General features: G+C 41.8%; 2 protein-coding genes across 2 annotated transcripts; both read right to left on the bottom strand.

Annotated features, from left to right (window-relative positions):
* Nucleotides 1–22,451: 22,451 nt before the first annotated feature.
* slitrk5b (SLIT and NTRK-like family, member 5b) lies at nucleotides 22,452–25,087 on the bottom strand (the record flags this gene model as incomplete). The annotated part of the gene is made up of 1 exon (XM_084544099.1): nucleotides 22,452–25,087. The coding sequence occupies one exon, from the start codon at nucleotides 25,085–25,087 to the stop codon at nucleotides 22,484–22,486; it is 2,604 nt and encodes an 867-aa protein (XP_084400225.1). The 3' UTR covers nucleotides 22,452–22,483.
* Nucleotides 25,088–49,230: 24,143 nt separating this feature from the next.
* LOC311488546 (protocadherin-17-like) lies at nucleotides 49,231–61,046 on the bottom strand (the record flags this gene model as incomplete). Its single annotated transcript, XM_084545315.1, has 4 exons — nucleotides 49,231–49,885; nucleotides 57,053–57,222; nucleotides 57,373–57,431; nucleotides 58,578–61,046. The coding sequence occupies 4 exons, from the start codon at nucleotides 61,044–61,046 to the stop codon at nucleotides 49,308–49,310; spliced, it is 3,276 nt and encodes a 1,091-aa protein (XP_084401441.1). The 3' UTR covers nucleotides 49,231–49,307.
* Between the last annotated feature and the right edge of the window lie 11,043 nt (nucleotides 61,047–72,089).

The raw sequence follows: 72,089 nt of genomic DNA, 5'->3' as shown, positions 1-72,089 counted from the left end.
CAAAACATGGTTTTTGTAGCAGATCAAGCAACACTACTGAAACCGTTGGAGCGTATAAAGAGACAGACTGGACACATCCCCAACAATCCTGTGAAACTAATCCTTTCGCACTGGAACCGAATGGTGTTCCCAGACTGAGCCATGTTGGACTCTTCCGAGCCGTTGTGAGATGACTTTGATCTGGAGGTCATGTCATTCCCGTCTCTGACTACCCCACTGAAACAAGATTAGTGTTGTTCGTAGTGTCACTGTTTGCATTTGTGTCTGTATTTTTGGAGATAGAATATGTAAAGACTGTGTTCCTCAGACACTTTACTGTTAGGACGTTGCTCTATTACCTTATATAGTCACAAAGTGGGTAACAGTAGATGGTTGCTGAACAAATACAGCTTGACTGTAAAGAGCTCACACATTTACTCTGTAATTGTGTGTACGTGTATTCCTGACAACATTGCTTGTGCATACAATAGCCCATGTTCTCTGCCTCCCATCAAAACACTACACGTTGTTTTATAAAGGACTCTGCAAAAATGAATGTTGCGCAACCTGCAACAACTACATATACTTGTATCCGCTGTGTTGGGTTGTTGAATTGAAGCTATGGCGTGTTTTAAGAGTTGTTTTTCAGAAGAAAAGGCTGTCTCCAATGAAGACAAGCGTTTATGTTTTGCTATCACATCCAGGTCTTTGGAGGATATCCAAGGCTGGATGAGACCTTAGGTTGAGGACACGCTTGAGCAACAACAGCTGTGATGTGTTCCCTTCAAAATGTTTCTTCTTTTCCTCCCTACTTTCTCCTTTTCTTTATGTCCCTCAAAATGATGTCAGCGCTTTAATCTTGCCAGCAGTCTCAATGATGTAGGAAACAGACACATCTTCAAGGTCTCCTTGTTGGGAGACAATGTCCAAAAGAAAAGCCTTCTGGGAGAAATATTTTAACAGCTACAATGCTTAGACACAACGAGATTTCTTAAAAGCATATCTGGCTATCTAGATTGTCCCACTCAGAAAAATCAGAGGGTGAAGCCTGAAGGTTTTCTATTGGGTATTCTATGTATTCGCTTTAAATCTCAGAAAAAAAGACAGAACTTCAAATTCTTGGTTCCATGACTGGTTCGTGGACAGAAACTTTAAGTTAGGGCCACAAACAAGATTATTCTCCTCACTTTTCTCTCCCTTTGTCATTCCCTTCAAGTCACGTCCTGGTGAGAGACAAGTGGTGTAAAGGAGGTTATGGAAATGAACAACAGAGAAGTTCAATCAACTCCACTCGTGTTCCGCATTTGCGGGAGCGCTTGATGATCCCCCGGGAGGACTCGGAGGATGCTGCAGGCCATCACAGGGGAACGAGAAGAGCATGGATGAGGGAGGTATGTTGTGCTATACTCAGAATATGCCAGCAGATGGCATTCTCTACTTAGGGAACTACACACCACTGTATGTCTGAATGACAAACTTAAAATACTCCCCTGACTCCAGGTTATTATATTTAATGATTATTTTCACATAACTCATTAATAGAAATGAAAAGTGTACAGAATCAATGAAAACAGCTCATTTTAAGCAGAAAATAATATACCAAATGATTTAATTTGAAAATTTTTCCAGTATTCCATAATATAATTAATTTGCAGACCCATAAAATACAAAGTAGGAACACATTCAAAAGCAATGATTGCATTTACATAAGTTGCAAGAGTCACTAAACACATTTGGCATTCTTCAGATCAGGAAAACTATAAATGCGAATTCACATTTGGACACTTTCAAGTCAGTGCCATGCCTGCAGCTGCAATTTTCACAGTTCTGGGTGTGCAGGAAGCTTTTGAAGTTCAGATGATACAGTTTCTCATTTGCTGCCATTCTCTTTGGATTCAAACGTATACCTTGCCGTATAGTCAAATAAATCTCATTATCAACATTATGTTTTGCGGTTGACGCTAACAAGGGCAAACATGTTTAGGGAATAGGGACTCGCCGCCACCGAGCACCAGTTTATCAGAGTGCGCGGAATAATGAGAATGATTATCGGCTTAGATTGGATCATTATGCATATTGTATTCTCCGTAATCTACTAGGCAAGGTGCTAAACGTTCCCTTATTTGTTCATGTCTCACTGATGACAAGAAATTTATTGAGCTATTAACTTGCTATGAACAAAAGTAAGTAAACGGAGAATAATCATTAGGCTCAGACACTTTTTCTGCAAATGTGCCCAGTGTCTCAGCAGTTAATGGAGGAGGCTCTGGTAGAGTGAATGCTCTCTCAGTAATCCCCGTCTTATTTGCATTTCAATTCTTCTGCTTTTCTCAGTTTGGAAGCTAATCCAGCACAGTCTGAATGTGGCCTAAGCTTGCATCAACATTTCTTAAGTTATCTCGACACAGAGATACTACTGTCTGTCTGCTATAAGTCTTTAATTTGGCTTATTGTATAAACAGACAAATCCTATTGTCATGTATTCTTTTATGCAACACCCGTACCACTACTTGACGCTGAAAAATTCCACATGAGCTGACTGCTTGATGTTCACGAGTGAGGGGAATAGGTGTTGATTAACCAGATATATGCAAATGATTTTTTTCTCGTGGAGTCATGTCAAGTGATCCTCACCACAGTTTTGCAGCGTTTCAAGCATTAAGCATTTAGCATCACTGCTTGTGCGCACTGAGTGATTCTGTATCACTCAGTGCTGCTTCCTTTTTGACCTCTTCACTGGCATTCAATAGTGAGCCTGGATCCCTGCCTTTAAGATTCCAAACACACAGACTGTGCTTAACCAACTGCTCCAGGGGCGCGACTGATAGGGAGCGTTGGCATTCAGCTCTTGTCTTAGCTGCTACTGATAGACCTTAAAAAACTATGGCAAGTTTAAGGGTTGGCTCCTCATTTATTAGGGGATAAACCTTATCACTTCAAGAGTGCATTTGGCTGGATTTGGATTATTAGCATATTTATTGTCCCCATAAGAAGAAAGACAATAGTTATTGTACACTGGTAGTCAAGCTTTAATCCCCTGTGGATAATAAAAAAAAATAACACTATGACCATCAAACCAGGGTTGCTTTTCTATTCTGTTTCAGAGGTTTTGACCAAATGTATTCCGTTTGGTCTGTTATCTGGTTTCTTCTGTATAATGCCTGCACTTAGTTCATTCTTTACATTAGCAACTGGCCCGTGAAAAGATCCAGCATGACCAGAAGGCACATTAAAGAGAGAAGGTTGAACACAAACAGCAGTAATAATACTAATATGTAGCTTTGCTATTCAGTTCAGAAGTTCAACAGAAACAAACATTTGCAAAGGAAAAATTCAAGTAATTAAAGCATATGCTGCTGTAATTAAAAATCGCCTCGACCATACAACGGGGACTATTTTTAGCAAGCTTGCAGAATATGAAGGTACTGGGGAAAACAGCGCTGTGCTTTCATGCTAATGAACATTATGTGTCTTCCTCCATGTGTGAGACAAGTCCAAGATGACACTTGTGCATCAGCAGCATTGCGTAACTGCGCTGCTGCCCCTCAACAGTCTTGGTCTGGTCACACAGATCGTTACGGCTCAAAGCAGGATTGATGTGATCTCACAGTTGAACTATACAGCAGACACACTGTGGTACAGTTCCACCGCGGCATTTGCAAAGGGGTCACACCGTTTTAAAACTCCATAATCATGCAAATTGTGGCAGGCAGGCGTATCGGAAGGCGTTTCAAAGTCCGTTCCGGTTTATTGTGTTGGTGGTGTTACGACATCCCTTCAAGTTATATTATCCACATTTTATCAAAGTATAAAAAAAAATCCTGTTTTGTGATGTGATTCATGCTACGTATTAAAAGTGCTGATGGTGTCTGCTCTGCTATGGGATTCAAACTGGCTACCCAAAACAGTGTACACTTTGGACACAGTCTGACTGTCCACAGTTGTTTAAAACAGTACAGTACAGTATACACTGATCAGACATAACATTATGACCACCTTCCTAATATTGTGTAGGTCTCTCTTGTGCCTCCAAAACAGTTGTGACTCATCAGAGAATGGACATGGGCCTTCTGAGGGTGTCCTATGGTGTCTGGCAACAGAATCTTGTTAGTGGGGACCTTTGCGTCCTATGGGTTGAGGGGAGGGACCTCTGTGGATCATCCCACAGATGCTTGATCAGTTTGGGATCTAGTGAATTTGGAGGCCAGGTCAACACCTTGTGATGTTCTTCATGTTTTTTTTAGCAGAACACTGTATGGTCCCAAGATGGTCAATGTTATTTACTTCACCTGTCAGTGGTTTTAATGTTGTGGCTGATCGGTGTATTAACAGCATTATGTCTGGCTCATGGTATGTTTGAGTGCCCTCGTCATTAAAACCAACTTGCTATTACAACCACAAGGCACAGGTGTCAATCACGGCTGGACTCTTAAGTACTACAGCAAAAAAAAAAGAAAAGAAAATCAGCCTTCATTTGTTTTCTTTAATTGATTTGTTTGAGCACTACATAAATGCTCCACCATTTTCTGCCATCTTGGCACAAGGCAAGTAGTGAACAGCTGCCTGCTGCTGCTTCTTGGAAGAAGGTTAACAGGAGTGTGGAGACATGACGGGGACTATGGACTCATCTGATAATTATCTGTGACATTTGTGTGACACTTTCACGTGTTATGCAGCCAATTATTTTCATTGTCAGTATAAATATGGATTACTGCATATGTGAACATTAAACAATTAAGACAGGTGACTTAAAACAACTGTCTTGTGACTAATCTCACTGCCAAAATGCGAAAAAGACACCATCCTTATTCGTTCCATTCGGCACTGAAAGAATAAGCCTCTCCCAAGTAATACACATGAATACCTACAAGTTCTTGCAAGCTTATTTTGAAAACTTAAGATGGGTAGATAGATGGCTTTCGTCTTTACATTGATATTTTATGCATTAAAGTATTCTCTTTCAATTATTGGGGCTTAAAAAACTTTTAACAGCAGCTGAGTCATTACATTGAAACTTCGGCCTTACACATCAGGATTCGGGCGTCTTATTCTGCAGCATAGATAAAGATGAGAAGAAGTTGCAACAATCAGAACATGAGTTGCAAAATTTGGCGTGGATCAATGGCATCTTTGTTTTGAGCGCATCCAGCAGAATCCCAAGGATGCGGAGTGTTTGCAGGTTTCATAATTCGTTTGTAAGCCCCTTCGAGAGCGTTGGGTCGTCATCTAAAGAATACAGCGACACGATGGTCCTTGAAACGTGGTCAGAACGGGTAGTGGCAATTAACTGTTTCCCTGCTTGTTAAAATTACATAAAGAACAAAAAATATGAATAGTGTCTGAGCAATAGAAATATTAATAGTATTTTTCACATTTGAAGGTATGAAATCACATTTGAAAACATTTGGTGTTACAGATATACAGATGTAAAACAGAGAGACGGTGTGCCAAACAATTATTCCCATTTAATCAGTCTCGGTGGCTGCAATGATTTCTAAATAGTTTCTGAAATACGAAAGACACTTCTCATCACGATTATATTCATTCAGGAAATAGACACGATTATATTAAAATCCCCATGAAATCAAATTAGGTTTGTGGGTGTTTTTAAATTTCCTGCTCTTTGTATCACTTACACGGCAGTATGTCGCACAACATTGACAAAGAAAGTCATTCTTTACTTATTCTTGGTGGTATTTTACAATTTGTCATCTCCTGGGGGAAAAAAATGACCAATGTTGATGACTCAATCTGCACTTGGGGGCGTATACTAATTTAGCGTCCAATGAAAAGCTGTGTCTTCTTTCCACTGCGTATCTGCTTCACCAGCTGTGCTGTTGGATTCAGCTCTTAGCTGATCAGTCAGAGCAGACTGGACTTTTCGAAATGGGTGACATGCAGAAACAAATAGCCCTCTGATAGCCGTTTTTTAGCCATTTCATGGGGACTTCAAGTCTGACTGTTGAAATTGGGCTTTAGGGCGTACAGTACAGTTCCTCTGTGTGACAGTCTTAAAATAATCTCCCTCTCTCATAAATAGACGAGGAAGTGCCACAGAGGTGATGCAATATTGCAACATCAGGAACTGGAACAAACATCCAAACCATGAAAGTTGTTGTAAGATGTGAAAGCAGTTGCTCCGTTCTCAGCTTCGGGGGATCAGCTTTTTGGTCTTCAAATCGTATTTACTGTGAGAAAGAATAACAATGCTGCAACGGCATAATCAAAAGCTGCCTCATTAAATGAAGAGGCGTATTTTCCTTTCGTAGTGCCCCACAGATTAATGCACAGCCAGCCCTTGAGTCTGCATTAAATCTACCCACATGCTTTTAGGCGCACGGAAACCATCTGCTTAATGGCAATACATATTTTAGTATGTAATTATACTCCAGTAACCTTAGTAGACGAATTGAAAGTGATGCGTTAACAATTGTGCAGTGATTAATTATGTTATCTCACACTGAGGGATCAGGTTTTGAGATGTGTAAGACGGGTAATTACAGACACTCTAACAAACACTCACACACACAGATCTGATTTGAATAAAAATTTGTTAAAAATAACAAACTCAAACTAGTAAGCTAGTATAAGAAAATCTCAAACTTGTGGATTAATGGTAGCTAGCTGGATGTATGTGACTAAACATGTGAATAAAAAAAACAGCTAAAATAGAAAGTAAAGCATAGAGTTGCATGTTGGAGGAAAATCCAGGGGCTGTCCCTACATTGACCCTGGCTCCTGACACACTTTTCCCTCATCTAGCCTTAATTGAAAAGGCTAGAAGACATAGGTCTTTCTGAGTGGTCTCTGTGTGGAGGGCTTGACTAACCTCTTCCCTAGAGTTTCCTGAGCTCTGTTCTTGTAGGGTCAAGTCCTCCGAATGTTCGCAGGAGGACGTCTCCCTCTGAGAAGCTCCTAGAAGGAGGTCAATCTTCTGCTCCATGTCTTCGTGGGGGACGTTCTGCTCAGTGTTCAGCCCCTGGTGCTCTGTTGCACTTTCAAAATGAGACTGAATTTGCTGCTGAAGGATGACGTTATCTTGCTCCACTTCCCAGAGTACAGTTTCATACCTTTGGTGGATCTCTTGGTATGAATCTCTCAAGCTCAACTTTTTCCCACTTTTCTCATGAGCCAACTCCTGTATTGTTTATTAAAGGCTGTTGTTGCAGTTTGATCCTCAGTGTTTCCTCCTCTAAACACTTGGGTCTCTCTTTGCGTAACAAACTGGCCTGCTCCGTGGCGCTGGTCTCCGCTCTCTGGTGCTCAATGGTTAAATATTCCACCTGCTTCCAGAGAGTCTTGTATTCCTTCACCTCTGACTCCAGGTTTGCAGAGAGCTGTGAAACCTTTCCCTTCTGGAAGAAACTGTCCTCCTCTGCCCGTTGGAGCTGAACCCTAAGCTCCCCCAATTGTTGGACCAGGGCCTCCTGTTGTCTGGGTTCTTTCAGTTGTTGTTCGAGCACTTTTTGCACCTTGATCCTCGGTGTTTGCTCCTCTAAACACTTGGCTCTCTCCGTGGTAAACAAACTGCCCTGTTCCTCTGAGCAGGTATTTTCTCTGTGGAGCTCGATGGTCAAATATTCAACCTGGTTCCAGAGAGTCTTGCCATCTTTTTTCTCTGACTCCACATTGGTAGAGAGCTGTGGGGCCCGTTGCTCCTGCATTAAACTGTTGGAAATCAGGTTCTAGACTTTGACGATGTCATCATAGAATTAGCCATAATTCATAATCAACTAAGTGCCTAACCCTAACTCATAACCTGTCCTCACTTTGCAGAAATGTCTTCACTCCAATGGTATAAAACTAAAACTGGTACTCAAAGAGATAGCTGTTCGACAGCGAGCACACGAGTAAGGAAATTCTGGTAAATTAATTCTGCCCTCACTGCATTATATCATCAAAACGCATGCTGGGGAAGACGGATGATGAAAAGAGCTTGAGAAATTTAAAATCTTTCCAGTGTTCCAACTTCTTCTTCTTTTTTTTTTTATTATAAATAAATGATGAATGTTACCATGCATTCACATTGCTTTGACATTGCAAAACATTGTTCTCTGTTGCACATCATCGAGGAACATTTCCATTCCATGACCTTGACAACATGAAAGAAAAAAGAAAAAGAGGTTGTTAAGGGGGACAGCGTATTCTAACACCCGTGGCATTAATTTACAGAGTAGACTGTTAAGTCAAAGAGGAATTGTTAATTTCTGAATAACACCCACCTTATGACGAGTTGTGACTAATGGCTGTTTTGTACGAAGGACATTCTCTGTGCAAAAGGTGCCAAAGTGTGGCTGTCACGCTGAAAAGAACATTTAAAGTGGGTACTCGGTTGTCAGAAGGCCAAAGTGGGCAGTAAATAAGAGGATTTACCAAAAGGGAAAGGGCAAATGTCAGTGTGCAATAATAAGTTCATAGTAAGGAAGCTTAACATTTAAAAGAGAGATTGACAGATAGGATGTGAAGTTGTGAAGTTACCCAGAAATGTCAAGTCTTTAGGAAACTGCTATATCCAAACTGTCTTGTTTTGCACATATCCTCTGCGAGAATGAAGAAAATTTTTTTGTTTTGCTCTCTCATTGTACTGTGTACACAGCCCAAAGCATGTTTCTACAGTTGCTGTTAAAGCCACATATTTAATGGTTTTTACTGTAAAGAAACTTAAAGTGTTTGACCTCATTCTTGAGGACTGATGATTGATGCATCGTGGGACCTTCTGGTCAGACCTTTTTTTTTTTCAAGTATAATTTCTGCCTTTGTGGCTTAACGCTTATCAATGTATCCTGCTGCTGATTATGCTCCATTCCTGCCTTAATCCGGACAACTTAATTATACAGGAGATGTCAGACTTCCAAGGACGCTCTTATTCAGAGTATGGCAAGTGTGAATATTTAAATGTTTAATGTCGCCATCATCCTGCACCATAGACATCCAGTCTCCCGAGAGGAACATAAGGACATGTATTTGATATAGATTCATCAAATATATATATACATATATATATGTATATAGGATTGCGTATTGATGAGCAGAACCACTGAGAACCACTTAAATGAAAAAAAATACTGCTAGAATACTGCACAGCTGTGTTTAACACAGGTAAATAGTACTTAATTCTTTGTATGAATGCAACTAAAATGGTTTCTAAAGATGCTTAAATGGAGATAATATGGAAGAAAACAATACTTGTCCGCGACAGGATCAACTGGTAATTTTAGAGCTAAGTGTTTATGTGAATTATGGATATTTACAGAGTGTAGTGCTAGAAAATAAAGCTGAGTTTGGTTAAAAAAAAAAAAAAAAAAAGCGTAAAAGCTGCTTCAGAAGAACAGTCAACACATCATACTGCAGCCTGCATTGCTCTTATAAATTAATAACGATTTAATTCCTGGTTAAACATCAATGTTTAATACACCTACATTTTTATTATGTCACTGTTACAATACTTTATCATCGCGTAGTTCCTCCTCTTCAAATGACAATCGAAGCCCTCCATGGCAGCGAGCATTTAACAAAAGTTGTTTTCTACTCCTGCATGCCTCTCATGAGATGCCGCACCGCCGGAGAAACATGCTTGCCGTAGCACATTTTCAAAAGTATAGACCCATTTCCAGACTTGTCCTTATTCCAAATCATACTGTGAAGTAGGATAAATATTAATAAACCCCTGCAGTGTGGGCGTAGCTTGCCTGCTGACTCTGTACATTACCTTTACAAACTGAGTTTTTAATACTGTACTGTGTCTTAATAAGAGAAACTTCAATGTGTATTTTGCATTGCACATTAAAATCAGGGTTATGGGCTTTAATACAGTCTCAGTTTTATCCCCTTTTACTCTTTTAACAGTAAGAGCTGGGTGGTTCTTAGTGAAGTTTTCTCCAAATTTCAATGCTCTTCCCCGATCTGTACCCTGTTTACAAAACTACTTACGAGATAAGTTCCTTCCAATTTTACAAGAAGCTGCTGCCCCATTGTTTTGCATAGTATCGCGATGTTCTAAAGTACCAGAGTTGAAGTTGAAGTAGTACGAACCAGTATTTTGTTGCTACCTGATCTATAATTATCCCGCCAACTGTGGGCTTCATGAGATCTGCTGCTGCTGCCATCCGCCATCATCACAGCAGGCAATTACCTTGATTAATACAGTTAACATACCCCTGTCCTAATGATATGATTGTAACGTGCGACTACAAAAGAAGTGGTATGAGTTGCTATAGCAACCAACCTTTTCCCTGACTGTTTTCCTGTGAGTGAATGCCGCTTTGATCTGGTAGCCAGTGGCTAGGTGAGGAGTTTAACTGTGTTATAACCAGTGGGAGAATTCTCCCTGTGGGAAAAAGAACCCATCAAGATCGCACCCAAGATTAAAGAGGAGGCCGTTTCTCGGATTCATTTCATATGAGGTCTAGATTATCCCACTGCAACTGCTAAAGGACACAGTGATTAAAAAAAAAGGGGGACATCTGTATTTTTTATAGGATTGCCGTGTTACATTTTGAATTGAAATTTGAATGTACGGCTCTCCGCAAACTCAGGTATTCTCAAATATGCAGGATATGTGGTGAATTATTAAAAGACATTGTGAAATCTAAAATAGCATCTTTGAATAATTCATCTCGCAGTCTTATGACTTTCTTGTTGTAAACCAGTGTGGAGAATGATTTGTTATCACACACTGTTAAGATTTTTAAAAATAATCTATTTCTCATCTGCTTAAATCTGTTATGTTTTGGTGTTATGCAGAGACGCTGCTCCGTGGGGGCACACACACAGCGAGTGCAGCTGCAGCAGGTGGATCAGGTGTTCCAAAGCAGATGCAAATACCTTTTTTTTCGTGCTTTTCAGAGGAGCGATCACTTACTTTACACCTGAGTGTTTCACCACAAGGATGCACCATATATTCAAGGGTCCTTCTAGAGTAGCACGTCTCTGCTTGTGGTGGAAAGCTCTCATTCTTCTGTGTCAGTAAACATATCCACAAAATTGCAACCAAAAAAAATCTATTTTTCAGTGTGTTATACTCACACAGTTAAGCCACTGGCTTGCTTTGTGTTACGTGAGCAAATAAAATTAATATCATCTTTCAGTTAAGATTACCACGGTGCTTTAAGCCCACATATCATCTGTTCTCTCCTAACTTGCCATGACTGAACATAGCATTCTCTCATTTGATCTGTTGTGTCAGGCTTGCAGTCACCTCACTTGTTTTAGCTGATGCTGCAGTGGCAGATACAGCTGCGTTCAAGATTCATCTGGGATTGGCAATGTTTCGCTTCTGATGTGTTTTGCACCATTTTAGTGCTAGTCTCAGTTGGATGACACTTGGCTTTGTTTGTCTGAGCTTACATCTGTGCGTACAGTATATCCTTTTATTGTTTCTTTTAAAACACATTTTTGAAAAAGGTTTGAAAGCCTTGCATCATAAAAGAAGCTGGGTGCTGTCATCACGCTACCAGAGAAAAAGCAATGGGCTACAAGTCATTTTCAATGGAACCCAGTGAAATGTACCTACAAACTGAGGCCTGACACTTATGCTGCGTGGGACGCTACAAGTCAAAGCTGAGCTGGCTTCAGCTTTTTTTTTTTCGTGATTCAGTGATGACGTAAGAACGTCAGCAAGTGCTTGACCTTTTTCATCAGCGGTGTGAACACGGCATCATCCAGGCTACAAGTCTTTTTGAGAGGGAGACATGGATATGAAGCTCCAAAATGACATCTGACATCGTCAGAGTTGAGCTGGCTTGGACTTTTTTCAGCGCTCCATTGATGCAGTGACGCATCAACCAGTCATATGTGTTTGTTTCCCCAGTTCCTTTTGAAGCATAATAATGCCACTGAAGGCTTGTGCAACACTTGTGCAGCTCACCTACAATGGAGTTGGCTTCACTATTCGTAGTGTTGCCACTTGTAGTGTGAACAAAGCATCAGAATCTAAACTATGCTAAAAGCTCTGTAATGCACGGTTTATGCTTCTGTGTCAATTTGACATTGTAGCTACAGCGACAGCCCAGACCCTATGCAGACACTAAGCAGACCGCAAGAGCTATGATTGGTCCGCTTGGTCGTAGCGTTTTTCTGCTTTAGCATTTCTGTCTGCTTCTCAATCGCTGTTTGTTTTGGGTCAATAAAGATGGAACACATCAAGGAAAGGTTGACTGAGGAAGTTTGGAGATACAAGCCACTGTATGACTCGTCTTTTTGCGAAATTTCGGCGAAAGTTTCAGTCGCCATTGTTGAAAGTGAAGCGGGAAGTAGAAAGTGAAGCAAAAAAGGCACAGCACCGACTAGCTTTTGGGTGACGTTTTTACAGAGCGAGCCAGACTGGCGAGGCACAAGTATAAATGGCTCGCATAGGCCTTGGCTTTGTGCGTAGGTTACGGCGTTTAGTCCCGCAGAGGCAAAAACCGCACTTAAGGCTGCTTTTGGCCTGGCAACATGTACACAGTGACAATGCTAACATGTTAGCATTTAGCAAGTACTCCATCTTATGTTTGTGTATTAGCATCCCAACTAAATGGAACTAAAATCAAAATACAGCTGAGGCTTCAGCTGATTGAAATAATCAGCTAATAATGGAGCTAGAGGAAAGGTTCACTGAAGTTATAATCAGTGAATATTGGCATCAAATTGAATGACAGTCCAGCTAGTAGTTGTTGAGATACACTATATTACCAAAAGTATTCGCTCACCCATTCAAATGATCAGAATCAGGTGTTCTAATCACTTGGCCTGGCCCCAGGTGTATAAATTCAAGCACTCAGGCATGCAGACTGTGAAACAAGACATTTGTGAAAGAATGGGCCGCTCTCAGGAGCTCAGTGAATTCCAGCGTGGAACTGTCATAGGATGCCACTTGTGCAACAAATCCAGTCGTGAAATTTCCTCGCTCCTAAATATTCCACAGTCAACTGTCAGCTCTATTATAACAAAATGGAAGCGTTTGGGAAAAACAGCAACTCAGCCACGAAGTGGTAGGCCACGTAAAGTGACGGAGAGGGGTCAGCGGATGCTGAAGCGCATAGTGCAAAGAGGTCGCCGACTTTCTGCACAGTCAATTGCTACAGAGCTACAAACTTCATGTGACCTTCAGATTAGCCCAAGTACAGTACGCAGAGAGCTTCATGGAATGGGTTTCCATGGCCGAGCAGCTGCAGCCAAGCCACACATCACCAAGTGCAATGCAAGGCGTCGGATGCAATGGTGTAAAGCACGCCGCCACTGGCCTCTAGAGCAGTGGAGACGCGTTCTCTGGAGTGATGAATCACGCTTTTCCATCTGGCAATCTGATGGACGAGTCTGGGTTTGGAGGTTGCCAGGAGAACGGTACATTTCAGATTGCATTGTGCCAACTGTGAAATTTGGTGGAGGAGGAATTATGGTATGGGGTTGTTTTTCAGGAGCTGGGCTTGGCCCCTTAGTTCCAGTGAAAGGAACATTGAATGCTTCAGGATACCAAAACATTTTGGACAATTCCATGCTCCCAACCTTGTGGGAACAGTTTGGAGCGGGCCCTTTCCTCTTCCAACATGACTGTGCACCAGTGCACAAAGCAAGGTCCATAAAGACGTGGATGACAGAGTCTGGTGTGGATGAACTTGACTGGCCTGCACAGAGTCCTGACCTGAACCCGATAGAACACCTTTGGGATGAATTAGAGCGGAGACTGAGAGCCAGGCCTTCTCGACCAACATCAGTGTGTGACCTCACCAATGCGCTTTTGGAAGAATGGTCAAAAATTCCTATAAACACTCTCCTCAACCTTGTGGACAGTCTTCCCAGAAGAGTTGAAGCTGTAATAGCTGCAAAAGGTGGACCGACATCATATTGAATTCTATGAGTTAGGAATGGGATGGCACTTCAGTTCATAGAATGAGTAAAGGCAGGTGAGCGAATACTTTTGGTAATATAGTGTATTTTGGTCTGGAGGGACAGATGGTATGACAGACTTTACAGAGCCATGCCTCTAGCATTGCTAAAATTCAGTCCACACAAGTCCTAAATCATTTAAATATATGCATTCTCAGTGATATGACAGTGCTGATAACGTCTGAAGCACTCTTACAGTTTATAGTTAAATCATTTTAAACTTTTATTTTCTTACAGTGCATCAGCATTTGACGTCACTGCTTGCCTGTTATAGACCTATCTTAAAATCACCTGACAGATATGTTCAGTTGTCTGACATCAGATGTTCAATAAATTACGTTCAAGTCCTGTAAAATTTAGCTGACGCTGAGCTGAGTAAAGAGATTTCGGCGTGCTAAAGTTTTTAAAATGACCTGGCACATTTTAAAGCTGCCATTTGTTGACTTTGAAAGTATTCTCAAGGCATACTTTACTGTTGTCGGGAAATTAAACAATCCCTGTCAAATTTGGGGATGTCTTTTTAGTGCTTTGCTGGACAAATTTGACACGTCTCTCGGGAAATCTGGGATGTCTTGGCAGTCAACCAACAATAGCCTGTCAATTATCCAGTCGACGGTGGACAACTGAAGTGGTGTCTTACATGAATTATTATGGGCTTCATCAGTATCTACGGAGCTGACACGTTCTGGCAGAAGGTCGTCTCAGTCTTTGTGCTTGTTAGAAGCTGTGTAGCTGCACGATACTTAACACGGGGAGAAACTTGAAAGAGCTGTTTTGATGCTCTTGCCGCAAGCCCTCGGTACACAGCCTTCAGCAAATACAGCTTCTCTGAGTGGTTAATGAGGAAAGATATGAATGGTCAAATGTAGTTAATGCGGAGGCATTGGGTTACCACACTTTGAAGTGTTGCTTTTTGAATAGTAATGCTATTCATGACCTATTTGTTACTTTACTTTATGGAAATAAGCTGATGGCCTTGTTGGCCTGATGCATTCATAGATGATATGAAGAGGCTGCTGGCACAACAACATTATAATTAATAAGGGAGTATGTCCGTAAAGTTCTTAACAAGATCTAACAATGTGGCAATAATGCAGTTCTTTTGGATGTCAGAACAATTGTAGGAAATGAAAGTCAGGGTCTCATTAGATTACAACAAACAGGACTCTGGGTGAAGACATTTGTTTGACAGCTTGTATACAGCAGCACTCCCTTGGGTTAGGAAGATGGTTACCCAACACCCCCACCTTGCCATCTGTCTGGATCCATTGTAGCTTGATGTAAGTCCCACAAGGATACTCACAGGGAAGAGACAGAAACACAGGAAAGTGCTTTCAGGAACCACAGAACACCCTCAGCCTGTCACGAGAGCTGAGGATGACGTGAGAATTTCGCTATGCCTTGAAGTACGCACTTCTTAAAAAGTTATCCTCGAGTTTAAAGAGTTGCCACCAAATTTCTTCCAATGCTTGTTGTATTTACATAATTAGGATGACCAATAGAACTGCAGCAACGGCTTCACAGTGGTGCTTGAATGACCGTATGTTGTACCAAGTCGAGTTTAAGTAAAGATGGCAAAGAAAAGGGATAAAACACAGAATGTCTAGAGGGTGTATGAAACGGCTTAAAAGAGAACAATAATTTAAGTGGACAATAGCCTGTGTCTGACATTGCAGGGTTGATGTTAAAGTTTTTTTTTTAAAGCATGCCTTGCACCATGAAATTACCGAACCAGATGCAAAAAGAACATGTGGGGATGAGGCCCACAGCAGGTTCTCCTGTCACCCGTGTTGCCTAATCCACTGCAGCATCCTTGGGCAAGATACTGCCTCCTTAGCAGCTCGATAGGTGATGCATCATTTATCTGACACTGCGCCAGGGCAAAAAATATTGCAATTCTTAAATGCATTAGCATGTTTATTTCCCCTGCTCGTGTTGCCTCTATGTAGATTGCGACTTGGCTATCATCAAACATGACAAGTCTCTGGTAAGAAATTAGGTTAAGCTGGTTCCCCTTCCCCTCCTTACACCGCATGAAGACAGCAAAGAGACTGAAGTCTCAACAGCAAAGGTGCACTGCACCGAACGCACGTCTGCAGCTACGTGTATTGCAAGTGCATGGATGAGCACCGAGCACAAAAGTCAGATAAGAGGCCTTTCCTGCGGAGCTCAACTCCATTTAGAGGGCTATGATTAAGCTTTGCGATAGCATTTTCACGCCCTGCCGTTCAAGTCTCTTCCAGTCTGTCCAGAGAAAATTGACAATATATCGGAACAATCCAAGAAATCCAAAGATAGTTTGACAGCTGAAGAAATATGTAGATATAATTTGCCTTGGGAAACAGATGCGTCTAAATGACAACTTCTGTAAATGTAAGGCTCAACTAACTGACTGACTGGATAGTGTACCCTTACACTCAGTTTGTATATTTCATTAATCTAATATAAAATGTTCCACTTTGAGGTTTAAGTGTTAAATTATCGGTTGGAAGCTAGTCCATTAGAGGTAATGCAGGACTGAAGTAATGCTGCAGAAACTCTTGCTGTACGATGTGTAATGACACTTTAATGTAAGTTCTGCCCTTGAAGAAATATTAACTATGAAATATGTGGGGATTATAATTATGACAATTAGTCTCCTCCGCTGTAGAAACGTTTGATCAGATACACTCCTACTTGTCAGAACAAACTAAACACTGGAACACTTTAGAGTTGAGTGGTTAGCCACCTTCCTCCAGCAGCCGGGTTTGATTTTATAATGACGGCCAGGGAGGAGAAGAAGGAAGTATGCAAGCGGTCGCTGCATTTAAATTCAAGCTGCCACAGTACATAGCCAGTGTGTAATGGTCCACTCACGCATCATAGCACTTCATTCAGCTGCTTCACAGCCAAGTCGGATTTATCTTGGTGTGTGAAATTATGGAATTATGACGCTTCTGGAGAAAAAAGATTGTGTAAAAAAATTCAAAATAGAAATTGTTTTAGCGCTGAAAAATATGTTTTCCATGTAAAGCACATTAGATCTTAAACAAATAAGCCCTGTTCTACAGTTGTGTTTATATAGTCAGTTCCCATTGCTTTTGACTATACCACTGCCGTTCAGCCACGGCTGCTTTTTCACTATGAGATTTGTGTCTCTCTCTGTCCTCTCTCTTTCTCTCGCTTTCTCTCTCAACTGAATGAGGAAACACAAGCAGGGCCCTTTCAGGTCACATCTTTCTCAAATCAGTGGGAGACACCGCTGTAGTGGCTCATGCTGGTGTGCCGCATTTATAAATAAAACGACCATGAAGCAAGTAAAAACAAATACTGTTTTCATAGCGCCACGCTTTTTATCGCATATTCACAAATGTCGCGCGTGTCGTCCATCTAGGTCTGCTTGTTATGACTATAAATTACAAGTCAACCAAGCATTCCAGTCTCTTTTTGCAGTTATAGTGACACTTCAGGCCATGATACGGAGAGGGACATGCCCTTGATGTGATTGAAGAGCCACAAGGAGAAGGGGCTGATAAAAAGAGGGTGAATATCGGGCATGGGCAGAGGTTAATGCGAGATGAGCGACTCTGCGGGGCAGCATCAGAGCTGCACAGTATGCTAGTGATTGAAGGAGGAAAAACATGAGATTGAGAGTAGATCATTTTGAACTGGGGAATATTATTAATTTGTCTCAATGCTGGCAGGAAATCTCAGAGAATGATATAATGCACACAGCCAACAGTCTGACTTTGTAATACAGAGCACTCAAGAGCTATGAAAGCCTCTTATAAACATCAAATCACTGCATTCAAACATAGCATTTTACTTTACGCCTATTGCCAAAGCCTTTCTCTTTTCTGGATGTGAAATATCATTCTCCTGTTTAGTGTGTTTAGAGAACTGTAAACGGGAGGATGAGGAAGGATTTTGTCACTTTTCTCAGGTTGGCAATCATAAGCCAGGATAAGCCCTTATAAATATTAGTGTGTTTCACACATACTGATTCCGGCTGCTGCAGATATACTGGCAACATTTAGCATGCAGTAAAAAAAATCCAAGTTCCTGTCTCCAGCAGCATGGCATTTCTTCCTAGATCAGTCTAAAACAATGGACATTACCCTGACATACATTATTTACAAGCGTGCTGGACATAGATAAATGGCAGTTTATGTTCGAGATGTAACGCATCAATTATTACTGAAGTCTTTTAGTTTGGTTGCGAGTTGTGTGGCTTTTGAAGCAAAAATGTTGGAAGACGAAAAGAAAGGATAAAGGTATTGCCGTGTTGGTTGGCTGAAGTCCTTGAGGCAAGCATGAATACACTCTGAGTCAATAATTTATGTGCCCAGACACACGCATTCAAATACACAAAGTGAGAGGGAGAGAAACAGACCAATGCTGCGCAGGGGAGACAGAAGACAGGAAAATCTTCTGGGATAGAAACCTAGTCTGAGACTAACAACTGGAAACTATGGTTTCCAGATGAGAGATTCTGTTCTGATCTCTGATCTCCGGAATGAATGAAATATCAAGGAGGCTTGCATTGTCTTTCTACTGTGTTTGCTGGCCCGATAGAAAGGTTTTCCCTTTGGTGAATGCTTACAGTCATATGCTGTCTTCACACTGCCTGACACATCTCTTCAAGCTTACATAATGTAGATCTGCCCTAATTTCCCTCTCCCTTGCAAAACTGGGGTCTTCACAACAGCTCGGCAGCACAACACCATCGATCTGACAAACAAAAGAAGTCAGAGGTGACCCGTGCTTACTTGTCGTATTAGAACTGACACTGTTCAGACACAGGTCCTGTTTGTGGATTATATAAAAATAAAATGAGCCACAATTCATCTTTTGTTTTTCATGTACAATGTGCAGAGTTCAGGGTTGAGCAAAAGACGAGAATCACTTACTGTATATGTGAGGAATAGAAGTTACAAATGTGTTCAAACTCTTGCTCCAGATTGTTTTTCTGTGTCAGGTAATTGGACGTTTCCATGGATACCGAGCTGCCAGAAAGCTATTTCTGCAAAGAATACATTTACCCTGCAAGTGTCTGGTAGCATGCGCATGCAGATGTGTCCACACTGCACTGTTACAGAAAGGTCAGGTCTTCTTGTTTTCGGATGAAACGCATCAAAGTTAACGCCGCAGACTCATCCAGTCGAATTCAAACACTCATAAGAAACTCAGTTTTGAGTTCATCGCCTCAGGCGTGTTCGGCTGCTGCTATTTGTGCAGCTGTTAGATGACTTGAGGCTTCAGAAACGCATTTCATTTACACATGAAAAAGCTGATAATTTAAACTGTAAGCCAAAGTGTATCTGAGTGAGACTGAGGAAAACGAAGGCATCATCAGATGATTAGTAATGTTGGTGTTTTGTAAATTTGTAATGCAAACTTTTCTTTTAAATCTAACTATGACAGTGGCTTGATCTAAACATTTTAATTAGATATTGTTATTTCTGTAATATTATAAAAAATGCACTTGGGCTGAGTGCAACATTTTAAAATCTGCCATCCCGGGGCACTATGATATTCACTGCACACAACAAGGTTTAGGATGCGAAGGGAAGACAAATACAAGAGTATGTGAAATGAATGCATATCTTTTATTCATTAGCTAGCAACTAAAGTAAACAGCACACTGTAGATATATTTACCCCACATATTCCTAGTTGTACTCTGTTTTTGCAATAATAGACCAGCTTTTTGCTTCTCAAAGATGGTGCAAGGTTGCATGAAAATGCTGATGGAGTGTTCTATTTACAAATCAGAGGTTGACACAGAAAATCACTGTTTCATATGAAAACCGAACAAAAGGGAAATAGAAGAGCTGCAATAAGACACTGATTTCACTGGTTCGTCTTTGCACGTTTGCAAAACATTTGTACACAGAACAGTCACACTTCATTTGAACATGTTTTTGGATATTTGTTGCACGTGTGTAACTAAAACTCTCTATTTGGTCAATGATTACAAAAATCTGAATGAGAAACATTCTACAAATTTCTGTTATATACAGTAAATACTGTCTTTCCGTTACACAGATGCCTTTGCAAGGTTCTACAAATTGAAGAAAGGTCAAGATAAATGAGTGGAATCAAATACTACCTTAGCTATAGTATTTGCCCTTTAGTAATGTATGATTTACTTGCATTAGTCTGCATGTTCAAAATGTATGACACTTAAAAAAAACGAGAACCTGGAACAATCAACTAAGCATCAGCCATTGTTTACAACAAAAAACATTTTATGTGCATCTGTCTGCGCAGTGTTTTCACCACTAAAGTCACAACGACACATTTAAAAAAACAAACCAGTGTACATCATGCTTCACTGTGTAGAATTCAGTACATTTGTTCTGATGAATTTCCAAAGAGCACAGACAGGTCCAGTGACAAAAAAATCACAAAAAGAGTCTGAACATGTGAAAGGCAACAAACCAATACTGTATCCATGGTAAACAGCATGACTAACGCTGCAGTGTAATACCTAGTGACATGCAGACAGAGGCCAGATACACCATGTTCTCTAATTAGCTGAGTTAAGATGACAGGTTCAGTGCATAATACTGCATATGATGTGAATTTACTCTGTGTATTAAACTCTCAGGGAAAGTCACATTTCTTGGCTTACACTATTGACCTAGAAATTGGTTAGACTGCATTATGACTGGATGATGTGCTTAGTTTCCTTTAGAGCGTATAACATATTTATGCATAAAGATCACTCCATCCATTCAGCTGCTGTATTCATTTGTTGTGCTTTTCAGTCTAATAGCTTAAGCTTGCAAATCATCAAACGTGTGTTACGCTATCCACCAATCCCTGCCTAAAGAGATAAACAGGCCGCTAATTGCAGTCAAATTACCTGATTTCATATGACTCCAAACCAGACAGAGATGTCAAGGAGTTTTCCCTCTTATGCAAAACAGGCAAATCCACTTTAAAAACACAGGTACTTAAAAATCTATGAAGTTTTATCATAAATGAATTATCCAAAATGGGGTACAAAAATACCTCTGAACGTTCATGTTTGTTTCATTTCAAATGATCCGTTACGGGATGCGATAGTATCATCGAATATCATGTTTATGGGAGTCCATTTGTAACTGTTCATATCAATAATATCATTTTGTACAGATTGTCTAAGTATAATCTATGTCTATGCATAGATTTATTTAACACATATAACCTTACTGTATGTATTTATAAAACCTACACCTATGGCTATATGCACATATTACTACGTTGTGCATTTCAGAAAATGACATCATTGTAGACCTGTAGAGGACAATAGTGCATTTTTGGTAAAAGAAAATAAAACAAAAGAATAAATAAACGAGAAAAAAGCTCTATATCCATATTTGTTAGTATAAAAATATGCAGTAATTTAAGATGTGTATATAACGACACAAGGCCAAGACATATGGTTACCCAACACGAGGCCACAGCTGAGTACCTCACTGAAGAACATGGAGACATATCAGAGACTTACTGTATTGTAAGCTTGCTCAAGTATGTTGTCACTGGAATACAGCTGAAAATGTAATCCAGAAAAGACTATATCGTAAAGAGAATTGGTTGAAAAGGTGCATTATTCTGGAAGATTGTGTCGGGATGGAACATTTCCAGTTGTCAGAGTTTGCATATGTATTCTCTGTTCGTCTTTTGTGGCCTGCTGTGGGGGTGGTAAATAATAGAAGTGTAATCTGTCACATGTGAAGCAGAAATATAGTTAAAGCTCATTTTCTCACAGATGTTATAATAAACACATTCATTTTTAATTTAATATGTGCAAAATGTGTCCATATTTCAGAAGTGCTGTTTGTTTAGACAATGATTTTTCCACATTTGATGCACTAGGCCAATTTAATATATTTAGGATATTAATTATTATTATTATTCCAAATCTGCAAACAAGAGAGCAGAGATTTACCGCGCTCATAATATGTGATTTGAGATAATACATTTGAATTTGTTTCATGATCTAATGGATTTAATATTATCATCCCAGAGCTGGGCACGCTGGAGGACACACCGCCAAGCGAAACTCCGTCTGTCTCCGTTTGTCACTGGTGCACGATTTCCAAACATTTACACGTGGCTTTTGTCTGCAACCGCGTGCAGGTCAAGTTCACGGTCGGTGAAATAAATCTGCAGAGTAAATCTAATTTTGTCTTAAATATGACGGCTTGAATGCACTCGAAAAGGCAGAACTGGCAGCCATACGTGTATCTGTGACAAAAGCTTGGTTTATTCTGGGACGTATCGTCTGCACGGTTCATTACCACTCATAAAATGCGGCTAATTTGAGAGTTAAAGCTCAGTCTCACATTATTGTCATTGATGCAGCTCCAGGATGGATTATGTGATAGGATGAGTCATAACAGCCCTGAATCTGTGGTTGTTTGTTCCTATTTACACATATAAACTAAACTGTTAAACAACACAGGGAAGTGTTAAGTGATACTTTAAAATGAGCAGTGGACCCCTTCGTTCCTCATTCCATAAAGCATTATTCCCAGAAAAGCATACTGTAACTTGTAATGGTCTGTACTAAGTGAAGAAAAAAATTACACCTTTTCTTTAAACATACTCCTGATTAAAAAGGATACATCACATGGATGCGAGCACTGAACATGTGTAGGCCAAGTCACTTAGAACTGCGTAAATGTAGTTCGTTTTTCCAGAACCTCAAGGTAATCCGGATCAATATGGAGCTTAGCTTTCAGTTCCCAGTATTCACTCCTGTTGGGCTCCACATAAACAGTACTTGGTGTTGTACAGTAGAGTATTGTCTGTTGTATCCTCTCTGGGTGTACATACTGATGCCTCGCATCAAAGTCTGAGGTATACTGATTTGACGAATGTGCCGCGTGCCTGCATGGTAACGTATTGCTGTAGCGCCCATGCTTGTCAGGCTCAAGCACGTCTCTGTAGAAGCACGGATCATCTTGGCGAGGGGTGGAGGGCTTGTTAAGAGGCTCTGGAGTGGTGGTGCTGTATTCTGAGCTTATCACATTACTGGCTGCCTCTTCATCTGAGTTACCCAGAAAAGCGCCACTCAACTCATCAAAGTCCCTAAATCCGTCCACTGATTTGTTGTCCGTCGGGGTGTGGGCAGTATTTCTGCAGGTGGATTCTGCCGGGGGTGGGATATACTCATATACGTGTCCGGCAGATGTTCTGACTTTGGGGATGGCTCCCTTTTTGTAAAGGCCGTACTCCATGTTGAGGGAGCTGATGCAAGCGTTCATGGAGTGGTTCTGCTCGTTTTGACTCTTCTGACGTCTCTTTTTCATCGCCACAAACAATCCTGCGGCCACAAACACAGACGTGATGAAAATGAGGAGAAGGGCAAGAATCATCACAGATAAAGGAATGGTGCTATATTGAGTGTCAGAGTCCAAGGATGTTTCTATGGTGATAGTGCTGCCAGGAAAAGACTCTTCAGAGGGTGGGATCATGGACGCGAGTATCTCAGAGTTATTAGGGCAGAAATTAGTCGTCTTAATGTATCTCATATCCTCTCCGGCAAGTCTCTTTGGAGTTCCACAGATGACATTGTTTACAACTGTGCCTGTGCTAAGCTGCTCCAGCCACATCTTCAACTCCAGTATGCTACACGAGCAGTCCCAGGGATTCTCAAACAAATCAACTTGCACCAGTGCTGTAAGCTGATCTAGTACTCCAGTGACTGGCAGATAGCGCAAATGGTTGCTGCGTAGATTTAATCTGGCTAATGTCAGGCCATTAAAAGTTCCCTCTGGTAAAGTTTTCAAGAGGTTGTTGTTTAGGAAAAGTAGCTGAAGTCTGGGGACATGCTCAAACGTGTCAGAAGTAACCTCTTTGATGACGTTGTATTCTAAATATAAGAACTGCAGGCTCTCTAATCCATAGAACATGTCAGCTGTAAGACGGTCAATCAAATTCCCATTAAGGTAAAGTCTTCGTAGATGTGTCAAGTCGCCAAAAGCTTTGTCTTCCAAACGAACTATTCGATTGTTACCAAGGTGAAGCAAGTCCAATCCAGTTGCCTCAATAAAATCCGATCTACGCACCACGGGGATGTAATTTCCGGTGAGATACATCTTTTTAGGATTGTAAGGTTTGGGATTTAAGTCAGAGATATGTTCAATCTTTCGCTCCTGGCAGTTTACATTCAGGCCCAGGTCTGAAATTTGAAGATTGCAGGTGCAAGCAGTTGGACAATCTAAAGGCACGGGGGATTTGGTCTGATATGAAATAATTTGGCCATAATTTTGCGGTTTATTAGATGGGATGCGAGCGGTGGGTCTTGATTTTAATTTGGCTGACTGGCGAGGTCCCTTGGTGGGTCTTGATGAGGACCGCGCAATCCCAGATGAAGTGAAAGAGGCTGTAACTAGAGCTGGCGTGGTCCTATAGTATGCATCGGTGCTCAAATGTGGCAGGGGTGGCATCTCATATTCAGCGATTGCTCTCCTCGGGCACAGCTCTTGTTTTGAAACCTCATCAAGGTCTCTCCCGTGAAGCCGGAAGGGGAACTCGCAAACAACGTCGCCGACCAGGGCGGTGTATGATATGCTCTCGAGCCAGGTTTTAAGAGCGATCAACTCACAGGAACAGTTCCACGGATTCTCCTCCAGCTGCAGCTCCACGACGCTGTTCATGTGCTCCAGCAGACCCGTGTAGGGAAGCACTTTGAGCTGATTGCCCCGTAAGTCTAAATGAGTCAACGGTACATGCTGGAAAATGTTTACGGGCAGAGTCGAAATTAAATTGTCATTTAGAATCAGGACCTCCAGATGTCGAAGTCTGCTGAAGGCGTTTGGCGCAACATGAGTGATGTAATTGTAATCAATTTGCAGATATTCCAGACTTTCAAGGCCAAAGAAAAACTCTTCCTTCAAGGCATCAATTTTGTTGTTGTTGAGATGTAATCGTTTTAATCCCTGTAGTCCATTGAAAGCCCCTGTTTCAACATCTGATATTTCATTATTCCCCAGATGTAGTATAGTCAGTCCTTTGTAATCAACAAAATCATTGGCAGATAGCTTTTTCAAAAGGTTCCCAGTCAGCAGCAGATGATACTGCGAGAAGTGCACCGGGCTGATGTCTGAGAGACTTTTAATTCCTCTGTTTTCACAGCTCACTGTAAGTATCCCCTCTCTCTCCTCGCAGGCGCACAGTCCTTGACATATTTCTCCATAAGTGGCAAACATCTCGGCAGTGCACACCGATGTTGCGCCCAGCAAAACGTATGGGATCCAGAGATGCATGTTCCCCCGCAAATGACGGCCAAGCTCACAGTCCTGCTAAGGAATCCTCAATGTCATCTAGAAATAAAAGACACACAGCAGACAGTGGTGTAAAAAAGAAAAGAAAAAAACAGCCAATGGACGCATTAACTCTCACACAGGAAGCTCTAGTCTGCATGAGTCAAAGCTTCATTTGCTGTTACCCAGAGGTAACTTCTGTCTGTGTGGCTGCTGATTTAAAATGGCTCAAACAGAGGCGGATAGAAAGCAACTCCTTCAAGCTATTTAGAATAACAAAAAAAAAAAAAAAAAAAAAGCAAGGTCAGAACAAGACATAAGCACAAAACAATCGCCTGAATCCTCCGTCAGGGGAGGAAGCCGTATCGCATTTGCTCGAGAAAATGAGGAAAAACGCAATTAAACACTGGTGAATGTAAAGCTATGTAAATTCGAGGAGGTTAGCGGGGATTCGAGCCGTGTCAGGGATGAGACAGCCTGCATAATCTCTGTCTAAACTCTTGGGGATGAATACATACCTCAAGCGCATTGATGAAGACGTTGGCTCGCTCGGGTGTTTAAGCGCATCTTTTGTTTTTTAATCCGTCAAAATAAGAAGCGGGCTCTATTTTACGCGAGCGCGCTCGCCGTCGCCGCCGCTGCTGCACAAGAGAGGATGAAAGAAACGCTGATCAACCATAACTGCCAAACGCTTCTTTTTTTTTTTTATTTTTTTTTTTAACCACGCTGCGCCGGAGGAGACACAGCTATGCTTGGTAACAAAGTTGCCTATTCTCTCTCTCTCTCTCTCTCTTTCTCTCCTCCTCCTCCTCCTCCTCTCTCCGTGGACGCACACACGCACTCCGGCTGACTCGGTGGTCGGGAGGATGTCAAGTCATTTCATGCACAAAGAATCAGCTCACTGGAGCATCATACATAGATACATCCCCCCCTGCTTCAAAAAAAACAAAAACGTGTTGACCTACCTACTAAAAAGATGTCCCAAAAAAATATCAATAATTCACCGGACTGGGCGCGCTGCTGCGTTCAAAGCCCCGTTAATCAACCGTCTTTCCTGTTTTTCATTTTCAAAACAAAACCTTAACCGGAATGAATGTCAAGTTGCATCAGCTTTCCGTGAGCTGTCAGTCCTGTAATGGTAGGTGGCTGGTGTCACAGTGAGTCTTTATTTTCACCGGGCAGGAATCGATTCAGCCTTTGTGGTTCTTTCTTGCGTCCCTGCTGCTGTATTTGGACATCCACAAAAAATAAAAAAAAAGCTGTTGATCAAGACACATAAAAGCTGCCCTGCAGATCAGACTTCTTGTCCATGTCATTTCTGTCGCTCGGAGGTCAGGGGTTGTTTGGATTTAATGGTTCCGAGGCTCCGGTGATTTTACGGTTCAGCCAGGATATCTTGTCAACATCCAGGTAACAGCCACCCCTGAATGAACTATCACACTGATCCCATTTCAGCCCCTCAATAGCACCTCTGAAGGGCTTACTGTGTACGGCCTGTGCAGAAAAGCCTTGATAAATTGCATAACGCATGAACAGACTGTGAGTTTACAGTGGGATGTGTGTTTATCAACCCCCCCTCCCCAACAATTTGCCAGCGGAGAGCATGAAAATTAAAATGAGTGCTCTTGAAACGGTGCAATGTTTGTCTGTTTGTTTAAAATCCAACGGTAAACTCTGAGTCACGGAGTGTGACTCATTGTCCTCGCTGTGTGTTTTTTTTTTTGTTTTTTTTTCACCAGCTCTTAATGAAAACCAAACAGTTACGGAATGAGTTGTCACGCAAGTATAATCAGAGTGAATTATTCAGTTCTCTCTGTTTTAATTTATCAGATGCAGCGTCTCAACCAGGGGGCACGTGTTGCATGCGAAATGTCCCGACTGTTTGGCGCTATTGAGGACAAAAAAGGTTAAAGGAGGGGACCTGCCGTGCCCCTTCTGAAACCTGGCGCGGTGGCACATCGGGTGGAAGCATGTCAAGTGTCGCCGCGTCCCGCTGTGTCCTCGTGGAGCCATATCCATCATCCTCTCCTCTTGGCTCTCGCTCACATGGGAGGGGAGCAGGCGCATCAGGGACACTGCCCGTGGCTCTTATTAAAGAGCATGAAGGCTGCATTCAGCGCGCATGCAATTCATTTGTGCTTCTGTTTCGTCTGCCTTCAGACGTTTTCGCTACTCACGCTGGGCCTCGGCCCTCTGCATTAACTAAACCCCATCATCATAACACTATTTCTGCATAAATTAGCATTGATGTTTGTTGCTGGATGATAAGGAAATTGTGCAACTGGCTCGTATCTCACTGAAATAAATAAATAAAAAGCTTTCATCACAAATATTCTATTCAAAATTATGATTTAGCAAATATTGCATCTTGTTTGTGTTCACACATGTTTGCATCTCTTTCAGTGTGATAATTCATCTTTATCCAGCATGGTCACAATGTGCAGTGGGAGCATGAGGCACACACAGGCAATGCGTGATATGAGCCTCATTTAATATCTCTCCAAGTCTTCCATGACACTGAACATAATCTTCACCAACTGGGAACAGAACCTCTCTCTCTTTCTCTCTTTTTTTCTCTCTCTCCCTCCGCTCACACAAAAATAATCAGCGTAACAAATGACAGAAAATGACGTCTAACAATTATGTGCTCCAAGGTCAGAAATACACAAATGGAGTTGGAGCCTTGCCACCGGGAATGATGGGTAGTCCCTCTGATATACGGCCCTTACAGATGGCGCGTTGCACTTTGTCATCTGTGTCCAGCTGGACCGTCCTGGTAAAGTGTTTGCGCCATTGTCTGGCTCTCACAGGCCTCTGTGATGCTGCAGAAGAGATGTTACACTTCGCGAACAACCAGACGACGCGGAGCTGTTTTTAAGATGATTATGTCAGCGCGTTATGCAAGTTTTTTTATTCATGCTGTAACAATATTACATTTGTTTTAGTCTGTTCTGGGAACGCGCTAAAGCTTTTGACCTTATAAGTGTTCTGGGTGTGATACAGCCCACGGTTCACAGTGTGATTTCATTGGATTAGTCGGTTCCAATAATTCAACATTATTCATTTCCTGTTGGTGTTTGGGAGCATTTTAGAGCATTCTTGCTTTTGTTGTGTATTTCAGATACTCGGTTCACTGCTCTGAAACAAAACGGAAAATTGCAAAGGCAACAAATAGGGATCTCAAATCTTGGAATAACAAGGGACTTGTCAGTCAGTAGTTAACGAGACAGGTTAACACACCAGCCAACTGCACAGGCAATTTAGTTAATCAGAATAGATTTCCTGTACGGTTGTTCAGGCAGGAGGAGAGGAGCGAGTAGGTGGTTAGACGATACACTGAAAAAAACAAACTGTGGGCTTTAAAGGGCAGATGTTACAGACAGCCTGACACACTGCATCATCGGCCAGATAATAAACAGAGGGCGCGACTGAATGTCAGGGACAAAGAGGAAGTAGGGGAGCATCCAGGAGGGATAACCGTTTAATGGGGAAGACCAAGGACGGGCTGCGGCAGAAGAATGTGAGAGATTGTACGAGCAAGAAACCCATCTGTGAACTCGAGCACTCTTAGTCTGAGTACATGCCTTCAGGAGTATCCCTCGTCTCCCTCAGGGAGGTGAGGGGGGAAAAAGATGTTAGTCACGTTGTCAGCCATCAAGGAGGACACCTCTCACCCTTCACTTGGACCCGAGGGCAGCTCCTCCTGTGGCACGCTGCTTCATTAATAAAAAGGCACATGGTTTTTATCTCTGCTGCCTCTCCACTATCTCCACCATTCTCGGTAATTTTGCATAATTACAATGTTTGCTCTAATGATACGAGCGTTGTCTATTATTATCAACCGCTACTGTCTGCTCGAATGTTTGCGCCGTTGTTTGCTCCGCGCTCGCTTTGTTCACATTTAAAATGCAAATTCTCTCTCAGATTCTATCCATTGTATAATGTTTACACTGACAATACGTTCCTTGAAATCCTTAAAATCCTCTTTTCATCTACAACAGTTTCTTTCTCTCTCTCTCTCTCTCTCGCTCTCTATCTCTCTCTTTCTTCTAGGTTGCTTTAAAGTACATGGAACTTTCTTTCAGGCCAACTTGTACCTATTCCAGTCAACATGAAATCATCAAACATTATACTTTTATCTCATCTGCCCTGGCCTCTAACGTATCGTTAAACTAGCCATCGTTCATTATGAAGAACTGACATCAAACTAGGTACATGGGCTTTTCCCATGTCACTTTCAGCCGAGACAGACAAACAATAAAACCTGATTATACGCCGATCAGACATAACATTATGACCACCTTTCTAATATTGTGTAGGTCTCCCTTGTGGCTCCTTCTGAGGGGGTCCTGACGTGTCTGGAAACAGAATGTTGTTAGTGGGGGCCTTCGGAGTTGAGGGAAGGGGCCTCTGTGGATCATCCCACAGATACTTGATCAATTTGGGATCTAGTGAATTTGGATGCCAGGTCAACACCTTGTGCCTTTTTCCATGTTGTTGTTTTTTTGAGTTGTTCCTAAACCGTTTTTGTGTGTGCCTGTGTCAGGCTGCATCCTGCTGGGGATGGCTGCTGCCATCATGGAGGGTCATTGCTATGGGGTGGGGGTGTCTGGTCTGGTCTGGGTGGGTGTTACATGTCTAAGTAACATCCACACAAATGCCAGATCCAAATGTTTCCCAGCAGAACACTGAATAGTCACAAGATGGTCAATGTTATTCACTTCACCTGTCAGTGGTTTTAATATTGTGGCTGATCGGCATACCACATTTGTTTTTCTCTGCAGTCTTGCGGCCACATCACTATATTTTGAATCAAAGGCCCACCCGTAGATGCCCGTTTCGGCCCTAGAGGAATTTTTGTGTCGTACTCTGACAGGCTTGTCTGACAGGCCCCAGTTTGTGCGGCTGCGGGGCTCCCTGTCTGATACTGTTGTCGCTAATGCGGGGCCCCACAGGGGACTGTCCTGTCTTCATTTCTGTTCACTCTTGACACCTCAGATTTCCAGCACCGCTCTGGGTCCTGCCACCTCTAGAAGTGCTCTGATGACTCTGCAGTGGTTGGGTGTATTAGAGATGGACAGGAGGTGGAGTACAGGACACTGATCGGAGACTTTGTAGAGTGGTCCCAGGCAAACCACCTACTCCTGAATGTGGACAAGACCTAGGAGCTGGTCACTGATTTCAGGAGGAAGAGGACACCAGCGGAGCCCATCACAATCCAGGGCCTGGAGATGAAAGTAGTGGACCACTGTAAGTACCTGGGGGTCCATGTAAACATGTCTGTTGTTGCGAGCGCCCTGTACTTTGCTGTGGTTTGTTGGGGGAGCAGCATCAGCAAAAAGGACATAAGTAGGATCGACAAATTGATCCGAAAGGCTGGTCATGTAATTGGCAGTGAGTTGGAGATGTTAGTCTCAGTGAGGGACATGAGGACACTGGACAAACTGCTCTTCATTATGGACAATCCATCTCTTCCACTCATACACCGGAATAGTGGGGCAGCGGAGCTCATTCTCCAACAGATTGATCCAGCTCCGCTCCCACAGTGAACGCTACAGGACTTCTTTGATCCCCCAACTCTATCCAGCTGTACAACAGCTCACCTTTCTGTATCAGATAAATCCATGTTATTCATGTTAATGGACACTACTGCACTTTATTATCATTCCTATATATATAATATATATTTACTAATGTCTCTGTTTGTTGTACATTTGTCCATATGTTCATTTTGTACATTGCTTATACTATTTTATTTTGTTTTACTAGATTTTACTTTTATTTTATTTCATCTTTCTTTTACTTGTGGTTCTTACGAGTGTTTTTTTTTATGTGCAACTAAGCTACTGTGACCAAGCAATTTCCCTTGTGGATCAATAAAGTTTCTCTAAGTCTAAGTCTAAGTACTCTCTATTGAACCGCCTCATTATTTACACATTTAAACTGCACCATCCTACATTTTATTTGGAACTTATTGAAAAGGCTCCAGTGACCCTTGATGTTCCATGAGCCACTACTCACCGTGACAAGAAACAAACTCAGAGCCAGAAACGGGGTTGATTTGTTTTCTTTTTGTTACAGCCCCACCTCTTGGTCAAATTTAAGAAATGCAATAATCTCTGAAACAGTGGGACAAGCCACGATAAAAGGCAAGAAAACATATTGACTGCACTCATACATTCATCCAGGTGTATCAGAAGAATAAAACTGATTGACAGACTCTTCCTGATTAGCCCTCATTAATTTTTAATTTTTTAATAGTTTTGATTGTTGTCTGTTTACTGTTAGTCTACAGTATATGGAGGACTTAGTCAGTTTCCACTCTATTTCTGTATTACTGATTGTACAGAAAAACGTAAGGAGAAAAAAAATAATAATCACAGGTCAAACTAAACTGCACTTCACATGTTAACAAAAGATATTTTTCGGATCTGTCATTAAGCCGCTACCACCATGGCATTATGTCGTCGGGATGTCCCTCCGGCCCGTTCTTGTGAACATGATCTCTGAGAAAAACTTTGATAGATCTTCTCCAAATCTGGTACAAATGCTGACATGAATTTAAGGATGAACTGCTTAGCATTTAGTGTTAAAAGACAATTATTGTAACTGACTTACTTACAAATGTCTAACGCAAATGCCACAGTGAAGTCAGGGTATTTTATATCCAGAAGGTCAAAGGTCAATGTCACTATGCCACGAAAAATACTTTTATTATATTCCTTCAAAGTCTTCATTACACTGAAGTAAGCTGTACGTGACTGATTGACAGAAGAATACAACTATGAGACTTTTTTTTTATTTGTTATGTCTTATTCTTACTCATATATATGTTTACTATTGCTTTTCTCAATGCAATGAGCTTTTATCCTCCAGCAGCCATCTGAACCAAACTGATCTAAAATGGCATGTAATTTTATCTCAAACCTCAAGGTGTCACTGCTGACTTAGGAAAGGATTTTTGTGCGTTTACCTCCACTGTTCCTTCCTCCCTTTGTTGCCATGTTCATAAGACAGGGTGGCATTCAATGATAATATGGTAAACAACAACAGTTTCTAAACAAACTCCAAAAACTGTTGCGCTGATGAACGTGAAATGCAAACCTTGATGTCCTGATTTACAGCTTAGTTTGAACATTTTTGTCTGGTTAATCGCATTTTTGGTCAAAAGTAGCACAATGTAGATGGTATTTAGGGCGGATTATCCCTTTAAGTCTGTCATACATTAGCAGCACAGCTTGGGGGAAACACCCCTAATTTGATTATATATACATATATTTTTTTAAATCTTTGCATTTCATTTCATTCTGTCACGCACATTTTGAACTAAAGCCTAGCAAGAAGTTAATTTGTTTGCGCGGAAACAAACACGACACGCGTTAATTAGCATTTAGGTATTTTAGAAACACTGTGACAAGAAGCATAAAATAATGTCGCCTCACTTGGCTGAATAATAATACCCACAACACCGAAAGCAGCCACTTGAAAATGCTGTTTGTGGAAAATCAAAAGGCTTCCTGAGCACTAGCTATTTACTGCCTTCACAACTCCCGCTTGGGGCTGATGGGAGCAAGATAACACTCTGACATGTTCGCTAAGGTCAATTGGCGCGTGGTGTCTGTATGTACCCAGATACCAGCAGGGCTTCCTACCCTCTTAATTAAATACTACATTCACCTTATCTTGGTTCCTCACGCAGACAAGACTCTCCTGTAAACCAAAGACAACTTTTCTTTGGCGGACAGATCAAATAATAATGAGTAAATAAAACAACAACAAACGAGAAAGAGAAATCACCACGCTGGCTAAAATAAACAGCCGTGCCGTGGCTCATCGAGGACTCAAAACCACAACACTGCTAATCCGGTGGAGAAAGATCTCTGTGGGCTTTATCTTAGATGACTCAGGAGCCAAGGTAATTACCTCGGTCAGATAGGTCATTGTCGAGCGAAATTGAAAAGTGTGGGAATTGTATTTAGTTACATGTAACCAAGCTGCATCAAGGACACTGAATGAAATTGCCAGGGAAAGAAATTGTCAGCTTTGCGATCGGGTTAAATCAAAGCAAAGGAGGGAGCAACCTAGAAGGGTGCCAGTCAAAATTCATCAGTTTTGTCATCTTGTTTTTTGTTGGAGTAATTGTTTTAAAATTAAATTCTGGCTAACGCAGAGCTACTTTGATTGTGGAGTGTTGACACTTTTCCTGCCTTTTCCCCCCCACAGAAACCGGTTGTTACAGAATTCCCCACAGAGGCGAGACAAACAGCGGATTGTAAAAGTGTGGCAGCATGGGTACTTGAGCTTTATTTAGCTATGTGCCTTTAATTCTCGTGGGGATTGGGTGCAACGTCGATTGTTCCTTACCACGGCATTAAAAAGATGGAGGCCTCTATGATGTTGCCACGGTAACACACATTGTGCCGTTAATGACAGCCTCTGCTCACATCTTCGGCGTGATCATTTGCAGCCATGATAGTATCCGACTTGCACCGCACTGATTCCGTGTATTAATAAGTTATGGGGCTTGTGTATGTTTAGACTCATTAGCTATGCGTTTAGTAATGGGAAACACTGGGTGACATTCGTCGGTTTACACATGATAATTAGCTCACAGCGTGTGTGTGTGTGTGTTTGCATGCGTCTCGTGTCACGCTGCCTGACAGTGCATTGTGGGTTTAGGACTGCGCACATGTTTGCATGCGTGTATCAACACGTTGCTGCCGTTGCCTGGCGTTATGTTCCTGTTCCGCACCGGCGGTGATGATTCAGCTGACCATCACCTCTCCTGCTCCCATGTGGATTTAGTTATAAAGCAGGGAAGAGCACTGGCTGAGACGACACAAACAGCATGAGTATTTCCATCACGTTTATCACACCGTCCACCATCCAAACAGTTACGGAGTTGCTTTCATTTCCAGCTCATATTTGTATAGCCTTGGGCAGTAACCCAGAGTAATACCTAGTGGCAGGTAGGACCCAGACATTTGTACATCACTGACGTTTTAATGCCTCTACTCAATTAAGTCGAGAGTGCATGTTTGTGAAATGTTATTCCGCCTAATAGCCCAGGTTTCTTCCTGACATTCGTAATCAATATTTCATCTGGTTATGCATAGAAATAAGAACATGTGCTGGTTTATTAATTATTCCTGCATTCTCTGTATAAAATGACAGCCCGTGCGTACCTAATTGCGGAGGATGAGAGGATAATAACGTCTGCGTGAGGATCAGCAGCCGGCAATACAACTCAAGGTTTTTCCTAAAAATAGAGGCGAATTTTCATTTTAACACATTATCGCCCTATTAAGTCATTTAGAAACTCGCACTGAGCACCCTTTGAGAGCTCAGTCTGTTCATCTGAGTGCAGAGCCATATAGGGTTTATTTGTAGTTACCTTGAGGCATCTGCATGCTCTTGTGTGGCCTCTTCAGTAAGCAGCAGTGTTATGAGGAGTCAATAGACACTATGAGGGATACATTCAAGTTTAATTTTGGCCTCAGCGCGCCTTTGCTCAAAGGAAAGGTTTCTGTATCAGTTAAGCTCCTAGAAATAACACGATTCGTGCTTTTTCTTCTTTAAAGCAACGTTGTTTGGGGGTTTCTTTTGACCTGTTGGAATTTGAAAGAGAGAAAATTCCGGCTGTGGGCTACCTCGTAGGACCCCCAAATACTTAAAAGGACCATGTATTCACATGTTTTCGCGATTGTTTGGGGGCTTGGGATTTTAAGAAGACTTCAAAGAATAATGGGATAATTATTGCACTTACCACCAGAGGGAAAGAGGAAGAGGGAGACACACAGGGAGACAGAGAGAGAGAGAGAGAAGGCGAGTGGGAGGGAGAAAGGGAAGTAATGAGTGTTCAAAATAGACAATAAATCTAATAGCGTGCAAATTGAATCTAAATATGCTTTCACAGGAACATCAAATCTGTGATTATTATTATCAACTATGAGGCTGGGATCTTTTCTCGATATTTTCGTATGGTTAATGAGAATCTGACATTGTTGGAGTTTTGAATTGCTATATGCCTTAATTTATTTGTTTATTTAATAATTTTTTGCCAGCTGGGAGAGCTCGGCCCAGGTAGTACAAAAAAAACCAAAAAAAAAAATCAGCTGGTGTAAGCGTGGCTGATAGCAGCATGCTCACTCTGATTAAATTGCAATCGATTTCGGCAAAATGTCAGGAAACGCAAGGGTCTAGTGCCATTTAATGTGCGTCAGACGAGAGCTGTAGGTAAGGGTCCGTGTTATCACTCATATGTCACAGAATGTGGAGAATGACAGGGTGGTGCCAGGGGTTTAATTGGCGCTAACACTCGTGGTGTGGAGCGCCGGCTGAGTCTCCTAGGCGATGCCCAGTCAATGTGAGTCAAGAGAAGCACTCAACAGGCTTTGAAGAGAAGCAGCTATATTTACTTACTGAGATGGATTTTGGAAGGATTTTTTTTATTTTTTATTTTTTTTTTATAAAGCTTTACAACAGTCTGGAGAGTGATGGAAGGCATAAGGTTCAAAAGAAATAAAAACAGGGAACAATAACTTGAGTACACACAAATCAGGATCAGTCAACACCGGGGCTCTCTTGAGCCGTAGAAATCCTTAGCTGATAAAAACTGATTTTGTTGACTAATAAAACAGAGCACATGATCAATATGGCTGTAAATTGCCTTTGTTGGATAAGGCGCCGCCAGAGCTGAGCAAATACAATCATGCAAAATAGCCTCTCTAGATCTACTGGTCATCTACGACCTCTGCATGTGTGTGGCTTTTGTCGCAGCGAGCGGCACAGAAAGGCCCTTGAGTTTCTTTAAAACAGAAAACACAGACCAAGAAGAGAAAAAAAGACAAAACAATTGACTTAACATCTCGCTGGACAAAAACCATAAATACTAATTAGCCCGGTAATTGATGAAGAGGCGACAGCCGGGCCTGGTCAATGTCCTCAGTTAAAGGTTTCAAAGACATGAGAAGATTATTCTTTTGGATTACCTAAATGGCTTTGCGGGGAGAAAGCCATTAATCAAAGCCACCCTCTGGTCAGGAAATAGCTCCATAGAAAATATCTACAACCTTCTCATTTCAGCACAGAGATTTCTGGCAAAGCTATAAAGCGCGGTGTCATGAATGACTGGACCCACTCCAGACCCATTAATGATGTGATGATTGAACTCTCATTCACAGAATAACCCAAGACACTCAAAATGTCATATCAGGTTTGTCAACAAAGATCGTTCGCCCAGGCCAAGGTCACCGACTGAAGATGCGAGTCTCGTTAACTTCTTGACTTTCCGAGGCGACGGCGCATTTAAAGTGGGGGGCCTATTTTTGGCAAAGGATTCACAGTTGTTGCGCGCAGACGCGGGCCTTTAATCATTTTGACCGTAGATAATAATTTTCAGAGCACATGAAGTTGCCTAGGAAACAAAACCTGACTGATACCATGCCAAACAGAATAACTCTGATGTATGTAAGGGTTGCCCTGGAACACTCAATTCAAAACATGATATATATTACATCTCCCACGCAGATGGAAAACGCATTTCCTTATTTCTTTTTCATGATGTTCGCAGTCACATAAATTTACCCAACTATAAGTTACTGTGCCCGCGAAGCCGTGTTTCATTCATGTAAAACACTTTCCCCTAGATGTTGTCTTCCTTTGAATTGATGGGGGATCTCCAAAAATTCCCACATGGAAGACTGACAGATAAATAAAGTGGAATTCGGTGAGATGTCTCAAACAACGGATAATTTATTCGGCTTTGTTTCCTTGTTTCTTCTTCTTCTCCACAAGGGGTAGGAAAAGCAAACATCCAGCATGAAGTGTGGGCTAATTCCTCACAAAGCAATACAGAGGAACATCTGATGGAAATGATGCATATCATAAGTGTGCATTGTGTGTGAATTGTACACCGTTGCGGCCTGTACGCTTGTAGAAAAAAGAAACGTTGCAACGTACGACGCTTCGGCAGTGGCAGCTGTTTGCACCATTCTGTGAGAATACAGTGGAAAGCTAATAAATGATTCCTATGAGTCTATGAACTCATTTTTGGTTGTTTTTTTTTTTAATCGCGTTCCAGTTTGGTGAATAGTTTCCTATCTTTAAATTCTCTGTAATTCCGCACCGCATGTCAGAAGATACAATGTTATTATGGTTTCTCCCACTAAAATAGGCAATTAGCCTCTGCACTGTGCCGCGTCCCCTCTCCGTTTTTGCCTCGGAGGGTGTTGACAAATGCAAGTTCCAGGGATCAGTGTGCTAAGGCTGGGAGAAGTTGTCGCAGGATGCTGACAAAATAATTATTGTTTTATTTTAGCGTTAAAAAGATGAGGTGATCAAACCTTGGTAGCGAGCGCTTGTGTGTTAAATTTAGCGCAGAGAGTTGGACAAAAAAAGAAACAGTATTGAGGCTTTTCGGAAAGGCTATAAAAGAAACTGTGTATGAGAAAATGTATTGTGAAGCTGAGACCGGTAGAACAAAGGCTAGCTTAGAAACGGGTCCCCCCTTTTCTTCGCTTTATGCAAAACGGCCTTAAGATAAAGTCCTTAAAGCGGTTGTCAGATGCTGTGCTGAAGTCAATTGTGAGGCTTCTGTGTGAGGTTCTTCATGGTGCTTCCTTTTATTCCCTTCAACCTGAACAAAAAAATAAAAATGGAATAATGAAAATTCAGCACTGTCCTGAAAGGAGAGAGATATTGCTGTCCCCATATGTCCTTACTCCAATATGACCCTGCATCCAGGTGTCGCTTCCAATTCTTGCCAGTTCATTATATGTCAAGTTTTCTTTTAGCTGGATTATTTCAGCACTGTGATTGTCTTTTACCAACTTACAATTTCTCTGCTGCGCATTTTCCTGACCTCATGATGTGGTTCCATCAAGGTCAAAGTAAAGTGGTTATGAAAAGAAAAAAGGAAAAAGAAAGAAAGAACACAACACAGTGCTTTAGAGTAGTCAGATCTGGCCCTAATCTCCTTTCTCAAGATGACGGAGGGAAAGGATCATGTATGACGGAGAAGTCTTTATAATGGATTGGAGAAAAAGATGACGAGAGCCCACGCAATCACTCCTCCCTCTGGTGCAAGAACTAAATCCCCACAGGAAAGTCCTCATAAACATTCAATTTGTTCATGGCAGCTCAGAAACGTGTTCAGTTTCTCATTTATTGCACCTTTGCTGCGTATCCAGTGGAGCGCTCCAGGAGCACGTCGACCAATCAAACAACCTGGAAACAGGTTTGCTTCCTTTGCCATGGCTGTAATTTCCACCCCTCTGACAGGCCTTCCAATTTAATCTAAATTAGATCAATTATGCATTAAATTAATTGTAAATTAATTTCATTTGATTTGGGTTTAATCAGTGACATGATTTGTTTGTTTGGACCAGCAGGATGGTTCACGGAGCCACTGGATGGTGGGGATTTAAATGTCATGCTGGATGGTTATGTTTTATATTCCCCACTAAAGGGAGAAAAAAAAAAAATAAGAAATCGAAGGAATGTAAATGCTCCCTCACCTCATCTTAGCCAGAATGAAACTCCACTTTGGCTGCCATTTTCATCCACACATGGAGTTTTTCGGGAAAGGGGAATAGTGAAAAGAACACATTTGCCTTCACAAATTGCATGAAACCCTGCCCAGGATTTGATGATAAGGGTTCAGGGCTTGGAGAGCTACACACGCACACATCTCTCAGTGAAGCTTTGATAGATGCTTTTCATTAAAACTTTTTTTATTTTTTTCCCCCGTAGCTCCAGTGACCTTGAGGAGACGGTTGTCTAATTACCAAGGTTAGGAAATCTGGAGCAATTTGAGTTATAGTTATAGTTTTCTTTCTCTTTTTTTTTTTTCTTTTCTAGGTTAGATGCAGCGTCCTTGCCGCAGACAGACCACAATGAGAATTAAAATGAGAGTGGATTGGACAGGAGGAATTGCGTCACAGTCTAATGTGGAGTCTACCGTCTGTGCCACTTGAAGCGTGCAGGTTTGAAACGAGGATCCAAGTCTTTTTTTTTTTTTTTTTTTTTTGTCGAGCTGCGTCTCTTATTGACTTTGTTCAAGCTTTAGGTAAACAGTAAACAGTCCACACATGAGCCGACTTTGACAGTGTAATTATCCCACAAAAGGACTATTTGCCAAACTTAATTGGAGAATGTTTCATTTACAGATTCTAGAAGAAAATCGACCAGATGGGCACAAGTGTCAGTGCTGGATTCCACTGTAGTCACAGCTCTGGGGTCAATATTGCAAACAGTGTTTTGACTCCAATACAAACAGATTTGATCCGAGTGCTCCCACTGATCCAAACATTTACTTATTCAAATTTACTTCCAGTTATTGCCTGAAACGACAAAGTAGGCCTTTGCCCCCGCTGAGTGTTGATGCTATTAAGCGATGATTGATGCCTCAGCATTTGACGGGGCCGTCTGTCAACCGGTTGTTTGATCGCGTTTTATTGCTTTCATAGGGTGCTCCTACTGACACACATTTAAGATTCAGGTCAACATCGAGACCTTCTTTAACCTCTAATCAGCATAGATGTAGCACCACGCAAGCACTGAAGTTTCTGACTTAATTATGGACTATTATCATCATTGTGGAATGAATGCAGAGGTCACTGAATCTTTGCAAATCGACCTTTATATTCATTTTTTTTTTGTCACCCAGGTTTTCTAATGTTATGCAATGCAGTTTTGGGTTCATGTTACAGTTATTTGCATGCACTGAGCGGTCTGCATAACTCAAGTCATTCGCGACCAGGCACAAAAAGGCTATAAGCTTTGTTTTCCTCATATTTTTATTTAAAAAGTAATAATCTGATACACGTAATAACTTAAGGTTTTTCAACAGGGTGTACTGGATCAAACAGATAAAGCTCAGAGTTGCAATTTCCAGTCTGATCTCGTGATGATCTTGTTGTCTCGCTGTTGCAGTGCCCACATCCATTCACAGTTTTACAGAGGTCAGTGTATTTGGCTCATTTTCACAGTATTAGCGCTGCAGCTCCGTTACAGATTTTGCTCGGGGCAGCATTTTCTTCGACACGGAAGGGTACATCTGCAAATGAAGATCCATGTGAAGATGCAGATCAAGAGGGTAGTACATCTTATCATTCAAAAGCAGTTAAACGATAGAGATCCCAGGAGAAGTTAGGACTGATGTGGGAAACACATATCAGGTGCATTTCCACACAAAGCACCCAAAACTTGTGCGGAAGGAACTGAAAGATTCCTTCGGAGGGTTGGTTGTGAATAATAGGCTGGAGTAATTATCATCTGCTGACGAAGAAGTAGTAAACCTGCTCCACTGCTGCCTCACAGGCGGTGGTAATGCTGGAATCTATACTTTAATGGCAGCATTAACGTCATATAATGTGGCGACACCACAACAACCGAAAGCATAGAGGAGATTTAAGGCGTGCCGCTGTTTGACCGTGATTGCTTTGCAGAACAGAATCGCTGAGTCAACACTGGAGAACAGATGGACAGTAGTAACCAAGCAGATTCAAAATGTCCAAAATGCTGAACTTAAAGTAAGACAAATTCGATGTGCACAGACAGAATAAGGCGGACTCGCACCATTGAGCACAAAATTCAGTGAGTTCTGAAACTTCGCCCCAAATGTTTCTCTTCGTTTAAGAACAGCTACAGTTTTCTGTGTTGTGAAATAATTTCCCTGGGACTTAACTGATCCGTACAAAAGTTCCTTGGGTAGTTCCTGCTGAGGAAACGCGGCTATAGTTACATCCACGACGTTTGTGCAGTTACCGTGTTGCAGCAAGCTCCAGTACATAAGTGATCACTCTGATCTGTGACGACTAATTTGGATTTGGTAAGCATTTAGGTAGACGTTGCGGCAAGCTTTGTGGATATCAGTGTACACGGAAATATTAGTGAATTTCAATGTGCATTTTTCTGACATACTGTAAATGAGTGACCTGCTCTTTATGCATCTTTTTTGTATTCTACAAATAATACAGTTTTATTATATGGTGGTAATAACTGAACTATTGTATGTAATATAGTGTTACACACAGAATAAAATAAAATTATTTATTGTACATTGCTTCCAGGGTCTAGTGCAACTTTAAAGAAACCTCCTCTGTACTGATCACTTAGATTTTAAGAATGTTTAGTGATAATGAACGGGATTTGGAAGAGATATAATAGCGTTGCATGCAATTAGATTCAAACCCATGCAAGAGCTGAAAACGGATGATTTCCCAAGGGGTTGCGCTAATCCACTCAAGTGCCATGGCACCTTGTCATGCACTTCTTTAAACAAATCATATTTTTATCCCGGCGTAAGGTCACACTATTTACATGGATCTCTGCCGCTGCCAAAATGATTAGATTTGGCGTTGCTCCTCAAAACATTAGCGACTCTTCTGGGCCTCGGTTTACCTTCGCTGGGCATTCACGGCGAATCCATCACGCTATCTGTAAATGCGCCGCGCTCGCGTTAAAACAGCACCACAGGACATCTAATGTGGAGTCTGTGGGTCTCGCGGCTGCATTGTAGTTGATGAATGCCCTTTCGGGAGACTCCATCATCAAAGAGCTGCCAGTGAAAATGAAAAGAATGACAGCGTTCATCAATATGTGTACATTAATTCAAGAGTGCGTCATGACTAAAGAGATTACACATAATCACGGACGGCACAATTGCGTGATTCCCTGTAATAGCACTAGTGCTTACCATGTGTTTATCTCAGCTGATAAACCTCTGTGCGAGCGTTGTACATGTATTTGCATGGAGGATCTCCTTCCCAAACGAATTAAGTAACCTGACTTTTGCGTCAGTGTATGGAGATATGATAAGTGGCCTATAATAGTTCATATAGACAAATGCTTTCATTCTGGGGTTAAGAGGCTTGGCTTGCTATGATATTTACTTGCACAGTGTTATGGTTAACCTACTTTTGCTTCATTCAAAGAGGGAGGGGAGGGGGGGTTGCTGGCAGCTGCCTTTCACAGTTTTGTGCCAGAGGACTGATCTATTCGCTGGGTCAAACGCCATCATAGGTGGATTAGGTTATTCTCTGGAATGCTTTCTTTATAATAACGCCGCTTCTTGCGTGAAAAAACAGCTTAACCTACGTTCCACAGTGTGGCTAATCGGAGTATAAACAGGTGTCGGTTTGTGAAAGACAATCCCCACAGCTACAGTACACTACGCAGTCGTGTCATTCAACAAACCCTAAAAGTCTGTTGCTGTTATATCAGTTTGCTAATTGGTAACCAGCGGCTGACCCAGAAAACCACCACCGTGACACATTTTTAAATGCTATGATAAGGATTTCTGCCAATGTAAACATTCTCCTTCAAGCATTAAAATGCGCCAAGAATCGGAGCGCATCACTAGGCTGGATGAATCCTTAACTGCGTGTTAAAGCGAACTAACAATGAACGAGTCAAAAAAAAATATCCAATTACTGCGAACACTGCACAGCAGAAAGGCTGGATGTTAAAGACGGGGCAAGGAAAGGTGACTCTGGAATAATTTGAGCTCCCCTGCTAATTAAAAACAAACATTAAAAAAAGTATTAAATAAATTGTAATTAAAACGATAAATTATTCAGGGTTTTTTTTTTTGCTCGTTTTCCAATAAAAATACTGGCAGGTCTGTAATTTGCCTGTATTTTAATTTAGATGTGAAACTCGCCCAAGACAGGTAATCCATTGAAGGGAACTTTTATTTGTACATACTGTATGTGTGAAGGCAGCGTTCAGTGAGGCTGGGATCTGAGTTTTCTTTGCATAGGCATTTTCAGTTATTCTGTTGTATTGGACCTCAGAGATCGGCCGGGATTACACAAAGTCCCCAAACTGTGTACCAATAATCATAAAGGTGTAAATTGACTCACCCTACAGGTGCAATAAAGCTAACACGAGAGTGAGGGAGATGTCAGATGAGCACGCCCACGCAGTCCTCAGGCGAGCTTTAATCAGCTAAAACAAGTGAAAACACCTGTGTGGGAGGACCACGGCTGCACGAGGACTCGTGAAAAGTGCTGCAAAGTAGCAACTTTTAAATGGAGCTTTGCATGATCCTTTTCACACATTCCACGACTGCTTATTTTTCGGCTTTTAGGCTGGCATTTCGTGACTGTCGGGACGAATAAAGAGAGATTGAACATAGTCAGCGTGAGACACAAAGAGATGTAAATAGAAGTGCGTTTCACATTGTGTTTAGCTTCTCTGATCCTCTGCATTGTTGGGCAATGGGCTAAAATGCAAAGAAATCAAATGTATTCTACAGGGCGCAGGGATCGAAACGCTACTGTAGTTAATGTGCTAATGCATGCAAACTCATGCAGAACCCACCTCCAGGAAAGGTGGCTGCATCATTAACTGCAGCGTTAACTTACAGTAATGACAGTTCCCCTCTTTAACGACTATAAAAGCTAGACAAACTGTGAAGCGTAACTTCCAATGTGCTCCACAGAAGCTAAGTGACAGCCTGTACCTGTACTTTAACAATGTCGAACAGCTGAACAGTTGGAGGCCTGCTGCGTCTGGAAGGCGCGGGGATGGTGCACTTATGCCTGCATGACACCTAATCGGCCATCTTATTCAACGTCTACCACTTTCGTCAGACAGACAGGTTCTGCTACACCAAACTGTGTATTGATTGAATAAACTGTCTATTGATTCTAAAAGGCTGGTCATGTTTCTATAGCTGCTCTGCCGAGCTCTGTCTTTTGCCTGCTTTCTCTCCTTTCCATCTTATTTATGATGGCAGACAAAGCACTTAAAGGGTGAAGCTTTTTAGACTCAGACTCTTGAGCATATGACAGAGCGCATTAGCTTTTCCACTTTATGCAGATATTGGCCCACTTTGTTACTAAAAAGGCATGCAGAGGACTATTTTTGCCCAATTCAAAGTGAGGAAAGTGTGTCATGACCCAGTAACACATCGTGAAACCTGTGTGAAGTCCTGCCGGATCACTTCCTCGTGCTATATCCTTTCTTGGCGTTAAACATTAATCATGATTGACAGATTGGTGTGCATTTGAACGCCTCCCGGAGGAGTGTACCCTCAGCAACACCTTTTTAACAAGCACTTCAAATGAAATGGCTGTGCAGTCGAGAATTTTCAGCCAGACGGGGTCAGTAAACGGGGTGTTAATTCCTGCGGGTCCGGATGAAAAGTAAATGCAGTCAACAATGTCATGCAGCTTTTTGGAACGGAGGCAGGGAAGTTTAAAGGACAGTATTTTGCCTCCTAGAATGCCCTGTCAAGTCTGCCTACTGTTACAAAGGGACAATAAATTGTGAAAGTGGAGTTGCTTCAACGCATGCATATAATTACGGAGATGCTTTCGATCTAAATTAGGGAAATCCGCACTGAATAGTGAATAGCTGGCATGTACATTTATTTTCATGTCACTGTGCTTAGTAGAAATTTAACAATGCATTAATCAATTTGCTTCAACAGTTTGTCTTCTCACTATCGTCCTCTGTAGACAGCTTAGTCTTAGTTCAGTCTGTAAAACGACTCTATTTTCACATTTTCTAAGCTTGAATGAGGATACAAAGCTTCAACAAAGAGACACAGGCTATGTTTCACTATCCCTGAGTGGCATAATGCTCAGTATTACACTAAATAAGCCTCGGGAAGATTTGACCTGATTGAATTGTGGATATTATTCTCAATCTGCTTTGTGAAACCTGCTGATGCCTCCGTGTATAAGCTACAGTGGAGAATTTAGTTCATAAACTCAAGTAAAGATCCTGACGTGGCACACTCCTCAAATTTTTAGGTAATGTGTTTATCGACTTACTCGCTGTGAGGTTCAATGAGGAGATTTATAACCTGATCCTATGCCAAATGTACTACAAATGAAACGGCAGCCAGTTGTGGTTTTACTGTAACCTCCAGTAAAACCGCAATCTGTCTTTGTACGGATTAATCAGATGAGATGTATTGTTTGAGGTAGCGCACTTGATGGGGGATGGCAGTCATATAAGCGAAGCTTTATGCACCGATCAGGCATAACATTATGACCACACTGCTAATACAGTGTAGGTCTCCTTTGAGGGGAGCGGCCTCAGGCACAGATGCTTGATCAGTTTGGGATCTAGTGAATTTGGAGGCCAGGTCAACACCTTGTGCTGTTCCTCTTGTTTTTTTTTTGAGTTGTTCCTAAACCGTTTTTTGTGTGTGTGTCCGTGCCAGACTGCATCCTGCTGGGGATGGCTGCTGTCATCAAGGAGTGTCATTGCTATGGGGTGGGGGTGCCTGGTCTGGTCTAGGTGGGTGGTACATGTCTAAGTAACATCCACATGAATGCCAGGTCCAAAAGTTTCCTAGCAGAAGTCAGTAGTCATAATGTAATGCCTGGTTGGTGTATATTGCTCTCTTCAAAGCCACCACTCACATAAACTGTAATTTTCCTTATAAGGAAATGAATATGGGATTTCCTGGTTTGCTTTGATCGGCTGGCTTGTTGTTGTTGTTGTGCGTCTTATTTTGTGTGACTCATTGTGTTGCATGATCGCGTTAGTTCCAAATCGAATTAATATGTTAAATAAAGTCACACAGCGCTAAATAAGCCACTCTGTACACCGATATAGATTTATATTTTTCAGGTGGGCCTTGTTGGAGACGGCTAAATTATGTCTGATGCTCTCTGCTTTCCCAAATTGGTCACTGCCGCGTGAATACACTAACAATGGATAAATACCTCATGCAACTCCACTTAAAAAAAAATGAAGTATCCCTTAAAGCCGGTCTCACTGTTTTGCTCTGTTTACCGTAATTGTGCTAAACTAGGTTAACTTGTTGCTGGCTACATCATTACATTCGTCATGCAGAAATGAGCGTCGTTGTATTTATCTGCTCATCTAACTCCTTGGCGAGAAGGCAATTTCCCAGAGTTATTCTTTTAATACATATTGAAACTAATGAAAATGACAGCAAATTGCCATTCACCAAACCGTATTAGTGTCATCTCTGGATCGTGTCATATCAAAGAGTTTTCCCTTTTTCGGTGGAAATGGTTTCGAGCACATTTGAATTGTTTCATTAAAAATGAATGCACGCATTAATGAAATACTGAATTAAGTCACTATGTGTTATACAAAGTGACTCTCAAATGAATACCGCTTTAACAATAAACACAGAAGTTTAGAGTACCTAATTGGCAACAGTTTCAGCTATTCATATGCAAGTTGGTTTTCTGTGTTTAAAACAAACATGCAAATTAACCTAACGGCGGCATTTGAAAAATTCAGCCTAAAGGCACGCACGCTGTGTTCAATGACATCCCTCAGTTAAAATGAAAACTACACTCGCAATATTGTTTATGGGTTGTGTTCTCTGTTGTTTCCCCACCAACAGTTCTCAGCCAAGTGGAACCATCTCCCATAGAATTTAGTGGAGGTGGAAGACAAGCTCTTAATCGGCTGTATTATTGAATTATTGAATTAAAAGCTTAAGTACTCTGGGTGAGCATGTCAATTTTTCACAACTGAATGGTACAGTGCTCATTGCATTTTCATCTGAATAGATCATTTGTGTATGTAAAATGTAGAAGAATGGAGGTATTACACAGATCGGTTTCATTGTCTGTAATTCCCTTTCACTGTGACTGTAATCATTCTGAGAGACAAGTCATATTCATCCAACACTGAACGCTAGTCCTTAATCTGCATTCAGCTCCCCTCAACAACATAGCACTTTTTTGTCAGGCAGCTGTACTGTAGCGCAGTGTTAATTAAGAAAGGGTTTTGCTTCAAAGCAAATTTTGCATAATTGTGGCAGGAGTGGAAGTTTAACCTGTTTTACATCCTCAAGTGATATAGTGTTAAAAAGTTGGGAGGATTAAGTGTCGCAGCGAACGGTTCAGCCCTTTCCTACTTGACATTCCGCTCACCTGTCTTCATCCCTCGTGCTCTGAAACCCCGGGACTGATACAGATAAAATGATGTGATGTTTCTGTCTGTATTTCAATGGGATGAGTTGCTGTGACCCACGCAATCTCGCTCTCAAAGAGTATTTCAACTTATGCAGATGAGCTCATCAGAGCTGCCTGCTGAGATGAGACATCTAGGTCTGGAATTGTGTCAATACCAGCACCAAAACAAATGCAAATCAAAATCCAAATTAATGTGTTTTCCCTGAGGAGAAACTGAGTCGTACTTATAGTCAGCCCTCAGTAGATGACAGGATTCTGTTATCCAGAGTTCATGAAAAACAAGGCATTCTCAAACCGCTCGCTGAGCCAGGGTACAAAAGTCAGTGTCTCCAGATGGAGAAACTAAACTGCGTATAAAAACAGGAGGCTTTTTTTTTTTTGCGATTGTTTTACAGATGCAAAATAGAAAACTCTACATTTCCAGGATTCCCAAGTTTAGTGATCTGGATAACATATATCCATGTTTATACTAAATCGCTCCGTATAGACAGTGTCACGCAGATGTAGTGGATATGCTCCAGGTTTTTAAACACTATTACTCTGGTCACGGCGTCGTTTACGTCCCCGTCTTCTGCTGGAATGAATAAGCGGCGGCCATGTTTGGAAAACAGGTTATGTTTGGAAAGAAATGAGCAAATGGATGGATTGCAGCAGTTTAGCCTCTTCTGAAATGTCTGCAGACCGTGGCCTTCTGTCACTTCGCCGAGCTTTTCTGCATTTGATTGAATAGTAAGTAGTGCACAATGCATACAAACTGCGGATTTGCACATGCACTCTTGTAAATCTAATGATAAAGACAGAAAGTGATGGGCGTTTTGTGCGGCGAGTAGAACGGCCGTGCTGCTCCAGATGTGAGAGTGTCTCCTCACCTTGAAACCTCCTGAGATCTCTCCGAAGCTGCTCTGTTTTTGTTTGTTTCAGAGTCTCTCTCTTTTTGCATGCACCTCTGATAACCTGTAAAACACTGTTTGTTCAGTCCTTTGCAGCCGCAGTGACCCACTTTCCCCCTCGGGGATCATTAAAATTTCATTTTATCTAATCAAAGAAATCATCGAAAAAGTCTTCGCCTGTGACTCCCAGTTGCTGCTAAGCTTTTCTTTTTCCGTTAGATTCGCGCGTCGTCATTTGTCAGACACATTCATATTTAAACAAAACCGTAATCACAAGCCAACGTTTAGCGGCAGCAGCAGCTATCTGATGACTTAGAAAGTGAAAATATAAGAGCGCGTGTATCCTTCTTCACTGTATGATGCATATTTTTTAATAACAAAAAACAAAAACATTGAGCAGATGAAATCAGCTCATCATCTGCTGGGTGCACTAATACAGTACACAGTGCCTGTTTTTATTTGACTTTATTAAATAGAAATAGCTGTGTAAAATGCTGATTGTGATTTTGTTCCTGTAACTAAGGTCTCGACTACTGCTAGCTAACATGTGCTGGTATACAGAATACAGCTAAAAGTTGGCACATTTGCAGAGTCACTAGTGCTAGGCCTATCTGTCATTAACACACGTATTAAGCACCTTGTAGAAGACATAAATGCACTTGTCTCACATGAAACACGACAGCTTCAGAAGTTGTCACCGGTCAAAAAAAATAATTGCCTTCCATGCACACAGTGTATACAAATTTAATAAAATACACAACAAGTACAGTAGCCCACATTCACGTGTAAGCTCAGCTTATTTTCACATAAACTGCGGAGAGGACAACGATAAAATTACAAATACATTCATAAAAAACTGATTTTTCTTTTTTTAATATAGGAACCTTAAATGGTTTTATGAAAAGGGACATTCCCTGTTGCACCACCATTAACAGTTCATAAGACACTTCACTTTTTGAATTTAACGTCACTGATATGTATTTCAGTCGCCTGTGATATTCAAAGAGATGTTCCTTATACACTAAAATGGAGACAGAAAGCTTCACTGTACAAAAGCAGACAGGACTCAATAGCTTAACAGTAGCAATTTGTTCAACAGCCTCACAAAATCGGAGTTTGAAATGTGTAAAATACAGACATCTAAATTGACAGGTACAGTACACCATGAAAACACTTGAAGTCAGCACTGATTCCCCCACCGAAAAACCTTCACAGCAGTCAAGGACACATATTTCACCTAAACACAACAAGTCACAAACTCAAAAGGAACGTACGAAGCAGATGGTTTTTGGTTATACAATGCGTGTCTGAACACCTCTGTGGGTCAAAATAAATCACCTCTCGGCCATTAATCTGTGATATCATTATCGCACCCCTGGCAGGTGAGAGCAAGCGGGATGGTCTGACCTGTCAGTTACCAGAGTCCCGCGGGTCGAGAGCGCAGTCTGACCCCCCACACTCCTGGCTGATGACAGAGCTGTGAATGAGACTGCTTGACAGGGACTTAGGCCTGAGCTCGCAGGTCAGGTAGGAGGGCTCCTCCAATTCGGTGTGCAGTGGGGAGCACTGGCCATCTGGAGGGCCATAGGCACTGCTGTCTGAACCCCCGTCCCTCTCTTCTTTGGACTCTTGGTTGGCCAAGTTCAGGGGCATACTGCTCTTGGTGGGACTACTGGACGTAGACGGACTCTCCTGTAGCGGTGGGCTTAGTGCACGCTGCGATTTTAAGTAAGGTTTGACATTGGCCACAAGGATAGTACTGTCCCGCTGTTCCTTTCCAAACGTGCTGAGGGTTTTTCTGCTGTTGCAGCTGATGGTGCCATAAATCTCTGTCTCTACCATGGCATCCATTCCCACAGGGATGAAAAGGTTGGTGCGATTATCGGCGCTGTCTGCTTGGCTTCCTACCCGTAACTTTGGCATCCAGCATCTGTCAGAATGTCCCAGTGCACGACATTCATCGGTGCAGTGGACTGATTTGTCTTGCTCTGCAAAAACAGTTAAACATTTGTTAGTGGACCCTGCTGGGGTATATACACAAACAGCCTAGAAGAAAATGTACATGACATTTTGAAGGAATAATAAAACACAACAAACACAAATTCTGGTAATCCCACTAATAATGTTGATCGACAGCCTATTTTGTAAATGTCACTAGTAATTTTCAGATTAAAACAGCAACCAGCAGCATACTGCATTAGCTATAGGTTCAAACTGAGCAGTTGCCATTCTTAAAACTGCTCACAATGCGACTTTGCTTTTACTGGCCAGCGTAGTAAATGGGATCCATCCTGTTTATGAAATCCTTTCTCTCCGCCATTCTCAACAACCTGCGTGGGTGTTTCCCTGGGAAATATCATCTGGCGCAGAGGAAGTGATGTGTTTTCTTGTTCATTTACATTTCCGTCAGAAGTCGTTTGTGTGGAATAAACAAGCAAAAAATGAAAACTATCTGAAATTTGCATGACTGTATTCACCATTTCTGACCAGAAGTTGGTGAAACTTTCTGTTCAAAAGACTTTCTCTCATTTAAAACTGAAACTAAAAACCTGATTAACGCCGGGATACAATTTCCAGTCGAAACATGGATTTTGGAAACGTCGCGCGTGTACAACGCACACACACACACACCAGTTTGACCCGTTTCTAATTATTTTACCGACTCTGGAGCATAATCAGCAGCTCGTTTGCATTTCCTGCCCGATTTTCGCTTCACATCTTTGTTGTGAACTGTGTTGTTTTGTGAACTCCTGTGGAACCTGTGCACTGTAAACAGTCATCACAAGGTTTCAGCGAGGGCCATCTATTTTCGGGAGCGCGGAAAAATACGAAAGTCGAAAATCTAGCCGATGTTTTTTGGAGAAAAATGCCCAAAAAAGCTTTAAACACACTCCACACTGAAAGCGTTAACACCTGTTTATGAGACTGGATGTAAAAAGCGCATGCAACCCTTTCTCCTTGACAGCCTAGTGTGGTTCTCTAATTATTCCATGTCTGTAGCATCTCCTGCAGGGTTGGCTGATGCTGCACACTTCGCCAAACACCACGCGACCGTACAACATGTACATGTGTATTAGTGTCGGTAGTAAAAAAAAAAAAAGTGGGCAAATGGGCGAGGGCTCTATCTTTGTGCCATAACTCAGTCTTTTAATTTCACACCACACCTAACCCTGGAGGCATAAAAAAAAAAAAGCTCACAGAGAGCGACACATACAAGGAGCCAATTTCCGTGGTGTTATGATGTAGAATGTGTCTTTTTTTGTTGTTTTTCGTTCCGAGCCTCTACGCTATCAAAATTAATTTGACAATGATGCGGCGAGGTGCTCTGCATGTAGAGGCATGAAGCAAAATGTCAAACATGTCTTTGTAAATTGGTGGTAAATAATAGTTTTTCCTTCATTTGTTATACATGAAAATGAAACAGCATTTCCATCTGTGAAACTATTAATTTCAAACCACCCCCTTGTTGTTCTGTTGACTGATTTAACTTGCCGGGATTGTCGTGAGATCCTTTTGGTAAATATACAAATAAATACAACTGATGAACACAGAATTTATTAGAATTTGGTTATCTATTTGGGGGCTGCGCGCTGCGTTTCCCTCCCGTTAAAATATCCAAGATGTTAACAAATGAGCCTGACACTTGCGTCACACAGAACATCTGCAACAGCTTTTTTTTTTTTTTCTTTGATATGTATTGTCTCACAGGAACCAAACCTTCTTACTGCACTATTAGAGCAGAATATCTTAAAAGTTCTTACACTGAGTTAACACTTCTCGCATCCCTTCTCCTTATCCCCCGCCCATAACAACACATATTTCTATGAATGTAACAACAGTACTTCATTCATTCATTATTACTCAATGCAACCCTGATCAAATCTTTGTTCTTTAAACAAGGCTTCTCCATCACATGCCATGCCATTCTGTGATATCAAAGACCACAGGCGAGCGACTAACTGTGAACAAGGCACTTGAACTCATTTTGAAATCTGGCTATGATGAGGATGAGAACATGAGCCTGGAACAAGAGGAAGCTTGATGGGGCTCTTCCCATTAGAGGTGGGGAGATCCTCTTGTTCAAAGGCAACAGCGCCTTCCTCGTGCGCCAGCCTCGACCAGCTTGCTGGAGGATACGAGAACCCGAGGAGGAAGTTCAAACACAAAGGATACCTTCTCTGTGCCACGGCCCCCCGAGAGATGCAACACCATTCTACCACACATGCAACGCGAGCTCATTTGCACATAGCGCGACTATCGCATAGTGCTGCTCAAGTCTATGAACACCTACACAAACACACCCACACAAATGACCATGGGATAAAATGGAACTGTTAATTATGCTATCACTGGACGGAGGTAAATTGTTAAAAACAAAACAAAAAAACAGCAGATTTAATAGTGGCTACATTGTAAATGTCAAAGAAAAGGACTTTTTTTTCTACATTTCAGGCCAAGAAAGTGTATTACATACGGTTTACAGTCATTTCTACTGTGTTTTAATGTGCGTTATTAAATGTTTGTGAATAAAGGGTGTCATTTTGCGTTATTTTATCACCCCACTGTGGGTGGTTTCTGTATATATGGGCTGTTTTTGTCCACAAGGATGTTTCCAGACAAATGCCTTGCCTTGACAAACTGTTGCATCTGTGCAGTTTTTGGGAAGTTGCAGATATTTCTGTGTAGCGAATGTTCTTCTTTTCATGTTGTGCCCGTACAAGGCTACATGAACACAAAAAAACATTTTATTTGTGGGTTTTTTTGTTTGTTTTTTTTCATTGGGCCGATCGGGCGACGCCCAAACAAAGGGGAAAAGAAAGGATATTTTTTAAAGCACGTGCAGCCACAGTGTTTGGCTGACCTTTTGGTGATTTCAATACGGCTGCAAATTGCCCAAGCAGTTCTCCTAGACTCTCATATGAAGGCGCTGCGCAGTGCAATCTGATTGGGTTGCAGCAGGGCTTGCACTAATGTGCATTTTTCATATGTAAGCGTAAATCTCAGATTTTTGCAAAGTAAAAATACTGCGCTAACCATTAAGCTAACGCTCAAGATATTTCTGTGAAATGCAACGAACCATGAATGTCTAAATGCACACAGGCCATGCTTTCCACGTAGGGTGAACTAGTCAGGAACATGATTGGTGGTAATGGTAATTGGTCCTTTCACTATTTTGAAAGACAAACCAGCAAAATTTCAAAATAATAAATAATATGACAATTATGATTACACTTCTACGATAAGTGCACAGGTGGTATCATTATTTTCATTCATTTCATATTATCCAGCCTAGTGCCACTGCTCTCTGTTCTAGATTAGAGGTTACTACAATGAAATGTATGTGATGTACTGAAGTGAATTTATTTTCCTTCACATCTGAAGTTGCTCAACCGTATAAATGGTAGCCATCTAGTGGTTACTGGTGGTACTGCTGCTAGATTTGAACAACAGAAACCAATTGTTTAGTGCAATTTGACGATTTCTTGTAAGGCCAGTATGTACCCATTAAATGGGTCATCATCATAGCAACATTCCCGGACATGTGGTTGAAAAAAATTGATTTCCCTCCTTGAGAGATTTGTCAGGAACTTCCACTGCTGAACTGAACATACTCCTTTTCTGGATCTTAACACAGTATTTTGACTTTGTTAGGGTGTGACACTTATTATTCTGATACTTTTTGTATTTGTTGTTTGTTGGTGTTGCCCTCTTGGCACAACCTTTCTTGAAAAAGAAATATCCTCAGATCACATTACTTATCAGAAATTGTATCTGGTCTATTAAGTGTTACCTAGCCAACAGAAAAGCTAGTTAAAGTTAAATGGTTATAGTGTAGTGTTTGGCTCTAATTAGTGTAGTGCACCAACGTGTAATCGTCCTTAACACAACTTCAAGTTTACAAGCCATCACCACACTTAGATTTATAATGCTAATTTAATTTCTAGGTCACATGCTGCGCTGTTGTTTTTCCCTCTCATGTTACAGATTATGCGAATTCACATTGCTGCATTCTTTGCATAACCTGCTCTGGCGCCATGTCGGGCCCACAAGGGAGAACCAAGTGATGGCTTTGATTTGGCGAAACCACAGCACAGGTCCCGCATATTGTAAGTGCTACGCTTTGATGCAGCTACACCCCAGATTACAGTCCTGTGCCCCGTGCACTTGTGTCTCTCCGTCTATCTTCCAGCGCCATGGAGGAAAGTGTTTTTTATGCACGGATACACGAGGCCGGGAACAATGAGCATGAGCAAGGGGAAGGGAGACGCTGAACTCATTTCCATGGTACCGATCACCACTGCAGCGGAGCTTGCAGATGATGCTGATGCAAAGGGATGTATGTGCTTAGCAGGTAAAGCAACAACAGAGAGGGGCATTCTTGTCGTTTGCACTTTTTCGCCTCACCATATAGCAACAGGAAATCGAAGGACTGTGCTGCACGGGTACATATGGTTTCCCTACTAATGTGCCCCACCTATTTAACACTTATTAACATTAAATTAACCGCTGATAACACACGGCTGCATGTGGATATAAGGACAGCTGCAAGTGCTTATTAATGTATTTATCACTGATTACACCTTCTCCTATGGAGCACTATCATCATTTTATTACCATTATATTATAACCGTGTGCACTGCCATTCATTGTCTGTTACTTCACGTCCACTTATGGGTGGATAAAAGGAGTTGCTGCAAAATGCATTAGTAAACATAATGAACGCTGCCCGTCATATCTGTTATGAAATCCATGCTGACTATGAATGCTTTAAACTGAGGAAGTGGTGCCATTAACTCTTACAAAGGATAAAGATGTGTAATCTTTGCAGTCTTGTTATAATCACACCTTTAAGATCACACTGTATTTTGATTTCTAACAGTGTATATATAAGCTATTAATTAGATGTAACACGTGAAAGAAAACATGTATTAAATATGTATCTCTATGCACGTACAGAACAGTATTCAACGTCCTGGAGGAAATGGATGAAAAGGTATGGGTGCTTTTAGCCGCTCTGCCTGTCATTAGCTTTCCATTTCCATTCTACATTTCATCACTGCATAAAATTTAGTTAAATAATAAAGTGACAGTCTTATACAATGGCTTTATGCAGTCTGCTGCATTTTCACCGAACAGAACCATGACAAACTGACAAATAGCTGTGATCTTATAGGCAACTGTGGGATGGAACAATAACATGTTCTCAAAAAAAATAAAAAATAAAACAAACAAAGAAACTGCCTGCCCATTATAAATAGAATCAGAGAAAGCCTAGCAACATACCCACTGTGCATCTGGTGTCTGTGAGAGTGAATAAATATTCAGAGTGCATGATAGTGGAGGCTGCACAGGTGCATATATTACCTGTATCAAAGCAGCCAGGAGACTAGAGGGATGGTAAAGGTAAAGACATAAAAGCAATACTACTTAACCCGCAAGCTTTTGTGTTGGTGCATTTGGAACTAAAATTCTGTGGTGTCTCCATTTTGGATAATAGCGCTATCTTGTCTAAATCTGCAAAACAGTGGCTTTGTTGTTCAATAAATGTACCTGTGTGTGTGCGAGAGCGAGAGACAGACGGAGTGTGTGGGTTGGAGGGCGGTGTTTTTGTGTGATCAAGTCTAAGGCATAATGCATAATGTAGATCTTCCATCTTGTAGTCAGCAGACAGTGACACCATTTAATATTCAACTGACCAACCCCACGAGAGAGAACACAATTTAATCTAGCCATTAGTTTTGCTTTTTAACTACATTTCTCACAAGCAAACGGGGGGGGGGGGGGGGGGGGGGGAAGGCAGTGGCAACACACACTGATATTAAAAGCAATGCCCCAGTTCATTGCATTTCTCTTATCTTCCAAATGCAGTTCTATAAATTAACCGACATTCCTGTCAAGCGAGCTTCAGCGATGCACTTGTATATTATTCGGTTTCACATGTACAAAACATCTCTTTCAATATCTCTCCATGTGATTGGCCTAAGAACTTGGGCTGAATCAGATTCAGAAATGTGCTGCAAAAAAAAAAAAGGAAAAAAAAAAAATGTGATTGAATTTACACCTCCCACAGAGTCAAGTTTGGTCTGCCATAATTCCTCATAGCACACATACACACAGAAACACACACACTCACACATACATAAAAGTGAGATAGATAGAGAGGGAGAGAGATTCGCACATCCTTCTGGCAGTCGCAAGAGTGTTTCCATCTCTGCCCTCCTGAGCATGCTGCAAACAAACAGTTCATAGCAATGTAAATGGTGTGGAAAGTACTGCATAGGGACATGATGACCACAGCCATTCTCCTCCAAGGCGCAGACGAGGAAATGAGAAACATCACCACTTCACTCAAGTCCCCCATTATCTTTTATCTTACCAGCGAGAGTTGCTTTCGTGCTTCCAGTTTATAACCACAATAGCTAAATATATCAGTCCATATCAGGTCAGCCAGGTTGCAACAGATTGACAGTCATCTGCGATTATACTCCTGGCAGCGCGGATCATCTCAAGATTCGTGAAATAAAATTTAACGTTTCTATTTTCAGTTGTAAAAGCAAGCTCCTCTCAAAACAGTGTAACCGCAGCAAAACCAATAATAACTGAGAAAACCTCTCCAAGCAAAAGGTGGAAACACTCTGTCATGTTGCACCAGAAATATCTGTCATTTTGCACTGCGAGCGTCTATCAGGCTTTCTTGTCTCTGTCGTGTTATTCAAGACATGGATGCGACGAATCTGTGTTCAAATAATGACATGATCAAAAGAGGCGCAGACGGAGGTAGACTTTGCCATGCATATGAGTTTGTTTGATGGCTAAATCAGACAGAAGATGTTTGAAAATCCTACCTTCAGCCAATGGACTCTTTTATCCTTTTAAACTACAATCTACCTTCCACTCTGGTGCCTTCATGTCAACTTTGAAACACAACTCACGCTGTCTACAATGCAAAGTGGAACAAAGTATCACTACCTGCTGCAGCATCTAATAACAGTCTGGATGTGCTTCTTCCACGTTGACGGAAGATGTGTGTGTGCACCGGGAGTTGACAGACCTCCACTTCAACACCGGTGAGCTGCATGCATGATCTCGCTTCATAAGGTGCAAACAATGTCTGGTGCAAGAGTCAGTTAGGCATCTTCAAGATGTCCACTCACCCTGTTCAAAAGGCTGGCCATTAACTGCTGTTGCTTTCATCTTGAGGGCCTCCCTGGCAGACGTGTCGCAGTGTGAGCCTTTATTAGTATCCTGGTCACTATCAGCCTGGTCACTATCACCATGGCCACTGTCTCGGAGGCTTGCTCGTTCTGCATCCTTAAATGTTGAGCTGCAGCAGAACAGAAGGAGGAAAGGGAAAACATAACTTACCATTACCTCTGTGTGAGCGCTCCTATTTGATAGCCATAGTCAGCTGGCTTGATACAAAGATGAAGAAGCTAAATGCACTAGTCAGGAAGCTTTTGGATAGTGCTCTTACCTTTGAACAAATGGCTGCCTGCTGCCAGCATAATTGGGCTCTGAGGGGAAATTTTCAGTCTAGAAACGAAAGGAAAGTAATATTTTGCATTGGGCACGTTAAAATTTTCAACAAGAGCCTGTGTAACATGAGATTCAAACAGGAATAGAAATGCCCTTGTCTAGCTTCTTATACCGCTATTATAACACCTGAAAGACGTCAATAAAACCTCCTGAGCACCCGCCGGTGAGGACGCCATGCTAACAACAAAACCTCCATTGTGACCATATGTGTTCTCCTTGGCAAGGCAAAGGGTTAAGCATTAACCAATGTCATCAGCATCCTTTTCCCTCTATCTTGAGAATAATGTGTTTGTGTTGATCACACCCACATACCCTAGTGACTGGTGACAGTGCCAGGCCTTGTCATCTGTGTTATCATCTCCAAATGAGACTGTCTGTGAGACCGTCCTAGATATTTGCATCGTTTACAACAGATTATTCTGTTGCGCTAAACAGCAGTACAAGCCCATGCTGTCAAATTAGCATGTTAGCTGGCTCGGGTACTCAACCATGCCATCTCTACAGCACAAGGCTGGACCCCATTAATGGGCGCATCATGCCAACTTTGGATGTGGATGGGTGGATCTGGCCCATATTTGAGGGTAGCGGAAAAAATGCTATTGTAAGGTTATGCCGTGTGCATCTAGCTGTCTAGTGCACATTGGTTCAGTAATGTGATCGGACAAGCTGCTCAAACACCTGTCCAATCCCACATTTCAGGCAAGGTTTTGTTTTCACTCCATAGCAGCGACTCTGGCAGGGTCACAGCAGCCTTGCTCAAGACTCACACTGTTTGCATGTCTAACTGAGGGGACTTTCCGATCGTGAAGACCAACTGTACCATTTTGCAAGAGAAGGGACTTGGAGCAATTTCAAAATGATTCTCAGATACTGCAAGATAAAACCCCTCTTTAGTGAATTGTCATTTAAAACACATGAATACAATTTCAGATACCATATCATGCAGGGAATATTTGATAGTGTGAGAGCAGGGAAGGAAAAAAGGAAAAAAAAAGAAGAAAATAATGATGTCTTTTCACAGTGATAGAATTTCTTTTTTTCAGTCGATTACTTTTCTTTTGTCAGATTTGTGTGGCAAAGCAGTGCGTGCAGATAAGCGAGAGTAAAGTGCAGATAAAGAACACAGTTCAGCGTCCTCCTTACCTGTATCACTGACATCCTATTCGCTGGAGTTTCTGTGCTAAGCCCGGCAAAGCTGGAGTGGCAACCCGCTCTGGGGACTGTCAGGCTGTTCGGTGTGGTTTTCAGGTACATGACCTCTGACCTGGGCAGCGTGAGTGGCAGAGGGCTCTGGTAGTCAAAACATATTGGTGAGGTGATGAGTGAGGGGCTGCTCACCACATTCATCCGGCTCGCAGAATCTCTCTCCTCCATCTCACTCTGCACCAGCATGATGTCACTCTTGTTGATCCGTTTCTTTTTCCCCTTCCCCACTGGAGGATTGGAGTACTCAGCCATGCGGCAGTTATAATTCCCAGTCTCCTTATCTTGATGCTTGGACTTGACAGCAATGGCGGTCATGACTGCTAAGAGCATGACAGAGATAATGCAGAGGGTAACTATGAGGGGCAGGGACACATCCCAGTGCTGCTGTTCCCCACTCGCGCTGGAACCCCCTCCTGCTGCTGTTTCTGTGTTCGCCTTAATGATCAGCTTAGCCACGGCAGATAAGGGGGGCTTGCCATGGTCAGTTACCTTCACCACTAGCTCAACTACCGGGGCGACCTCCTCCCAAAGAGCATGGGCTGTTCTGACCTCACCTCCCATCGGATCCATCTCAAACAGGTGGTCTTCATTCCCCTCAGCGATCTCATAGGTCAAATGGCCACTTTCTCCGTGGTCATGGTCCACGGCTTTCACTGTAGCCACAATGTACCCAATGCCTACATTTCTAGGCACTGGGATTTCAGCTGTATCATTTTGCAGGAGGGGTAAAATAATAACTGGCAGATTGTCGTTGACGTCGAGCACGTTGACTCGAACCGTAGACGTGCTCTCCATGTGAGGCGATCCTCCATCTTTAGCCTGAACTTTGAACTCAAAGGATTTAGTTTGCTCGTAATTGAAAGAGCGCGAGGCGTATATGGCTCCATTGGTGGGATTAACCGACACGTAGGTGTACACCGAAACATCCCCTATATGCGAGGGTAGAATAGAGTAAGACACTGTTCCATTTCGACCAACATCTGGGTCATGGGCCAGAACGGAGCCCAGATATTCCCCTGGGATGTTGTTCTCAGGCACCTGCAACACATACACAGTCTTTGTAAAGCGAGGCGCATTGTCATTCTCATCCAAGATTTTCACAGTAAACGACTTGGTGTAGTTCAAAGAAGGGATGCCATTGTCTCTCGCCACGATTGTTACATTGTACTCATCTTTCATTTCCCTGTCCAGAGGTCTGTCTGTGAGCAGAGTGTAAAAATTATCATTGTTTTCCTGCAGTCTGAAGGGTACATTTCCCAGCACCCGGCACTGGAGTTGACCATTACGGCCAGAGTCCTTATCTGTCACTCTGACCAGCGCTATGACAGATTCCGGAGGTGCTGCCTCACTGATGGCTCCCTGCCGCACAGAAACAAAACTTATTATTGGCGAGTTGTCATTTTTGTCAAGCACTTTGACAGTAATTTTGCAGTGGCCTGGTATCGGGTTTGGCCCCAGATCCTTAGCTTGCACATCAAACTCAATGATTGGATTCTCTTCATAGTCAATCTCTCCCTGGACCTTGATGATGCCAGTATTGGGGTCAATGGAAAACAGATCTTGTATTCGCTCAGATGCATATCCAGTAAAGGAATAGACCACCTGTCCGTTGCTTCCCTCATCTTGATCAGTGGCATTCAAATCTATGAGCACTTTGCCAAGAGGTGAATTCTCTGCTATCTCTATCACATAGGAGGATTTTTCAAAAACCGGGCTATTGTCATTCGAATCAGTCACTCGGATGTTGATTTGCATGGAGCCTGATCTTGGATACTCCCCACCGTCAATTGCTGTGAGGAGGAGGGTGTGATGACTCTGATCCTCCCTATCCAGAGGTCTCTGAACCACCAGCTCTGGATATATAGTTCCATCGCCCCTCACTTTTAAATCCAAGGAAAACGTATTGTAATCATCTCTTGTGACCTGATAGGTCTTGATCCCATTTTCCCCGGAATCTGAGTCATGTGCAATAGTGAGAGGGAAGCGAGTCCCAGCAGCTGCGTTTTCTGAAATATCAATATTAACATGATCTGAGGGAAAACTGGGCGAGTTGTCATTTATGTCCTGAATATCAATCTTGATCATGCATATTTCCTTGTCGTTGGCGAACACCTCCATAGAGAGCTGGCACTTTGGGTTGCGCCTGCATAACGTTTCCCTGTCAATCCTTTGTTTGGTGAAGATTAGTCCACTCTCCGGGTCAACATCCACCAGATGTGGTGCAGAATTCTCCAGCACCCTGAAGTTCGATTTTTTCCCCCTCTCTATGGTCCCATATCCGGCATCTTTCGCTATATTACCTATAACAGTTCCAGGTCCTTGCTCCTCCGGGACGGAATAATTGAGATTTTTCAATGTCAGGGCTTTAACCCACAGCAGAAGGAAGATGGGTACAGAGAGACGCATCCCTTCAACTGGAAATGCAGTAGTGGCAGACGAAAAAAAAAAAAAAAATCCTCGTTGACTTTCAACCTGTTGATTACGGCAAAATCTGGAGTACTAAACCCAAACCAGGCATGCGGTTGACGCCGATCTCACACTAATTAGGTATCAAATCGATGTGCGGAACCGTTATCTCTTTTGCATCTGTATTTTCTTCACATGCCGCTATGATGAACTCTTTCTGTAAACAAAGATGACCGCCCGGCGACACCTGATGTATGAATTAAATATCAAATTCAACATAGTGCACGAGAAATGCCTTGTTTCCAGCCTTCACATAGGGGACCTGATGAATTATCGATGACTATAAAGTATTAATATTCCCTACTGCATCCAAGGTTAAAGCGTTTGGATCTCTGTGCTGAAGGTTAGACCGTAGCTCGCGAAAGCGCATTGCCCTCATGCGACATCTACACCTAGGCTACAGCAAACACTGACATGCCCGTTCAAAATGCAGCATTGCCCCCGATGTTACCATTCACGATGCATTTACTTTTTTCCCTGTGCGGCACACTGTTGCATATGGGCTCTGCTCGCGTAGCATACACAGCCTACCCATGCCACAAAGTAGAATAAAAGCAGGATACAGCGCCTTTACTCCTGTCCAACCTTTTGTCTTCCCGTCATTCAAGAGCATCTATATCGCGGCTGCGACTTTTTGCCCGATGATTGTCCTATAATCAGTCCAGTAATCCCATAATCCAGTCCAATTGGACCCACTGCTCTCGCATCCTTCATTCGGACAATGCTCATCTGCACTGTCCCCGTAAACGTTGCCAGAAAAACCCGCACGGAGAAAAAAAAGGGGGTTGCTGGAAGATTTCAGATAATCAAAATTAATCGCTTTTTTTCTCCTGCGCTCAGTTCTCTCCGCGTCAACTGTTGAAACCTGCTCCCTCCACTGTGAGCCGATCTGACCGGAATCCTCTCGACGCCTTTAAAACAGACTCCGGTGTATTTCTTGGTGCATTTAACATAGTTTCTGATCGTCTTCCAGCAAATGAGTGAACAGTGACAGATCTTGCCTTGGGGGGGTTTCTCCAATAGGTCTGGCAAGATCGCATGAAGAAGGGCTGTTCTAGTGCTACGTGATTCATTTACTGATGTGCGCGCACCGAGCAGCAGCATCAGAGGAGGGGAAACGTGCTGGTGGATGTTGCTCCTAATACATGTGGATGTGAACTGGGGGATTATGAATAGATCGATGAAATGTGTTTGGATGGGATGTAGTAGAAGTGTAAGGACTTGACAAGTGGTCGTGTTTTTTTTTTTGTGTGTGTGGAGGAGGAGGAGTGCATCAGAAACGTGGGGTGGAAAATGTAAAATTAAAGCTGACAAAATGTTTAAAGAATAACTGTGATCCTTCCCCTCAGAGTGTCATGTTCCCCCTGTCAATGGAGCACTTTAGGTATTCATAACTAAAGATTCTTATCAATAATTGAAAACAATGGGTTACCACCTGTCTCTTGTATTGTACCTTGCTATCATTAGTTCTGAGAGAATTCAATCACGAGAAGAAATACAACACAGACTGTGGGAGTTTCCGGGATAATCTCCGTAAAAGACATAAGAGGACTGTTTATTCCTCTTGGAGAAAAGAAAAAAAAAACCAACAAGGCTTATTTCACAGCTCAAATATCACAGCTGTTGGTATAACCTACCTCCTGCAGCTATCACACTTGCTTTCAATAGCCTATCCACATCAATCTCATATCTCATATTGAAAAGATGGACTGACATTTAGTTCACTCAGCATTTCAACAATATGACATTTGCATTTTCTCACCTGACCAGATCTCAGTGACGCACTGGGCTCCTTGGTGATGCAGGTACCCTGCGAGAGTAATTCTGAGAGGAAGCTGTGTCAACATCAGGGCAAGATCAGTGTGGCCTGGTTCCTCATTTAATTCCACGTTGCCCGGGATCTAAATCAACCTTGAGTTGTCCCTGAGTTCATTTTCATTGTCTGAAACAGGGCTGCTTTCCTCCTCTGGGGAGCATCAACTTTGCCTGGCCAGGGTGCAGCTTGCATAAATTGGCCATTTCTGCAGGTAAGAGATAAGGACAACAAAGGGAAACTAATTATCATTCAGTCTATGTTAAAACCTCAGGAAAGAACTGCTATTGACAACTGTGTCTGCGTTGTCACAGTCATAGCGTTTAATACGATCTGAACTCGGAATGAGAAGGTGGTTCATATCCATAATAAATAGGCCACATCCTAATGTGTGGCTTTGGCTGCCTTGGTCTCACAGAAGCTGATGACTATGTCATGGATAACTTTCTCTAATGAGACCTGTGCAGCGGCCCTGGTATGAAGAGCAATCTCTGCTGCTTTGTTGGCAGTAAAATATACACACGGATGCATCAGTTGTTTCATGACGAATTGATTTTTACTTGAAAGCACATTTTTCTCTTGCTGCAAAATCCTACCAGTTGTAATTCCGCCGAGGTTGAAATGACGAACAGCAGCTATGCTCATTTAAACACACTTGTAATATCTTGGCACCTCGTTCATGTGATTCACTTACCAGTCGGCAAGAGGATGATTAGAGGTGAGATTAAATTGTTTATCATTCCATTTTTGCTCCTGTTGCCGGCTGCATCACACCTCCAGCTGCACACGGGAAACGTGGCGGTGGTGAGTGGAAGTGATGATCAACACAAGTCGCTGAATTTTGCATGTTAATTGCACGCATAAAATAAAATGTACATCAGGGGTCGTAAACCGTTATGCAGGAAACCAAAGCACGCTTATTAGCCACAGAGAAAAACTTGAAATGGTTATATAACAACAACAAAACATAAGATTGTCAAAGTAAACACAGTTACCGTAAATCCAGCTGATAAATATTAATCCCTCTACACTACTATTCTGCAATGACAAATCAGTATGTCTGTGGAGTTTCTTATACTATTATGTGTCCTTTACCTCATAATAATGATCCATAACCCCGCATAATCCATGTGTCATGACTCCTCAGTGGAGTACAAATCTTAAAGGGACAGTTCATCAATTCCCCAATAAAAGCCCTTTCCCCTATGCTTGTGACTAGACAAGCAGAAAATTTTAGTTTTACGTGTCGAGGTTTTGAGAAGTGTGGCTCTGCAACTTTTTTCACTTCTGCAGCCACACAGAAAAGTTATACCGAAACACTGAGATTGAATTTCAATGCTGCTGCTCGGGGGAATTAAAGGAAAATATATTTTGTACAGTCCACACAGCATATTGTGCACACTTAAAGGGAATATATTTCTTAGTGGGATGTAGTTCAGGAGGAAACAGAGGTTTGTTAATATTTCCACAGTGACTAGGATATTGTTTTTGAAAAGACTCTTTGCTGTTGCTACAACTAAATTCAATCCACTTCCATTCCGTCAGTGTGGCTGCAGACATCTTGAGGGTTAGATAAAGCTAACACTGCACGAGTGTTGTCCAGAATATCTTATTTCTGTTTCTCCTGCAAACTGTGTTTTTCTTAGATTAAGGGATATATATTCTTTCTTATTGCAGAAAAACCCGACAAAAAGACCGAAACCAACAAGGAACTGATCCTATTAGGTGCAGCCCGGACTATAACAGGCAATGTGTTTTCTCAGCGAATGAATTGCTTCATTTGTGTACTGCACTGGACCAGCAGAGAGATGGTTAGAGTGGATGGCAGGTGTACAAAGCAGAGGAGTCTGACTCCAGAGACGTTTGCATCCTGAGCCCCATCTGTGATTAGACTGAGGCAACAAATGCACTTTGTTTAAGGTTGGGAAAAGACTGTGGTCCCATTTAACGCTGATAGTCACGTTGCATCTCAGGTCACTGTGAACCCTTTTTGTGTCAAACCAGGATCTTTCCCAGACGTAAACCAATGCATGCTGCTGCCGAAACATATCCATATAAAGGTAATTTAATCCTGTAGTTGTTGTAGGTAGATATTGTGTTCAAATATGGATATAATGTCAGAAAACAAATAAACATGGTTTTCAGTATCTACATTTCTGTAAATTGCCGAATACCTTCTTTTAAAATGACTCCCTTATTATGTTAATAGTAAGTGTAATCCAGGCAGCTTTACATTTCTTTCAAAGCATATTTGCTGCGGCAAGTAAATACATTTTCATAGGAGACAGGGTTGACACTGTTGCACCGGGTGGCATGTTCCTGCTTTCAGATGAACACTGGAGCTGTTGTTTATTTTTAGTCAATCCCACATACACCATCTTGCTGTCATAATTCACTGGCATACCAAATGTGCATTAATCTGCAACAGAAAATAGGTATCAAGAAATGACCTATTTACCAACAAGTCCTCCAACCTAAACAGCCATATAGGTCATTTGTATCTTCCCACAGATACGACCCACAGGAATCTCTGATGGAAAATGCCTGAATCTTTTATAATGTGTCAGTGCTATTAGTAAATGTTGAGTTATTTTAAGTCATTTTTAGGTTTGTTTACCCAAACGAAGATCTGATTGATTACAATTACAATATTAGACACAAGGTTAAGATTACGGAACCATGGCACAATGCACCATTGCTAGATAAACAACAATAACCCTCGTTAATGTCCAGTGTTGTGTCCACCCATCCATCCACCCTGAGCTCTTTTGCCCAGTGGACTTTGAGGACTGGCGTTTGGCATCTACAGAGATGCATCTAAGAGTTCCGTCTTACCTTAACCTGAACCTAATCTCATCTGTAGTAAGCTGTGTTTTATGATGCTCAACCTAACCACAACCCTAACTCTAACCCAATTCCAATGTCCCAAGCCTGGGAAGCAAATGTTTACTGTACTTTGTGGCTCTATAAGCTTTGCTTTGTTCCTATCATAATTATCTTGGCCACTAGAGGGCTTTTTCACTTGTGCATGTTGTCTTGGGGTATGTTTCAAAATGACAGTGTCACAAAAGGGGGCTGCTTATAACTAAGGTCAAAGTTAAAAAACCTTTCACATATACTATATAACTATAAGATTGTTTATTATATTAAGAACTGGCATGCTAAACTGTATATTGCTTGATGTGCTGGTGAGCTGTTAAAATAAAAAAAAAAATCTTTCAAGTTTATACAAGTGGAATTGTTTGACTTACTTGTCCTAATGTGGTTTTCAAGATACACGCTCATAAGTATTTAAATTCAAAGCACACTCAACTGAAAGACTTTTGCTGCATTTCATTCCCCTTTCTTACTTTCTTAATTTTTACTGGGGCCTACTGTCACCTATAGAAAAAAAAAAAGAATTTCTGGCACTAAATATAAGCTGAGGGTAGAAATATATTTTGTTTATTCATTTATACATCTTTTCGCTGGTTTTCTGTACGCAGCATGGTCAGTTCTCGGCCTTTCACTCGTGGCTATTACGCTTCCACTTCTGCAGGTTGACAATTGTCATGGGGATCTTTCACGTCTACCTTTATAGCAGAACTGCTCTCCCGGCTGTGAGTGCAACAAAAGAAGTCTCACACATCTCACAAGCCTTGTTATCATGATACATGTCGAATAAATTATATTTGTTGCCAACCAGCTGTGGATTTGCATGTAAATGCAAATCCTCAAGGGTCAATGTGCCAATTCTGCAACATTTCAATTCTGAATCAGAACGCAGGAGTCAAGCCTTGCTCTCTCTCCAGAGCGCATGGGTTAAAGAGTTGATGTTTTTGCATTAGAGTTTTAGAGAAAATCGCTGGGGATCCAAGAGCACATACAACCCGCTGCCAAATTCTCAAAACTTAAACTCTGACTTGAAGACATTTTGGATTCTTCACCGCATCCAGTGCAGTTTTGGTTGATGTTTGGTAATATGAGTTTAATGAATTCTGAACCTAATCTGCATTTTGGGGGTAAGGAGCTAAGAATGTGACTGTCTGTGCAGCAGAATGTGCCTTTTAAAGGGTTTATGCAAATATGCACCTAAAACCTAGCAAATTACCTGCTCATCAATCAGTCTGGAAAACAAGCGTGTAATACACTGCTCTGATCCAAACACAAAACACATTAGGACTGTAAAACCAACGGGTACTTTCTGGAAGAGACTCCACATTCAATTCACATCAAACATTTGAGACTGGAATCATGAATATAATTATGAGAAACAAGAAAACAAACACCACAACCTGCAACGCAATGACAATTACTGAGTCTGTGCAGCAGCAGTAAATGAAGGTCTCGGGTCAGCGCTACAAAACGGTATCCCTGATAAGGTCCAAATTGTCTTTGAATGAGCCAGTCAAACATATTAAATAATTTCTGTGCACAATACAAATAACTAACTTTATCATTAAATAGAACCGGCCAAACTGCTTAACATAATACTAAAATACAGCCCATTACAGCCAGTTTTTAATGTCTAACTCTTGATAAGGTGTAAATGGTAATATACAGTAGTGACTAAACACACATGCATTATGAATATTTCAGTAAATCCATACTGTTTAGCATTTAATCAAGTAGTTTTTTTTAAGGAATCTGGAATTTGTATTACAAATTAGTCCTGTAATTGTAAATAGCCTGAGCGGCACAGTATTGCAAGCATCAGGAAGAATTACCCCTCCTCCTCAAGATACATTGATTATTCATCTCAGTAATGATCTCATGTCCTAACTTGTTAGACCTCAGTCCTCTAAAATCTTCCACGTACTTTGAGAGACTCTAGCAACAATTTACCGCTCAAATTTCAGAACAGGCTTACAGCGCACGCCCGCAATTACTGCAAGAGCCTTTGATGATCATGCGAATGCCATATGGATTTTTCTGCGTGTGAATTTTTGTTTCAGGCTTTCAACCACATATGGCAGCTCAATTGAAGCTATTGTAATGTCAAACCCATAAGAATTCTGCACTTACACTTTAAGACCTGCCTGTCCAGGTACAAATTACAGAAAGGAGACCCCTGGAGTTGAAAGTGGAGAGGTGAAATACATCCTGCGAGACAGCTGTGGGATACATTATGTTGATGAAATGGCAAGGAACCAAGGCAAGACGCTGAACGAACACCGGAAACAGACAACATCAGCTGTCTGTAAAGATTAGATACCAATCGGTCACGGCGTTGACTAGAAACAGGACAGACGTCATCAACTAGTCGGCTGTCAGTGGATGGAGAAAGATCAAGGAGAGATCTGATGCCATAAGTTACATACCGATGTCATATTATGACAACTGAACCAAAGTGATGACAACTGAGTAAAATAAGTCATTGCTGATGAAAAGAAAGCAAAGCACTTTGAAATGGAATACGATGCACCCTACATAACTATTAAAGGAATGGCTGTGTGTTTTTCTTAGTATAGTGAAGAGAAATAGACTTTCATAATCTATGAATTGGGCAAAATAGCACAGTGTATCTCGTTTGTTTTATCTATTACACAGAGTGGTGTAACAATTACAAATGGCTGCGGTTGGTCTTAAAGAGTGCAAATATTTCCATGCAGTGTCTTCGCATTCATTTCACTTTATATATAAATTAAACCATAGTCTGTATCTAGCCGACGGAGGTACTATAGGTCTGGCCTGTGAAGTAAAAAGAGGCTTAAGTTGCAAACCGCTAATGATCACTAGATGCTGGCTCAAGAAAATTCAGACTCCTATTGACTCCCATTGAAAAATCGACAATTTCCCATTAAATAACTCTACATTAGAGTAGATATTAGGCCTCAAAGAAAAGTATGTATCCTCAGGTTCTCAGTCAGATTCACTCGTGCCCAGCTCCTAACTCCTATCTAAATACAATGACTTCTGGCACCAAAGAACCAAGATGGCGACATCATAATGCCAAAGTCATGGTTTCAGAATGGAAGTCCACACAACAGTGGGCTATTTCCGTATATTGCATACCATCCGCTGATTAAACAAACATATATATATATTTTAATTTGAACTTTGTACAGATCTGGGCTGAAGGGTCGCGGGGGAGGAGGGCTACCCCAGCTGTCATCGGGCGAGAGGCGGGGTACACCCTGGACAGGTAGCCAGTCCATCGCAGGGCTAACACAGTGAGACAGACAACCATTCACACTCACATGCACACCTAAGGCCAATGTAGAATCACCTGTTAACCTAACAAGCATGTCTTTGGACAGTGGGAGGAAGCCGGAGTACCCACGCAGACACAGGGAGAACATGCAGACTCCACACAGAAAGGCCCAGTCAGCCGAACCCAGAATCTTCTTGCTGTGAGGCATCAGTGCTAACCACCACGCCACTGTCACCACGTCTTCAGGTTATTTTATACCTGTTTATATAGTGGGACTTTAGGAGTAAACAGGCTTAAAACGATCACACAGCAACATATACGTTTGAATCTATTTGTATCTGTTGTCCAAAACACTGTACTCAGTATCAAAGAGGTAATTTGAATCCCGCAACAAAACATTCGTATACTGTCAAGATAAATATAACATGTGTGCCACTTTATTTCTGGGGTCTCCGTCTAAATCCACTGAGCTGAATCTAGTGCGCAGCCTCACCAAGGTTGTGCCAGATGCCTCGTCTCACTCTTAGCTCAAGTGTCCCACATACAGTGTGAGAGAATTGCTGGTTGCACTGCTCTTAGGACTGGCAGAGAAGCAGCAGGTTAGAAAAAAACACCTCCCAGGAGAAATGATTCAAGGTATTGGAGAGCCAGAGAGGCGAATAAAGTGAATGCAATTTCAAAGGGGAAATAATGGAGGTCATGGTGTTTGATGTTCCTATGCTGGTCACGAAAATAACTTGGTTGATGATGGAATCAATCACACCTCCATGGCAATGAATGTTAATGAAGACATGTTTGGTTGTTGTGTTGTGTTTTTTCTTTTTTTTTTTTGCATTTTTAATAAACGGCGTTAAGATCAGGCTTAGTCATCCATTGCTTCAGACAGAATGAAGAGCGGTTATCTACAGCCGTGCCTGGCGATATCAGCTGACTGAAGCAATAATATCTGAGATGTGACGGCTGTTTCTGTTTTTTTATATATCTTTTTATTTTTTTGTTATTTTCGTTAGCTGTTCTTCTTCTTGTGTTTTTGTTGTGATGAGTGAACGCAAGGTCAAAATGGAGTTTATCCTCTGATATCACCTGCCAGTCCAGACAAGAGAAATGCTCACTCAAGGTGACATTACTTTGGTGTCTGCACTCAGCATGCCACTACAGCTTTCATTTCCTGCGAGCTAAAATTTACAACTTATCCTTTGACAGGAGGAGTAAACATCTCTAATATGACCCGGGCTGTGATCTTCCCAGATAAACAAAAGGAAACCTGCCTCAGCCTCTATGATCTTTGACAATCCCAGCGAAAAACAACAAACAAGCCGCTTTTTAGTTTTTATATATTTTAAATACGAGCCTATGAAGACCTTGGGAAATGACTTAAGTGGTATTAGGGAACCAAATTGAGCACATAACCACTACAATATATTTATAACACGATTTGCGATGTTGACAATGACGCAATTTCTTTGTGGGATTACTGGAAAGTGAGAGCAAAGGAACGAACGGTGCCTACATAATTAGATGGAAACAGTGATAATGGATGGTTGCAATAGCAATGTGATTTGGAAGAGCTCGTGACATTTTCTTATTCTTTCTGCAGTGGCACTTTATCTCAGGCCAGGAAAGTTATTTGGTATGCAATGGATCAATCACCATGCTCAAAAAGTCATTTAAATTAACTTCTCGGGCAGATATCTATCCGGCAAAGTGGCGGACGGAGGCGAGGGACTATCAGAAAATTAAAGAGGACACAACCTTTTTATTTTATTTTTTTATGTGAAATTGAAATGAGACAAAACTGAGCAAAGCACAGCTTCACAAACATTCCAAGATGTTCCCTGACAGACTGTCTCTTTTTTTATTTAAAAAAAAAAAAAATAAATAAAATCTTTGGATGTTTTTCTTTTCACAAATTTGAACAATGAGGAGCAGAGTTTTTCCTCACATCCTGGGCTCATCATCCGCTCCCTGACAACACTCTCTGTCTTTTTATTGACAGCCAGACCAGCCGCTTGGCGATTGTGTCCTAGCACGCCACTGATGCGGAAGTCGTCAAAAACCGTGACAGCTAAATTCATTTTTCAGAGAAACGCCGTCCGTCTTATTAATTCTTAATACAAGCTGAGGGTAAAACCCCTGCACTGAGGCTGGCTCCCCCTTTTTTTTTTTAAATTAAGGAGTCCAAAGTGAATGTTTGATTCTCACTAAATAAAAATAAGCCAGTGTCTGCGCGGTGCATGTCTAATTGCAGATGAAGCGTCAAATTAAAACGTCAGGGCCTGGTTGGAGGAGCAGAGCCGAGCTTTCGCGTTTAAATTTATGTTTGAGATTATGCCATTTTCAAGGAAGGTGTAATTTGTGCAGCAGCATTACCAGAGCAACACCGCGTTATTAGTTTCGACAATTCTCAGTCATGTTAATGCCGGGGAGGAAGGAAAACAGCATGCCACCTAGTGGGATGTGAATAACCCATATATCTCAGCACCAATTAGTATTAGGCTGTACTGTAAAGTGACAGGAAACTAATTCATAAATACTGTAGCAACACGAAAGAGGAAGGAAGCCATGCACAGAAGAAAAATAAACTGTCAGTCCCGCACAGACAGGGGAACATCAACGGAGCCTTTCCAATTACTTCAAGGTTAACTGTGAACCGCTAATAACTTCAGGGAACCAAAGACACAAAACATTGTTAGCTAATTACATAAGCAAGTCATTTAGACTGATTGATGCAACATGTTATTCTCTCTCGCCCTCCTTTTTTCCTCGTCCACTCTTTCTCTCCCCGTCGCCTAATTTTCTCTTCTATATGGCGGAGAATAGCATAAAAGCTGTTTTTCCTTTGGCAGCTGTCTCCATGACGGCCCACACTGACACAACGAGACACCCTCCCTGCTCAGCAGTAAACCACAATCAAGTGGTGAACAACTGGCGCAGATTTATCATCATCAGCTCAGGACCAAAGCTGTATGTGTGAGCTGACACACTCTGCAGCGAGAGGACTGCAGGCAGCGCCGTTACTGTGCAAGGCAGAGGTCAA

Source organism: Chelon labrosus (genome assembly GCF_963514085.1).
Source record: "Chelon labrosus genome assembly, chromosome: 5".
Lineage (NCBI taxonomy): Eukaryota > Metazoa > Chordata > Actinopteri > Mugiliformes > Mugilidae > Chelon > Chelon labrosus.
Note: the sequence above shows the minus strand (reverse complement) of the source record. Positions and strands in the feature narration are given on the sequence as shown.